At 38.2% G+C, this 72,089-nt stretch overlaps 1 protein-coding gene and 1 pseudogene across 2 annotated transcripts; one reads left to right on the top strand and one right to left on the bottom strand.

Annotated features, from left to right (window-relative positions):
* The first annotated feature begins 24,482 nt into the window (after positions 1-24,482).
* On the top strand, positions 24,483-66,864 carry AKR1D1 (aldo-keto reductase family 1 member D1). Of its 2 annotated transcripts, none has more exons than XM_025929496.2 (9): positions 24,483-24,692; positions 35,514-35,681; positions 38,914-39,030; positions 44,939-45,016; positions 49,780-49,902; positions 54,434-54,543; positions 55,744-55,909; positions 64,528-64,610; positions 66,737-66,864. In XM_025929496.2, the coding sequence occupies exons 1-9, from the start codon at positions 24,600-24,602 to the stop codon at positions 66,777-66,779; spliced, it is 981 nt and encodes a 326-aa protein (XP_025785281.1). In that variant the 5' UTR covers positions 24,483-24,599; the 3' UTR covers positions 66,780-66,864. The 2 variants fall into 2 exon arrangements, with proteins under 2 accessions (XP_025785281.1, XP_086545272.1); XM_086689146.1 differs by lacking the exon at positions 24,483-24,692 and adding an exon at positions 27,051-27,161.
* Positions 26,389-27,012, bottom strand: LOC112866578 (putative protein BRICK1 pseudogene; annotated as a pseudogene).
* Positions 66,865-72,089: the final 5,225 nt, after the last annotated feature.

Below are 72,089 nucleotides of genomic sequence, written 5' to 3'. Positions count from 1 at the left end.
CTGAGGGGTACTTTGTTTCTCACTGAAGTCAGTCAGTGGTGATGAGCAGAGGTGTCACCCCACTCTCTCCTCCCAAGAGCAGAGGGAGTGTGCACCCACCACTCTTCAGGAAGCCCTCACAGAAGAGCAAACAACCTCCCCTCTTGTGTCCCCAGCTTCTGTCAGATCCCTGCCTTCACCCTGAGTCTGAGCCATTTACCTGCTAGGTGGCATAGCACTCCTGTGTTTTATTTCAGGCACATGACTGGGTTTCAAAACTCCAAATTTCAGGGACGTGTGAGGCACAGACCCACACTGGTCCTCTGGGGAAGGGTCTCAGCACTCTATGGCCAGTTCCAGTTTTTCCCAGAAAAGCAGCCCTATAACCACGTAGCAGTTCAGAGTTTATGGCAAAAAGCAACAAAAAGCTGACACCAAGGTTTGCAGCCCTCAGCAAGTGTCTCTGTTTCTCTGTTAGTGAACAGGGCAGCACGTTGGCTTCTGCTGGCTCTTTTGTCTCCAGATAGGCCATGCTACCACTCCCAAATGCACTCCAAGAAGGGGAACTATTTCTCCCCGTGTGACCCAGTGGATCTTCAGACCACGCTGCCCATTCCAGGCCTCCACCCTCCTTCTCCACAGGAACACAGCTAAGCCTGCCAGGCACAACCCTGGCAATAGCACAGACTTCTAAAACGTCAGACTTTGAGCTCCACTGCTTACAAAAACTTGTGATAGTCAGCCCCTTTCCCTTTCCCAGCCAATGGTTTTGGGAGAGAGTTTTTCTTGTGTAATCCTCTGCACGCTGCTTTCACTCTATCTCTGTCTTTCTAACTCCTCTCTCCATGATCAGGGATCCCTCCCCACAATTCTTTTCTCCTCCGGATCAACTCTCTGAAACTCCTACCTCCCACAGTGTGGCCATTCTTATACCTCTCAGTCCTGAGATCAATTTCTTGGGTGTTTGGAATGATTGGATATTTATATAGCTATGTTCAACGGATGAGGCAAGCTTAAGGCCCCCTACTCCTCTGCGATCTTACGTCCTCTTTCTTTTCTTTTTAAAGTTAGGATCCAATCAAGATTGACACATTATATTTATTAGTGATTTGTTACTGATTTTTTTTTAGTCTCTTTTAACCCAGAATGTTTTTCCTATCTTTTCTTCTTTCATGGCATTGGCTTTATGAAGAGATAAGACCAGTCGCCTTAAAGAATCACTCATATTTGAGATTTATATGCTTGTTTTTCATGGTAATTTAAAATTATGTACATTGGAAAGTGAGTCCTGAGGCTTGTTAGATCCAAGTTAAAAATTCTGGGCAAAAGTGCCCAAAAGAGTGATAATGAGTTACTCACAATCGTATCATTAAGCAAATAATGACAAGTGGTGGTATTCTTAGTATATGCCAAATTTTATTATTTCATTAAGATGGTAGTTGCTAGCTCACACTGATATAAAGATATATTTTTCTCTCTGGGGTAATATTTTGCCACAGTGCAAATTATCTTATTGCCCAATATACTTGGAAGTAGAGGTTTCACAACCACTGTGATATTCACCTAAATTATTTAATGGAAGTTGCAAAATGCTGATATCGTAATTCTTACATGACATGCCTACATTCTTCAGTAAATAAGGGTCATCTCTTACCAAGTGGAGATGAACTGTTCCTTCCCAAAAGCAGAAGGAAAGTTTAATTATTTTTCTTTAACTGCCAATTTCTATTACATCTTGTATAACAATTGTCTGCAATGGTCCTCTGTGACTTTTTTCCGGCTCTTTTTTTTTTTTTTTTAAGTAACTTTGGATTCATGAAGTTGTATTTATTTAAAGTTTACATAACCACCAATATTTTTGATAATAAAATTGTCCCAAATTTTACCAGTGGCAGCTCCTGCAAACTGACTTCTATCCTTTTGATGTCATCCTTTTGATGCTTGCTGCTCTTTGGCATATCCAGAAATGACCTTGTCCTTTCCCAGCCCCAGTCCACATTCAACCATATTTCTGAAGACCCCTAATTCCCTAGAGTGGGGAAAAGTATGTAGATACCCATATCTGAGCTCTAGCTGTCTCACTGCTAGAATGTCATTGCTTTGAGATCCTTTCAGTATGCCGAATATATGCAAATATTTTTAACTTGAATTTATATTGGTATTTCCAACTCAGATTTAATATGATTATTTATTTATTCATCACTCTCCAACACTGAAAATCTTGCTTTACCTTAAAATAAACATAAAATATTTTCAAAATTATAACCAATATTACTACTAAAAATAAAACCATTGACAGAGGAGTAAGGTTTATCTGCAGTTCCCTCACTTTCAATATCATTCTTTTTTTTTATCCTTAATCTATGTCTCACTAAAAATGTACAGAGTTCTAGGGGCACCTGGGTGACTCAGTCACTTATGCAGCTGGTTCTTGATTTTGGCTCAGGTCATGATCTCATGGTTGTGGGATCAAGCCCCACTGAGCATGGAAGCTGCTTAGGATTCTCTCTCTCCCTCTCTCTCTCTGCCCCTCCCCCCAAAAATAGATAAATAAACTTTAAAAAAATTTTAAAAAAGATGTACAGAGTTCTGTGTTCAAAGGTCACTTGGAATAATTCTTTTTTCTCTGAGATCAGTTAGGTTCATTTGTTTCCTTTTTTTTTTTTTTTAATTTTAAGGCTTCCATTATTCCTTTTATGATTTAGTTTTTTTTAACATGAAAAATACATACTTTAAAGGTGGAAATTATGTAAAAAATATATATACTCACAGATTTGCTTCTACTCCAAAGCCTTTCACCAGGACTCCAAACTATCACCATCTCCACCAGAGGGAATTATTTTTACTCATTTCTAGTTTTTCATTCTAGAGTTTCTTTCAAAAATCTTTCCTCAGCTTGCATCTTATAATTAATTAAATATAGCATATCTGTGCCAAGCAATATACATTTTAGTTCTGATGGCTTCTGAACTTCACAGAAAAGGTATGCTACTCTCTGTGGTTTTCTAGAGCTCTTTTGTCACTCAGTATTCTATTATGAGATTTGTGCATGTTGTTCTCTGTAGCTATTGTTCTTTCATTTTCACTGAAGTATACTGTTCCATTGTGTGAACATACCACAAATCATTTATCCTCCTACCAATACATTTGGTCATTCATGGGGTTTTTTCCTATTATGTGTATACTCTCACAAATATTCTTATTCATGTTACCTGGTTCATGTTACCTCATGTAACCTAGTTCATGAGGAAGACTTTTTCACCTATTCAAGATGAACCTTACAGAATGCTCCACCATAGTAAAAATGGTAGAAACTTTTCTACCTGGACTGGTTTCCAGTCCAGGATGTAAGAAGCCTAGAAGTCATCATTCCCATCCACACAAGAAGAAACTGAACACATTGAAAATCAATCTCTTAGATCTATCAGAGAACTGAGGTAATAGGCAAACCCAAAACTGAGGACACAGGCAGATATAGACAACCACAAATTATTAGAGTAAAAACTTTATACAGGAACCAGTCCTGGGGTAGGGAAACCTGAACTGTAACTAATACATTGCTACAGGCTCACTGTGGACAATTTTGAGAATGAAAAACTTAGAGCAGGAGAAGTCTTAGGAGAGACCCCACGTGTTTGTGAGCCCAACGTCCAGGAACTCAACCAAGTTCTCACAGTGAAGATCAGCAAAAAATCTTCCCATGCTTCTCGCAGAGAGAGGGGGAAAGTATCATGGTCGTCTTAGTAAGCCTTGGCTTCAAAAGAAGTCATTGTGCCAGAGCGTAACTGACCTTGGGGAAGGGAAATACAACTCTAGCCCCGTCTAGCCTTCCTGTTCTACCTAAAGGTGGGTGGGGGAGATTGAGAAGTACTTGTAAAGGTCACAGCCCAGGGGCACAGGCTTACTAAGACCAAGACCTAATCATAGGACTAAAGACCACTTCCCCTCCCCAGTACCTTACCACATCAATAGTGTTCTCTATAATAATTGGATTAAAACGGAAAGAACCACAAGTCTCAGACTTTATTTAAGAAGAAATATCTAGGGAACCCCAAAAAACAGCAGGCAAAACAAAAATCAGACACCAGGGAAATTTTATCATCTGACACCTACAGGTACAACCAACAGCAAATATACTGTAACCCCTCATCAGATAAACCTAAAATCTCACTCTAAAAGCCTATTTATTCCATTCACTTAGCCCAATATATCACGTCCAACTTTCAACAAATAATTACATAGGCATGCTGAAGACAAAAAACACATTTTAAAGGGACAGAGCAAGCATCAGAACCCGACTCAAATATGGCAGAGATATGGGAATCATCAAACCAGGAATTTAAAACAACTATGGTTAATTAACATGCTAAGCACTCTAAAAATGCAAAGATGAAGAACAGATCAATAATGTAAGCAGAGAGATAGTGTTGAGAGTTTAACTAAGCTACTCCATGATATTGCTGCCTCGCCATCTATTTTGTGTGGTCAGATGGCCTACAGGGGTGTTGAACTGATGCTAGCCACTACTGCAAGCACATGCCCTAGATAACGAGCCTCAGAGTCACAAGTAAATGTAAGTTCCTGATATGACCTCCCAACCATTCTGGTAATGAGCATTCTTTCCGCTTCCCAGGACCTGCCCTGTGTGCCTCTTAGATAAGGCCCCTGTGAAGCTTGCCAAAACTTGGGGGGTTTGAACTGACGAATCTAGTCTTAGCCTAGGAATCACAAAGCACTTCACCCATTGACTTTAATAAAGGCATATGCCCCAGGTCCTGCACTGCTCTGCCTGTAGTCTGCCTTGACTTCCCTGTGTAGCCCCTCAAGTCATGCTATGTTCCTCCTCTAGGAACTGTGAGTAATAAACTCTATTTCACTTTCCCTTGCATTCTTCTGTTGAACGATGGCTCACCATTTAACACCTGGAGGCTCTATTTAACACATGTTAATTTAGCCAAGTCACAACATACGGAAACCCTAAAAAGGAATCAAAGGAAATGCTGGAACTCAAAAACACTGTAACAGAAATGAAGAATGCCTTTCATGGGGTTATCAATAGATTGGACACAGGCAAAGAAAAAAATCAGTAAGCATGATGAAATGTCACTAGAAACTTCCCAAACTAAAATGCAAAGTGAAAGAAAGAACAGAATATCCAAGAACTATGGGACAATTACAAGAAGTAGAACACATGTGGGAAGAAAATACCAGATGGAGAAGAGATAAGAAACAGAAGTACTCAAAGCAACAATGACTGAGAATTTCCCAAAGTTAATGACAGACAACAAGTCACAGATCTAGGAAGCTCAGAGAAAAGTACTATATTTAGGAATATCATATTTAAACTGCAAAATATCAAAGACAAACAGAAAGTCTTAAAAGAAGCCATAGGGCATGGGAAAGAGGGAAAATTTACCTATAGAGAGGCAAGGATAACAATTACCCTGGACTTCTCTTCAGAAATCTTATAAGCAAGAAAAGAGTGGAGTGAGATGTTAAAGCATTGAAAGAAAAAACCACCAACCTAGAATTATGTACCCTGAGAAACTGTCCTTCAAAAATAAAGAAAAATTAAAGACTTTCTCAGACAAACAAAAATTGATCGGATTTGTTACCAGTAGACCTACTTCAAAAGAAAAGTTAAAAGAAATTCTTAAAGCATAACATATAGAGATGTTGAATCACTATGATGTATACCTGAAACTAATGTAACACTGTGTGAACTATACTCAGATAACAAAAATTTTTAAATAAGAAAATAAAATAAAATAATTCTCCAGAAAAAAATGATATAGGTCAGAAATTCAGATCTACATAAGGTGAGAAAGAAAAGTTGAGAAGGAATAAATGAAGGTAAAAGAAGATATTTTTCTTATTCTTCTTGATCACTGTTCAAAATAATAACAGCAACAATGTATTTGGTGATTAGGGCTTATAGACAAGTGAACTGAATGGCAGCAATATTATAAGATTGAAAGGGTGGAATTGGAAATACTTTGTTATAAGATATTTTCACTGCTCCTAAAGTGGTATAGTGTTATTTGACAGAGGACTTGAATTAGGGATGAATTTATACTGCAAAATGAGAGGTAACCAATAAAAAAGTTTTTAAAAAGGAGAATTTTGACAAGCTAATAAAAGAGAGAAAATGAAATTATATAAAATGCTCTATGAAAACCATAATAGGCAGAAAAATAAATGAAGATTTAAAAAAGAACCAACAAAGAACAAGAACAACAAACAGAAAATAGTAACAAATATGGCAGATATTAATCGAACTATAGTGGTTGAAATACACAAGTGGAATTTAATAATAAATAAATAAATACATAAATGAATAAATAAAAGATAGAGACTCTAAAAGTAGATGGACACACACAAGACACAACTATACGTTGTCTACAAGAGCCACTTTATAAGTGGCTATATAAATACAGATTAAAGACAGATTAAAATATATATATGTATTTTAAAGACAGATTAAAATAAAGGAATAGAGGTACATAGCAGCTGACATAAATTAAAAGAAAGCGAGAGTGGTTATATTGATTTCAGACAAAGCAGACTTCAGAGCAAAGGGAGGAATTTCATAATGGTAGAAAGGCTGATTCTCCAAGAAAACTTAATTCCTTATGTATGTGTACTCAACAACAGTTAGACTAATGTTTTTTTTAAAAAAGCCACAAAACACATGATGCGCAACTGACAGAACTTCAAGGAGAAATAGATGAATCCACTATTATATTTGGAGAATTCAACACCCCTCTGTCAAAAATGAGAAGAAGGCAGACCATCATCAGTAAGGATATAACTGAGCTGAAAGAACCATCAGCCACCTGGATCTAATTAACATCTATAGAATATGTCATCCAAAACCAGAAAAATGCACATACTTTTCAAGCTTATATGGAACATTCACCATGAGAGATCACATCTGGGCCACAAAACACACCTTAATAATAATTTTTTTCCCTTTATTTTGAGGGGCGGGGGGAGTGCACAAGCAGGGAAGGGGCAGAGAAAGAGGGAGAGAGAATTCTAAGCAGGCTCTGCACTGTCAGTGCAGAGCCAGGCATGGGGCTTGATCTCCCAAATTGTGTGATTATGATCTGAGCCGAAATCAAGAGTTGGATGCTTAACCAACTGAGCCACCCAGGCACCCCGCACACCTTAACGATCTTAAATACATAAAAATTACACAAAGTATGCTCTCAGACTACAATGGAATTAGAAACTAGAAAAAAAAAAACTAGAAACTAATAATAGAAAGGTAACTGAAAACCTCTCAGATACTTGGAGATTAAACAATACACTTGAAGTAACACATGGATCAAAGAAATCTCAAAAGAAATTTTTAGATATCTTGAAATAAATGAAAACGAAAATACAGCTTATCAAAATTTGTGGGATACAGTAAGAGCAGTGCTTTGAGGGAAATTTAGAGCACTGAACACATATGTTAGAAAAGAAGGAAGATCTAAAATCAAAATCTAAGCTTCTACATGAGGAAACTAGAGAATAAAGAGCAAATTAAATTGAAAATAGACTAAAAGACATAATAAAAATGACAGCAGAAATCAATGAAATTGAAAATAGGAAATCAGTAGAGAAAATCAATGAAACCAAATGCTGATTCTTTAAAAAAAAAAAAAAAAATCAATGAAAGTGATAACCCCCTAGCCAGGTTTACTCAGACAAAAAAGAGAGAAGAGACAAATTGCCAAATTAAAGAGAGACCATCATTACTGATGCCATGGAATTAGATGCCCTAGACCCAGATGATTTCAGTGGCAAATTCTACCAAATATTTAATGAAGAAATTGTACCAATTCTGTACAATCTCTTATAGAAAGCAGAAGCAGAGTGAATACTTCCTAACACATTCAATGAGGTCAGCATTACCTTAACTCCCAAACCAAAGACATATCAAGAAAGGAAAACTACAGATCAATATATGTCACAAATTTTAATGCAAAAATCCTAAATGAAATATTAGCAGTTTGAATCCAATAATGTGTAAAAAACTATACACCATGACCATGTGAGCTTTATTCCAGGTATACAAGACTTGTTCAATATTCAAAGATTAATTAATGTAATCTATCACATAAACAGGCTAAAAAGGAAAATGTATAATAGATTCAGTAAAGGCATTTACAACACCCATTCATGGTAAAAACCCTCAGCAAGCTAGGAGTAGAAGAAATCCCTCAACTTGATTAAAAAAAAAAGTCTACACAAACCTATAGCTAACAAATATTTAATGGTGAGAAAGTAGATGCTTTCCTAATTAAATCTGGAACAAGACAAGGAGGTCTTCTCTTATCAGTCCTATTCAACATCTTACTGGAAGTCCTAACTAATATAACAAGGCAAGAAAAGGTAATAAAAGATATACATATTGTGAAGGAAAAAATAAACTTTCTTTGTTTGCAAATGACATAAATGTCTATGTAGAAAATCTCAAAGAATGAAATAAAAATCTGGAACTAATAACCAATTATGGCAAGGTTGTAGGCTAGAAAATTAATACACGGACATCAAGTGCTTTCTTATATACCAGCAGTGAATTTAATTTTTAAAACATGGTAATGTTTTCATTAGCATGTAAAAAATAAAATACATAAATATGGATATGTGCAAAAATAATAAATAATATGTACAAGATCGATCTATACGAGGAAAATTACAAAACTGATGAATGAAATAAAAGATCTAAATAAATGAAGAGTATTCCATTTACACAGATAGGAAGACTCAGTATTGTCAAGGTGTCCATTCTTACCAACTTGACCTATAGATTCAACATAATTCTAGTCAAAATCCCAGCAAGTTAGTTTGTGGATATGAACAAACTAATTCTAAAATTTATATGAAAAGACAAAAGACTCAGCATAGCCAACACAATATTGAAGAAGAACAAAGAAGAAAGATCTGGAATAGCCAACATAATATTGAAAGAGAAGAACAGAGTTAGAGGACTGATACTATCTGATTTCAAAAGTTACTCTAAAGCTGTAGTAATCATGACAGTGAGGTACTGACAAAAGAATAAACAAATAGATCAATGGAATTATTGATCTACTCTGACCTTTGACAAAGGAACGCAAAATCAACAAAGAATTTCTTTTTGGCGTGCCTGGGTGGCTCAGTCGGTTAAGTGTCTGACTTTGGCTCAGGCCATGAACTCGTGGTTAGTGAGCTTGAGCCCCGCATCAGGCTCTATGCTGACAGCTTGGAGCCTGGAGCCTGCTTCCGTATTCTGTCTCCCTCTCTCTCTCTCTGCGTCTCCCCCACTCACAGTCTGTCCCTCTCTGTCTCTCAAAACTGAATAAATGTTAAAAATTTAAAAAAAAAGCAAAGGATATTTTTGCCAACAGATTGTTCTAGAACGACTAGAAAGCTATGTATGTATGTAGGTAGGTAGGTAGGTGAGTGCGTGGGTGGGTAGGTAGGTATGAAGAAGGAAAGAAAGAAAGAAAGAAAGAGATTACCTTTCTTATACTGCTCACAAAAATGAACTCAAAATGGATTATGGACCTAAATGTAACTGCAAAACTATAAAAATTTCTAGGCTATAGCATAGGAGAAAACCTAGGTGGCTCTGAGTTTGGCAATGAGTTTCTTCATACAACACCAGAAGTATGACCCACGAATGAAAACATGCATTAAGGGGCCTTCACGAAAATTTAAAAACTTTTGCTATAAGAAAGACATGGTTAAGAGAAAGAAAAGATAAGCCACAGACTGGGAGAAAATATTTGCACCATGCATATCTTATAAAGAATTGGTATCCAATCCAAAATAATACAAAGAACTCAAATGTGCCAATAAAAAAAACAAACAACCCGATTTAAAACTGGGGAAAATCAGGGCACCTGGGTGGCTCAGTTGGTTAAACTTCTGACTTCAGTTCAGGTCTTGATCTCATGGTTTGTGAGTTCCGGCCCCACATCTGGCTCTGTGCTGACAGCTCAAAGCCTAGAGCCTGCTTCAGATTCTGTATCTCCCTCCATCTCTGCACCTCCCCTGCTCATGCTCTCTCTCTCAAAAATAGATAAACTTTAAAAATTTTTAAAGAAAAAGAAAACTGGGCAAAATATCTGAACAGACACCTCACCAAAGAAGGTTCACCGATGGCACATAAACATATAAAAAGGTGCCCAACATCATATATCATTAGGGAATTTCAAATTAAAATAACAATGAGATACCATTACATATGTCAGAATGACTAAAATACAAAACACTTCACACTAAATGCTGCCAAGGCTTATAGCCACACAAAAACCTGCACATGAATGTTTATAATACCTTTATTCTTGGTTACTATTAGAAGCAACCAAGATGCCCTTCAATTAGGGAATGGATAGGGGTACCTGGCTGGCTCAGTCTGTTAAACATCTGACTTCGGCTCAGGTCATGATCTCACAGTTCGTGAGTTGGAGCCCCATGACAGGCTCTGTGCTGACAGCTCAGAGCCTGGAGCCTGCTTCAGATTCTGTGTCTCCCTCTCTCTCTGCTGCTTCCCAGCTCATGCTCTCTCTTTCTAAAAAATAAAATAAACATTTTAAAAAAATTTTAAAAATGGAATGGATAAACAAACTGGTATATCCATACAGTGGCAAATTATCCAATGATAAAAGGAAATGAGCCATCAGGCCACAAACACATACGCATATTGTTAACTGTTGTAGACTCTGGGTCTGAAGTTCTCTCTTGTCCAGCAAGAGAGAGGGGCGCAGGATTGAAAATGTGAGAGAGGCTAATGTCCAGGAGGAGATAAGAGCCCAGAGTTAGGGTCCTTGTTCCGTTTTTATTAGGATTAGAAGGCTTAAAAACATGGTGATGGACATGCACAAAGAGATAATGAAATCATAAACATTAACTCATGGGCGTGAGGCAAAGGGGGTTTTGAAGATATGCTGTGTTAGGGGTTTGGGTCAATACAAAACAAAACCTGGCGCCCTGGGCAGAAGGTTGTTTACAGCAGACGTGAGGCCCCTCCCCTGTTTACCTAAAGTGGTCTAGGGGACAAGAAAGACAGAGCATGATACCTCAGGGTCAACAAGGCACCTTTCTTTTGCTAGTTAGCTCCTCTCTGGGCAACTTTGCCCCAGAGAAGTCTATAGCCCTGTTTACCTGGTCCTTCCTTCCTGTGAAAGCAGCATTCTGCTATTGTACTAAGGTAGGGGGCGTTTCCGCCCTGAATACCTAATCTTGTTTACCTCCTATACCTTTGTCCTATCGTCCCACTTTACCTGTACTGAGGCTTTTGTCCTGCCTTATCTAATTTTACCTAAACTCATTCCCCACAGCTAACAAAGTCAATTGGAAAAGCCTACGTTCTGTATGATTCCAACAATATAGAATTTTGGAAATGGAAAAACTATAGCAACAGTAAAAAAAAGTCAATAAAAGATAAGTGGTTACTAGGAGTTCACACAGAGAGTGAAAGGGGGAATGAATATCGTTGGAGCACAGAGGATTTTTAGGGCAGTGGAACTAATCTGTTGGATACTGCAATGGTGAATACATGTCATCATGCATTGGTCAAAATCCATAGAATATACAACTCAGAGTGAACCCTAATGTAAACTATGACTTTAGTTAATAATAATGTATTAATATTGGCTCAATTGTAACAAATTGCATTGGGAAAACTGGGGGCAGAGGCTTAAGGAGGTACATGGGAGATCTGTACTTTATGCTCATTTTTCTGTGAACATAAAACTGCTCTAAAAATCGTCTGTTAATTGAAAAAGTTGTAGCCACTTAACCTGCACATTTCTAAGTGTTTATAAAATTTTACTAATTCACATTACAATTTTTGTCTGATCTTATAAACTACCTATATATTTTAAAAATCAAAGGCAGAGTTAATTCTTAACAAACTCAACACCCAAAAAATAAATAATCCAGTGAAGAAATGGGCAGAATACTTGAATAGACACTTTCCAAAGAAGACATCCAGATGGCAAACAGAAACATGAAAAGATGCTCAACATCACTCATCATCAGGGAAATACAAATCAAAACCACAATGAGATACCACCTCACACCAGTCAGAGTGGCTAAAATTAACAGCTCAGGAAAAAACAGATGTTGGTAAGGATGTGGAGAAAGGGGAACCTCTTGCACTGTTGGTAGGAATGCAAACTGGTGCAGCCACTCTGGAAAACAGTGTGGAGGTTCCTCAAAAAATTAAAAATAGAACCACATTATGATCCAGCAATGGCACTATTAGGAATTTATCCAAAAGATACAAAAATGCTGATTTAAAGGGACATATGCACCCCAATGTTTATAGCAGCACTATTAACAATAGCCAAATTATGAAAAGAGCCCAAATGTCCATTAACTGATAAATGGATTAAGAATATGTGGTATATGTATATGTATATGTATATACGTATGCACACACAATGGAATACTACTCAGCGATGAAAAAGAATGAAAATCTTGCTATTTGCAACAACATGGATGGAACATGGATGCTAAGTGAAATAAGTTAGAGAAAGACAGATATCATAAGACTTCACTTGTATGTGGAATTTGAGAAACTTAACAGATGAATTAGAGGAAGGGAAGGAAGAATAAGATAACAACAGAGAGGGAGGCAAACCATAAGAGACTTTTAAATACAGAGAACAAACTGTGAGTTGATGAGGGGTGTGAGGTAAATGGGTGATGGACATTAAGAAGGGCACTTGTTGGGACGAGCACTGGGTGTTACATGAAGTGATGAATCACTGGGTTCTACTCCTGAAGCTAAGACTACACTGTACATTAACCAACTTGAGAATGAAAAAACAAAATCTATGGATAATTAATTAATCTATGGGTAAACTGTGTGATACTGATGAGACAATAGATCAGTATAACAGGATATATAGCCCATAAATATACCTGCATAGACATGGTCAGCTGATCTTTGACAAAGGAACAAAGGCAAATCAATAGCCAAAGGAAAGTCTTTTCAACAAATGATACAAATGGACACCACATGCATATGAAATTACAAGAGACAGTGAATAGCCAAAACAATCTAGGAAAAGAAAAAATTAGGAAGACTCATACTTCCAGATATCAAAACTGACCATGAAATGGACATTTGGCACAGATTTGCCTTCCTTGCTCATATCGCTTCTTCCATAAGGTGAAGATTTGCAGAATACTTTGTCTATTGCAATTATTTACCAAGCAACAATATCTCTTGCTACAAAGATCACATTTATTGGCAGGGAAAGTATGGCAATAGGCTCACGTCCACACAAGTCATAGTCTAAGTATCAGCCAGCAGTAGCTGGCTTAATAAAACTGAGGAATAGACTATCAGACACTCAGCTCTAGGGCCAGCAAGATAGTCCTTGCAAAGAGGTTCTTTCGGATTCTTTTATAGTGTTTTGCAAATACACTATAAATTTGAATAATTTATACAGTGAATACTTATACACACATAATTTTATGCTTTTGCCAATGTATTTATGGATAGATTCCTAGAGTAGGGATTGCTGGATCAATGAATAAGCACATATTTGATTTTACTAGATACTGCCAATTTTCCCTCCATAAGGGTGTACCATCTTGTATTCCCATCATCAAACCATGAAAGTCCCTGCTTGCCCATAGCCTCTCCAATAAGGTAAAATTTTTTACAGTCTGATATATGTTTCATTTTAATTCATTTCTCTTATTATGAGAGAGGTCAAACAACTTTTAACATGTTTAAGGGCCATTTTAACTTATTTTAATGTGAATATTCAAGTAAAAAAAATTTTTTTTAATGTTTATTTATTTTTGACAGACAGAGCATGAGCAGGGGAGGGGGAGAGAGAGAGGGAGACACAGAATCCAAAGCAGGCTCCAGGCTCCGAGCTGTCCACACAGAGCCCAATGCGGGGCTCAAACCCATGAACTGTGAGATCATGACCTGAGCCCAAGTCGGATGCTTAACTGACTGAGCCACTCAGGTGCCCCTCAACTTTTAAAGTAACTAATTGTGTGGCTACTCTTCTCCAGTTTTTAAAAACTGTTCATTAATTAGGAATATTGATCTGATTTAATGTCCTAAATGTGTGTGTATGGGTACACATATTTTTATTATTATTATCTTTGGATTTTGAACACAGGAGAGTTTTCTTCCATATTTTTAAGTTCACTTTTCTTAAAACTTTTAAGACTAGTTCCCCTCATTACTCTTTTTGGCTATTCTTACTTCGATATTTTTCTGTATGGTTTTTATAATCAATTCGTCCAGAGATAGAAAAAAAAACCATACATTTTTGTTATGAGTATTTAAACATATAAAATACCTTAGGGTAGAAAGTTGTAGTTTTCATTTATTTTAGCTCATTTGGTAACATTGGTTTACACTTTTTAAATATTGAGTGATCACATTTTTTTTCTAGTGTGATTTTTGTATATGTTAATATTATGCCTTTCATTTTCGTCTTGTTTTCTTTTGACATCTCTACATGGGGTTTGATTGATATCCTTTTCTGTTGTGCATATTTAAGTAGGATGTGTTTTCTCGTATTTTTGGTCTGAGAAGGATTCTTGGTATTTATGTAGAGGGTAGGATTAAGCCAGAATAGTTTTCCTAACTTCTCTGCTAGGGGGTGCCTCTGTTGTTACCATCAAGAATCCAAAAGTATGATCTCTACATGAAGCCATTTCTCTAGTTCTGAGATCTTCTTTCTCTTGGTCCATCCCACCAGGAGCTAAACATTTTTCTCCCTTATTCTCAGTATTTTACTCTACTGCCTGAAGCCTTTTCCTCAAAATGTGTTTTTGTCTTTATTCAGGTGATTTTTTCCTGGATATTTCTGGAGTCCTCAAAGACTTATACTGCCTCAAGACATGCTAATTGTCCTGCAGCCCTTAGGGAGTACTTATAGGCTTTTTCTATTTACCCATGCATTGGATCCTCTGTTTCTCAGTTTCAGTGATTATTTTCAGATTTGCTTTCTGAGGCTTCCACTCAGATGTAGGTGTTCTCTTTGATGACTCAAGATTTTTGGAGGACTTTCTGTGTTCTGAGGACACTCTCTGGACAGCAGAACTTCTCCATCTGTTCCACGCACAACTTTTACATAAACTAAATCTGAGTTACACATGATTCTATTTTGGGGAGGCATAAAGCCCCACCTACTGGTGTTCTAGGGTTTGTGGAGGTTCCTTTGTCACCATTTTATTGAAGTTATCTGTTGTCTTTTTTCTTTTTCCCCTACTTGCTCTCTGTCTCTAGTCTGAGGACATTTGGAGAGATTCAAACACTACATTCAAACACTACATCATCATCTTCTCTTTCTAAAAATCTCTCATAAAATCTCTGGCAAAAAGGTGTGAACCAAGAAAGAATGCACTAAAAATTTAAGCAGACAGGCATTTATTTGGGCAATTAGAATTGCAATTCAGGAAACACAGATTCAGGTTGAAACCTAAATTTTGTTCTGAAGAAAACAAAGAGAGGGCAGGTTTATAAAAGTGAAAGTTTACAAGAGTAGTTCTCAGTCAGGTCCGTTATGCAAAATGAGAATTAAAACTGGGTCAACTGGGATTCGTTGAGTTAATATGCAAATAGATTGAAATTTGTCAAATTGTGTTGGCTCCTTTCAAGGTGAAGAATAGGAATAATTCAGGTGTCATGGTGAGGAAGGAGTTAATTCCAGATTGAGGGCTTGTGGTTGGCAAACAGTTCATGGTTCCTCTGATAAAGCCATGCATTACTTCTTCCTCACTTATGTGCTCCTGACCCTATTTTAAAAGAGACTCTCTTAGCGAGACTTGCTTGTTCCATTTTGAAATCTCTTTTTACATTTTCTCCCTTTGATCAAGATCTTTCTTAATAAGAAAGCATCAATGGTCAGTCCTTTGGTGTTGGCCCCATTGTGTTGCCAGAGTGGTTAGTACCTGCTCTGGGTCCATAATGTACCTCAGAGTGGGAAGTCTCTTATCCTCATATATCTTTAAGTCTGGACCACATTCGAGTGGCAAGGAAACATTTTAGGGAAAGGGACTTTAGGCTACATCAATTGAAGTGTCATTTTCTGTTGTCAAAGTGTAGGGCTGATGAGTACTTTTCAGTCTCTGAACAATCTTTGACATTTTGAATTGCAGCACAACATGGGGAAATATATATTACAAACAGTTTAAATGTAACAATAAAGATACACGTTAGGATAATGACTAATACTGTGACTTAGAAACCCAAACACAAAAGAGCTCCAAGCCCCAAAGGAAGTCAACTAAAAGTATCATAAAATATAAAGTTAAACCATCCTGGGGAAAAATTTGAATGTCCCTGCAGGGTCCTGGACAATGTAAGTAGCTAAGTGGTTTCTAATTCCACATGTTGTGAAGTATTTATCCGTGTACTGTAAAAGGTGTTAGTTGTTGTAGAGACATCTCCTTGCTCGGCTAAAGGATAATCAGGGGCTATCTGATTACCCAGAACAAGTTTGGCCAGAGAGTCTAAGGATCTTTTTCAGACTATTATTGCCTTAGCAGCAGATTCTTCCATAATTTCAAGACATAAAGAGATGTTGTTGATTATAGCCTTAATTATATTTATCCCTAACTAGGGATGTAGGGACTTGCCAAAGGAGTGAATCCTAAATCATGAACACCTCCTGTTAGGTCCTTTCTAGCTCAACAGTGTAGATTCAGGGAGGGGAGTTGACTAATGAGATCTCTTATTTTGCTTTTGAAAAGTTAGGGGCACAATTAGATTTTTCTCCCAACCTGAAATAATAGGTTTTTCTAAATTCTAAAAGTCAGCATCTATTAGTAATGACCTGGGAGAGAAGGTGAGGGTGTTATCTTTATAGGCCAATGCCAGAGTAAAGGAAAGAAAAAGAAGGAGAAAGGCTTTCATGTTTAAAGCATGAAGCCTTGTTCCATCATCTTGGGCAGAAGCAGTCTACCTCGATGTCCACTCCTTTTCTTTCCTGTTAGATTTGGAGGTCTCCAGCACCTGTACAGGACCAAGTGTGAGATGGAGACTTTTTCAGTCATGAGGCGTGTACCCCAGGCTCAATACCTTCTAGTTTTGCAGCAGTGTCAGTGGTCAGGAGCACTTGATAAAGTCCCTTCCATTGGGGCTCTAGGGCTGTTTTCCCCTGATGACATTTCTGAAATACCCAGCCACCAGGCTCTAGACTGTAACCGACTTTGAATTGTGATCTGGAAAGGCTTTTTTTTTACATGTTGATCACAGGCTTGAGCATAAGACATTAGAGACTTAACAGTAGCTGGTCATACTAGCACAAGACAACAAGGGATCAGCAGAAGGTTGTATACTGATAGAATTCCAAGAGGTTTGCAAGCTTTTGTTACGGTTCGTATGATTTGCCTAGTGAAGGGGGAGCCCTGATCACTGGAGATCATGGAAGGTGAATCCCAAATGGAAACACATTCTCTAACAGGTTTTTTTGTTTTTTTTGTTTTTTTGTTTTTTTTGCCTCCATGAGAACATCAACCTTGCAGCAGGGGAAAGCTTCAATCCATCCAGAAAACATACAAACAACAAGAACATCTTGATAACACATACTAAGTGGCAGTTGTAGTCCAGCTGTAAGGTGTTCAAAGGGTCCAGAGGGAGGAGATCTAAGGCTTCTGGGAACAAAAACAGCTTTTCCAGAATTGTGGAATGTAGGATTCCAAGATTAGGACCTGTCTGACAGGTCAGACATTGCTGGTAGACTGTTCTTGCAATATTAAAAAAGTCTCCCCATCAATGTCTGTTTATAACCTGAGTCATTTGAAATGCACTGTTGTGGGTGAAGGAATGCAAAAACTAAAAAATGGGGTTTGTCAGGGAGCCAGGAAGACCCAAGCAGCTATCTTGGGTTTCCCACAGCCCCCACTGTTCTTTAATTTACAGCCATTGTTTAATCATCTTAATTTCTTATTCAAGAGCAGACTGTTGCCATGTTACAAGGACATCTGGATGGCAAAAGTCTGGCAATGAGGGGCTATTTTTGCAGAAGCAGAATGTGGACTTCATCCACATGTGCCACAGTCTTGCAAATACAATATAAAGAAGGCTTAGTATTACTTAATTTGACAATGCTTCCCATGTAATTTACACAGCAAATAAGCCTAATGACTTTAACAAGTCCTCTACAATATTCCAGGTAAAAAAGACTTCATTTAGAATTCAATTTTGGGAATTTTGTCAAAAATATAAGGAGATCTGGACCATTTGGTTAAAATAGGATCACAAAAATTTACAAAAGAATAATTATCTATTTAACCAAAGTAACAAAAAGGTTTCAAGAACAAATGTAGATTGTACCTGCAAAAACCTTAGCTCTCCTTGAATAAAAATTTAGTTTTTCTGAGTAGCCAAAATGCGATAAAGACAAAAACAGAATCTTCCTTTCTCAGACAGATTACACTAACAGTAAAGAAACTTTGTTTATAATTTCTTATTAAGAACAGACCTGTTATCTAAGAAAATTTTGGTTTAATAGAAGAACAACCAAACAAGTTCCATCAGTGTACTTTTTACATTAAAGCTCATTTATCATTAAATTTATTTTAATCTTAGCTTGATTATACCTAAAATTATTTTCCTAGGATTCCTTTTTCTGCAAACCTTCTACAACTCTCTTTTTTTTAGCATTACAATTTTGTCCTATGTTTTTCCTCTATGAACAACCAGCCTCACTTAGGACAATATTTTTTTCTTTTCCCTCCACAAAAAAAAAAGTGTTATCTGCATTTCTCAGACCTTCCCTTACTGGAAACATAACCTAATTTCCTGGCATACAGAGATGTTGCCCTTATTATTTCTAGTAGCTTTAATTACATATATTAATTAGACTCCTTAATCCTTAGAAACCTTATTTCTAGTGAAAAGTAAGAAACAGTAGGAAACTGCCTGTTATACCATTATTCTTTAGATTTGCAAGTTTGTGAATATATTTTATAATTTCTAGAAGCATTGCCTTTTTCAATTTTCCAGTGTAGCACTAACACATCCAAATATCTTTTCTCTGTAATACAAAGTCAATAGTAGACAAACCTATTTGTAATACTTAATGTTGTAGTATTTTGTCCTGTTTAGAAAATTATCCAGGTATTTATTGAAATTCAATTATTTAGCTTAGCAAAGCTCTGAGGTTTTAAGTTACAAAAAAGATTTGGAAGACTATTTAAAAATTTATCTAAATGACCAGTAGTAAGGACTTACCTGTAAACAAATGAAGTTAGTTTTATAAGCTTTCTGCAGCAAGAAGACTGCAGTCTGTGGGGAGGCATGGGATGCCTTGTTAGGAGGGAGAGAGAGGGGTGCCTGGGTGGCTCAGTCCTTTAAGCTGACTTCGGCTCAGTTCCAGCCCCGCGTCGGGCTCTGTGCTGACAGCTTAGAGCCTGGAGCCTGCTTCAGATTCTGTGTCTCCCTCTCTCTCTGCCCCTTCCCCGCTTGCACTCTCTCTCTCTCTCAAAAACAAATAAACAAGGGGCGCCTGGGTGGCGCAGTCGGTTAAGTGTCCGACTTCAGCCAGGTCACGATCTCGCGGTCCATGAGTTCGAGCCCCGCGTCGGGCTCCGGGCTGATGGCTCGGAGCCTGGAGCCTGTTTCCGATTCTGTGTCTCCCTCTCTCTCTGCCCCTCCCCCGTTCATGCTCTGTCTCTCTCTGTCCCAAAAATAAATAAACGTTGAAAAAAATTTAAAAAAATAAAAATAAAAATAAACATTAAAAAAGAAAAAATTTGGAAGTGCCTGGTTGGTTCAGTCGGTTGAGTGTCTAACTCTTGATTTTGGCTCAGTCATGATCTCAGGGCTTTGTAGGTTCGAGCCCTGCATCAGGCTCTGTGGTGGCAGCAGGGAGCCTGCTTGGGATTCTCTCTCTCCCTCTCTCTGACCCTCCCCCACTTGCGCTGTCTCTGTCTCTCTCAAAATAAATAAAGTTAAAAAAAAAAGAAAAGAAATTTTAAAAGAGGGAGAGAGAAAAGGGCTTGTAATAGAAATCGGGCTTACGTTAGGTGATTTGGGAGAAGGTTTGAGGATGTAGGTATTTGTGTGTATGTGTACCTTCATATAGCAGGAGAAATACTGTGATTGGGATATTGTAATAATTTTTAACTAGGAAGCAGAAGGAACAGAGCATGGTTAGAGTTGCCATTAGAGAAAAAGTAGCAGTCACTTATGTTAGCTCTAATAAGAAGCTATGTTGTGAAAATTAAATGAGACAATACATAAAAGTGCACAGTAAATACTCAAAAATAATCTCATTATTGTCATAATTAAAATTATTTGTGAATTTATATCAGCAAAGAGAGTAATAATTCATACGCAAGCCTTTTATTGAATAAAAATAAGAATTGTTTTATGTCAGGTCAATTTATTTTGAAAGTATCAATATATAAAGACTAACTTCAGAAATTTCTCACACAAAAAAGCAATCTAAAATTTAAATTCACCTCAATTTAGTCAATATGTGTAAAAAACTTAAAATTATTTTAAGAAATATGTGAGGGTTCTAGTTCCGGGTAGGATGCCTCTCCCAGTGAATACCACTATAAAACATGAAATATATGTATAAGAAGGTTATTTCAGGAGTCTGAAAAAGAAACAGTAGCAGATGGAGAAAGAAGAGCAGAACTCATGTACTATTGGGGTCTCTCAGTACCTCTCCCTCCCCCCCCACCCCGCCACCGCTGCCCCACCAATCAGAAAGTGGACAGCAGGGTGCAGACAGAGAGAACTATGGTACATCCAGACAATGTACTATAATTCACCACTAAAAAAAAAAAAAAAAAAAAAAAAAAAAAGAGCTACCAAGCCATGGAAAGGCATAGAGCAACATTATGTGCATTTTACTAAGTGAAAGAAGCCAATTTGAAAATCTGTATGAGTCTACCTATATGATATTCTGAAAAAAGACAAAACTTTGGAAACAGTAAAAAGATGAGTGGTTGCCAGGGATTAGGAGGGTGAGAGGGATAAATAAGCAGAACACAGGAACTTTAGGGCCAACTATTCTGGACAATACTAGTGTGGTAGATACATGGCATTATAACATCTTTCAAAATCCATAGAAAATACCATGTGAACAGTGACCTTAATGCAAACTATGGACTTTGGTGGATAGTAATAGGTCAAACAGGTACATCAATTGTAACAAATGTACCACTCTGGTGGGGGGATGTCGATAGTGGGGGAAGTCAGGGCATGTGTGAGGGCAGGGGATGGGAACTCTCTGTACACACTGCTCAACTTTGCTATGACCTAAAACTTCCCTAAAAATAAAGTCTAAGAAAAAAAGAACAAAGGATTTACTGTATGCACTCAGTAGCAGAATGGAGGAAAGAAGACAGAGGAAAAAGTTGAATATAAGTCAATAGAAATAATCCAATCACAAAACAAATAATTTTTTTTTTTTTTAAATGAAAAGAGGTGGGGCATCTGGGTGGCTCAGTTAGTTGAGCATCTAACTTCAACTCAGGTCATGGTCTCATGATTTGTGAGCTCAAGCCCCGCATTGGGCTCTCTGCTGTCACCACAGATTCGGATCTCCCAGACCCCTTGCTCCATTTGCCTTCTCTCTCTCAAAAATAAATAAACATTTTTTTTTTTAATGAAAAGAGGAAAGTAGCAGAGTAGGGGATTCCAGGTCTCTGTGCTTTTATAAAAACAACGAATCAGCTGGCAAAAACAGTCTCATTTTTTGCAGAAGTCTGGAGTCCAGTCAAGAACTTGAAACAACCAGGGGAAAGCTTAGTGAAGAAAGCAGCTGCTGCTTTTGCAGTAAGAGAGAGGACTGTGTGGTTTAAATGGCCTGCCCACCATCCCCCCACATCTGATCCATGGCAGCCATGAGGACTGTGCCCACACTCCTGGTGCAGGATGCTGGTGCCACAGAGCGCAATGGAGCTGTTATTCTCAAAGAATCATCACTGTGGTCCCAGACTGTCCGGTGGCTCCCTGAAGGAACACACAAAGGCTTGCCTTGATTTTGCCTAATTCAAAGCATTCCTAGGGCAAAGATGGCTGCTCAAGTTTTTGCTGCATGCATTTAAGCACAGAAGTTTTGGCTGTGGAAGCCTAGGGTTAGTTGGGACAACCAATAGACTGAAAATCCTGGCAAAGAAGAAGTTGGGAAAGGAGATATGCGAGGGTAGGGAGTTGCAGGGCTGGTTAATCAAGAAGGCCACACATACTGTCAGGGCTGACAAGACCCTCAGTTTTCACCTCTGACTGGCCTTCAGGCTCTGTGCAAGCTGGAAACAAAGGCTATGGCAGCATCATAAGCAGCATGGGTAAGCATTGAAGTCATGCCCCAAAGGAGCCAACCTACAAAGACAGAATTTTTTGGTTTTTTTGCTCCGAGCAGTGAAGAAAACTCTGTCAAAACACCAAGTGACCATGACTGCTAAATTAGTTGAACACACCTTTCACATAACAAATGGTAGGGACTCAATCGTTCAGAGAAGTTAGTAAATAAGCAAACATTAACAACTCATAAGCAAGCAGCACCAACGAACCAGAGGAGGGGGAAGTATCTGATTTCCAGAACTGTCACATTGTGATATTCAACACTCCCAGTTTTCAACAAAAAAATTACAGAACATTCAAAGAACAAGAAAATATGGCTTGCTCACAGGGGAAAAAAAAGGAATTGTGAGTGTCCATGAGGACACAGAGCATTGGACTTACTAGACAAAGACATTAACTCGATTCTCTTAGATATGCTTAAAGAGTGAAAGAAAATCATGGGGAAAGAACCAAAGGATCCAGGAGAACAACATTTCACCATGTAGAGAACATCAGTAAAGAAATAGAAATCGTAAAAATGAACCAAACAAATTCTAGAGATTAAAAACACAATAATTGAAATGAAAAATAACTCAAGGGTTTCAACTATAGATTTGAGCAGGCAAAAGAGTCAGGGTACCTGAAGATAGACCCATTGAGATCATCTAGTTTAAGAAGAAAAAAGAGAAAAGAATGACAAAAATAAATAAACCAAGCTCAAGACACCTATGAGATACCATCAAGTATACCAACATATACACAACAGGAGGCCCCAAAGGAGAGGAGAGGAAGAAACTAAAAGGATGTTTGAAAAACTAATGCCCCCAAACGTCCCAAATTCGATGAAAATCATGAATTTAAATATCCAAAGTGTTCACTGGGCTAAAGACCAAAAAAGTCAGTAATAATAAATATAGAGCAATATATGCAAACCAACGTCTTAGCACCCAAAGGTGTACAATAAGTATCTGTTGGATCAATTTACCAATGATACTGAGGACCAATATTGCCCGTGTTCCATGCTGCCCCAACCTACTTGAAATTCCCTGGCTGATCATGTGTATGTAAGCAAGAAAGGAAGTCCGGGAGAGAGGGCAAATGAGTTATAGGCAAACTTGAGCACACTTTTACCAGCCTGAACACAGTTAGTTATCTTCGAAACCCCCAAGGCTCACATTTTATACACAGCACAATCCTTTGGAGAAAAACTATAATAAACATTTGTTAGTTGCTTCCCTAACTGCTATTTCTTTCCTTTTTCTTAACAATCTCCAGATTCTGCCCAGATGAGATTAACTCCAACTCCACATTCAGAAATTACTTCTGGGGCACCTGGGTAGCTCAGTAGGTTAAGCGTCCCACTCTTGATTTCAGCTCAGGTCATGATGTCACAGTTCATGGGATCAGGCTCTGCACTGACAGCATGGAGCCTGCTTGGGATTCTCTCTCTCCCTTTCTCTCTACCCCTCCTCTCTCTCTCTCTCTCTCTCTCTCTCAAAAGAAATAAATTAAAAAAAAAAAAAAGAAAGAAATGGCTTCTAATTATCTGAGGGTAATCAATCTTTTATGTCCTTTGACCATCATGATTAGTTTAGTGATAGATCCATGAAGCAAGAAAGGTAGTGGAGACCAAAAAGACCTTTTCTAGGTTACTGTGTGAGTGATGGCATAAGTAAAAATCTCTCTTTTGTTGAGTCTGTCTCCGGAACCACGTCACTCCAAGGACGGGTCACCATCTTTTAACAATAAGGAGAGACTGAGAGAATGAGGAGACAGAGAGATAGACTGGTTAAAAGACCAGTTGTTCCTCTGGCCCACTGTTTCCCAAACTTAACTAGGTGATACAATCTTAAAACCCTTCCAAGTCCTGCTGCATCAGAATTTCCAGGCAAGTCCTGGGAAACTGCTATAGTCTCACCTGAAGCTAGCCCTAATGTTGAAGCTTTCAGAAATATAAACCAATAAATGTCTTTTATAGTTTAGGAGAATTTGAGACAGGCCTGTCACTTGCCCACAAAACCATCCTAACTGGCAGAAGCCAACCAGACTTGTTTCTTTTTGGCTTTTCCCTTTTTTCTTTGTAGAGAAGTAAGCATTAGCTCTCAATGGGTTATGTTATTTACATGCCTCTGATAAAGTTCAAAGGACAATCTCCAGATTTTCAAAACAACCTGGGGAAAAAAAAAAAAAACAGGTTGAGAAATAGATCTGCTAATCTCTCTTCCCTCCCACTGCTCCTCCCTCTGACTCTCCTTTCTTTCATTAAATAGGCCCTAAAATATCCTTACAAAAAGATTTTCCCAGTAGTGTCCAGAATTACTCTGAAAAACGTGAAACCCAGACTCTCTGCAGGATGAACCTCAGTGCTGCAAATCACCGTATACCCCTAAGTGATGGAAACAGCATTCCTATCATCGGTCTTGGCACCTACTCAGAACCTAAACTGGTAAATCTCTCTCTTTTTTATTTTTATTGTTTTGAAACTTCCCTGGAGCATAATCTTTCATTTGTTTTGAATGGAGCTCATTGATTTCCTTTTTATAATAATGAAAGTCACCTCCAAGGAGTACTACTTGGTGTCCTGAGTAATGACCTGGAGGTTAAAATTATATCAGTTTATAATTTAAAATTATCTTGAATTAGAAAATGGGACTTTTCTGCTTCTTTGGCTGAAATTTAGCTAAATTTTGACTAGTAGACTGGACTGAGGCACGTGATATTTCTGAGTTTATTACTTATGGGGTTTTTAAAACTTGTATTTGAGGATTTCTAGTTCAGTCTAACAAGCATTTAGTGAAAACCTGCCATGTATGAAGCACTAGGCTATAGAAGTTTCAAATATGAAGAGAACAGTGTCTGTGCTGTCTAGGAATTAAAAATCAAATAGAGGAGGCTGACTCTTTAATAGTTAATTATAGAATAATGACGATAAGAGTAAATTCTACCCCAGAACTATAAACAGTATCTCTCTGAAAACACATAAAAACAGTTAAATTTGACCTTCAAGATTGAGTAGGCTTCCATTAAAACACAGTTCCTACTTATGAGAAAAATATTTCTGCTTTCTTCATTGCAATTCAAATTTAATGCTGATTACCAGAATGAACCAGTGGTACGTGTAGAAATGCCACTGGATTTGTGTGACCACGTATGAATAACCTCTGTAAAGCTAACTGTGAGTTAAGAGGCACAGAGACAGAGCTGAGGCAGCACATTTTAGGCAGAAGAGGAAGTATAGAGGCACAAAGATATATGATGTGTCCGGCAGAGGCCAAGCCCGTAGTGGCTGGCACATGGAATTAACGGTGGAGACAACGGCATCTGGCTCTGGAAATGCAGGTTGAGACTAGATTATAAAGGACCTTGCATACCATGCCAAGGAGTTGAAACTTCACTGTATAAAAGGAGGAATTATGTGAAGTTTAGAAACAGAGGAAAAGCATCACGAGATAAGTGCTTTTGGAAGATAACTCTGGGGGCAGCATGGGGAATGGAAGGCAGAGAAAGAAAAATAAACTACACATACCAAGAGGAGTTAATACTTGTATCCGCTGCAATTGCCCAGTTCCACTGATTTTGGTAATGTAAAGGAAAATCACTGTTGAAACAATTATAACAGTCTTAGTCATTGGCCCCTTCCTCTTCTCACTTTGCCCATTGTCTATATATGACCTCATTCATAATCTTGGCTCCAATCATATATGCAGAGACTCCTGAAATTTTATTTCCTGGTTTTTGTTTTTTGTTTTGTTTTTTGTTTTGTTTTGTTCTTTGTTATACATATACTCATATAGCCTGGACTCGCTACATCAGAACCACTTGGAAATTTTTTTTTTTTTAAGTTGAGGAGTTTATTAGGGAAATATGAGAGGCAAAGACACCCCAAGTGATAGAAAATTCTGAAAATGTCCCTTCAAGCCAAGTGGGGGCCTAGCCTTGACCTCCCCAAAAGGACAAGAAACTGGTGGGTTACCAACAACATTCTCTTGTGGCCACCTTGCCTGGGCATAAGTGTCTCAGACAGGACTGCCTCCCACCCCCCACCCCCCCACCAAAGGTGGAAAGGAGACAAAGACTGTTTATAGAACCAATGCAGAGGCAATGAGAGCTGTAAGGAAAGTGTGTGTGTGTGTGTGTGTGTGTGTGTGTGTGTGTGTGTGTGTGAGAGAGAGAGAGAGAGAGAGAGAGAGAGAGAGAGAAGGAGGTGGGGAGGACCTTAACAAAGAGTCCCAGGCGTCTGGCTCTGCACACCTCAAATACATTGACAAACAGTTCTACAAAATGTTACTTAAAAGGTAAAATGCCTAATGTTGTTTCCGAGAGTTTCCCTGGACTTCTTCCCACATGCCACATCACACACCGATGTACATGGCAGAGCCCAAAGGCCACGCTTTTGAAAAAAGAAAAACAAAAATAAGCCCTGTTACTCTTTAAGGAGAGAGGAAGGAGCTGAGGCTGCTGGGGCCTTTCCCACGTAGGCCTGTGTTCTGTAAAGCAACTTCCCAGCAGTAGCATGGCACAGTTCTAGGTGAGGGTCTCACCTTTTGTCACCCGTGCTTCAATGTACTCTATTCTCCGTTTGAGGGCTGTCAATTTCTCCTTTAGTGTTGAAAGTCTTGAATGACAAGACATATGGAACGAGTTGAGAAAGTCCTCCATTTTCTTGATGCTGCTGGTGATGACCTCAATGTACTTCCGGTTCGCCCAGTCCTGGTGAATCTCCCGCACACCGGATCCTCTTGGCCCGCCATGGCTGCCGCCTAAGGAAGAGGCGAATTTTTTTTTTTTTTTTTTTTTTTTTAAGAAATGCTAATCCTTAGTCCTCACCTCTGACCTACCGAATCTGGTTCTTTAAGGGTAGAGGCTGAATATTTGCATTTAACAAGTTCCTTGGATAATTGTGTTGTACAGTTAAGTATGTACTCCATCTTTCATAAACACCTCTAACTCAATATAACAAAACTACACTATCCATCTCTACCTTCCCCTCCAAATACTTCCACTCCTAGAAAATAACACTACCACTCCGATCCCACCCAAGCCAGAAATCTGAGTACATTCCTTCATTCTGCCCTCTATCCTTGTTTCTCCCTTTGTCCACATTTCTTCCAAATGATTGCTGTTGAATTTATCTCAGAAATATTTGTTCACTTGATACCTTCCTCTTGGTCTCCTTTGTCACTGCTTAGTTTGGGTTCTTCATTTGTTAGGCTATTCTTCCAATTTTGTCCCCTCCAATTATTCAAACTGGGGCTGTCAGGATCTTCTTCAGACCCAAATATGATCACATCATTCCTCTGCTTAATTATTTCAATGGCTCCCTATCCATTATAGGGTAGAATCCACACTCCTTACCTTGCACACTGAGCTTTTACGGTTCAGTCAAGACCCATCTGTCCAGCAGCATCTACCACCATCTTCCACCTCTCTGCCTCTCTGTGCAACACATAACTACCTGAATTCCCTGAACAACTCTCCCATCTCTGTGCCTGTGAACATGCTGTCCTCTATCTGGAATACCCTTTCTTCTGGTTTGTTCAGCTAGCTGGCTAAACCTCCACTGAACCTTCAAGACTCAGGTCAAGGACGCTGCCCCTCAGAACCCCATCTCCCAGCCACCACAACTTAGCCCTCTTGCGTGTCCACATAGCCCCTTTTACTTGACTCTATTGTAGCCCTTATCACACTATATTGTAATCACGGTTTCTCTGCAATCTTCCCCACAAGATTGTGAAATTCATTATGAAAGAGAGAATGTCTTGTTCAGCTCTGTATTTCCAGAATATTACCTAGTATGTAATGGGTATTTGGCTGATGCTTTCAAATTAATGAGTGTGTTTGTAAAAGGGGACGTCTACGTTTGTGAGCATCAGAGGGTATGGTGATATAAATGAATACAATAATAACAGTTAATGCTTTCTGATCACTTAACACGTGAACTATCTTAAGTGCCTTACAACACATGTGTTTTCTAATTTAATATTCAAAACTTTACAAAAGATACACCATTTAACCCCATTTACAGATGATAAAACTGAGGTATATATAGAGAAAAAATTGCCCCAAACTTACAATGCTAGGGAACAGAGCTTGGATTTTAACCAACATACTTTGGGTCCAGATCCTATGTTCTAATCCCTATACTATATTGCCTCTTAAGAACATATCTTATATCAATGAAACTGCATATTCCTAACTATGACTTTCTTTTTAGAAAACAGTTTATTTATTTATTTTGAGAGAGAGAGAGAGAGAGAGAGAGAGCGCATGCACAAGAAGGAGAGGGGCAGAGAGAGAGAGAGGGAGAGAGAGAGAGAATCCCAAGCAGGCTCCATGCTGTCAGCCCAGAGCCCAGTGCAGGGTTCAATCTCACAAACCATGAGATAATAACCTGAGCCAAAATCAAGAGTGGGATGTTTAACTGACTTAGCCACCCAGACACCCCTCTATGACTTGCTTTGTCTCTTTCTATTTATGAAAGTATTTAGGAATCCTGAAAGTATACAGGATGTGTGTGAGTATGTATGTGTGTGTATACAGGATGGATCTCTTTCTCTCCCTCACTCTCTCTCTTTCTCTCTCTCTCTCTCCTGAAACTTAGTGGAGCTGAGAGTGCTGTGCCTACAATAAGTACAATTAAGTACCCACTATGTGTCTAGTAATATTAACTGCTATAGGTTATGGACATTCAAAAGCAGTTGTGTGTCATTTCCAGAAAAGAGGTTATATTTCACTTCAGAAAATAAGACATGCACTGATTAGACAACACGACTTAAGAAGGATACTAAGAAATGAAGACCATGCATGCAGCAACTACAGTTGTGATCAGAAATATTACCAGTTGTAAAGTAATAGATGGAGTTTCATGGCAGATCTCACGAAATCAGAAACTCTAATGTGACGAAAAATACACCACATTTGTGTGGAAGGTTTGTTGGGGCTGCAGGAGGAGATGAGGAATGGGAAAAATGGAGTATCTCAGATAAAGCAGAGTCATGGCTTCCTGTTCCAAGCTATGCGACTGATAATTCCCTGATCATCTTCCCAGGACTGTGCCTAAGTCAGCCACCCTGAAATAAAAGTTCCCAATTACATTTACCTTCAGAATCAGTCTTAGTCCTAAAGGCAAAGTTGGATGCCAAAATCTAGTCTTCTCTACTTGGCATGCCTGAGATTCTTTTCAAACCCTTTATTCTATAAGAAGTAGAAGGCGAATGGCAGGCTGAGGTAACTCTTTAGCTGAAATTCATATGTGTTCTGTGTATGTGGTCAAGTCAGTCAGCATCTTTTCTTCCCTAGAATCCTGTTCACTCTTAACACAGAAGTTAGGGCAGGAGGGTGCCAGGGAAAGATGTAGGCATGTCTTCGGGGGGAGATGGGTGGGAGCAGACATGGAAAGCTAAAGTAAGGACTGCTAACACTGTCTCCCCTGACCTCTGCCCTGTATAGATTCCACTAGAATATGTAGAGATAGGAACTGGGAAAGCAACTTGAATGGACAATACTATGAAGCTGTGTGAGGGGCCCCAGCCCAGCTTCTCCTGACTTAGAGAGATTTTTTTTCTCCTAAGGTGCCCAAATTCTTGTAAAGGTGTCCCATGCCTGTGGATTCAGGGAATTTGAGATAGAACCAACATTTAGTAGCACCAGGCGCTCTGTGCATGACCCCACCTGATGATCACTAATGAAGACTAAAACGTGCAAATAAATTATCCACGTGACTTTTCCTTTTGAAAGCGTCCCAGTACGCTCTCATACATGGATGAAATAGTCTATAACAGCCTCTCAACAGATTTCCCTACAGCTCCATCTGGGAAGGTCTCATAGTGAGAGTTTGCGTCTTAAACTCTTTTTTTTTCAGTTTTGATAGAAATTAATTCTGTTTTTATGAACATCATCCCATGGAATTAATAACCAATATTTATCCAAATATTCAAGTAAAACTCAACAATGTTACCAGATGTGCAAATGACACAAATCCAGGATGAATGGTAAATATTTTGGAAAATACACAATAACTCAGTTCAATGAATATTTATTGTGTGACTTCCATATGCAAGGCATTTTCCTAGGTAACACAGGGATTGAAACAATGGTCTAGCAACAAGAGATCTGTAAATGGAGTGACTGAGGACAGAAAAAAAAAACCCACCTATAACTAAAATGTAAGGAAAAGATGAAGTGCTTTAAGAGAGAGAATACTTATTCAAAGATAAAGTAGCGATGAGCAAATCTAGTTATGAGGTAGATCAAGAATCATCAAGTTATGGGGAAGGAGTGGTCTAGGAAGTAGATTGGGGGTCTCAGTGATCCAGTATTCCTTCCTGGGTGGCCCTGGTTGAGATTTCTATAGTTGCAAGAAGTTTTCACAGTCTGGAGAGTGAGCCAAAGGCTTTGCATCTGGGAGATGTAAAGGAGAGGTAAAGTCCAAGCCCTTGTTGAGGACCAAGGAACAGACTGAAACATCAAGTCCATTCTGCCTTGAGCTGGAAGAGCATGATGCCAGTGTAGATAATTTCCAAGGTATTTATATCATTTGCATTCCCTCCAGCAATGTATGAGGGTACCCCTGCTTGACATTCTCACCAATATTTGGTGTCTTTTTAATATATGTAGTTCTAATAAGTGTGGAATAATCTCTCATTGTGGTTTAATTTCCATTTCCTTCACTCTAGATGAAATTGGCCATTTTTTCATATTTTTATGAAACATTTTAATATCTTTTGCAAAGTGGCTGTGCCTTCTATGTGTTTTTATTTATTGGATTTGTCTTCTCTGATTGATACTGGATTTGTAAAATATCTGGATATAAGTCCTTTGTCGGTTACATCTATATGAAAATATCGCTTCCCATTTGCTTTTAATGGTGTCTTGATGAGCAGAGTTTCTCGATTTTAATGTGGTCACATTTATCACTCTTCATGTATCATTAGTACTCTCTGTAGCTTAAGAAATCCTTCTGTACCCTAATGTCTTAGGCTGGGCACCCTGGAGAACAGCCTCTGAGAAGGAGATGTGCATGCAGGGGGCTTAGTGGGGGAGTGCTCTCAGGAATCAGACCTGTATGGGGAGTGAGAGAAGCAGGTCTGTGCAAGGGGGGAGAGTCACACTGTGATCCAGTCACAACTGGGATTAGTCCCACAGGGAGCTATGGAATGTGCTACAAAGTTGTGCTAAGTTGAGGTGAGAGAGCCAGGCTGTTATACCCTGTATTATCCATAGTGGGAATCAGAGGTGAATAACTGGCAGCCAACACTGCTGGCAGCGGAGCAAATGAGTTATTTTGTCCTGTGGTACACCATAACAGCCACTACAGTCTACCCCTGGCGCCAGCTGAACCTACTGGCTTTGTAGTCTAAGTTCACCCCTGAGCTCTTCTAGACTTGTGTTTGGTCTCTGTCCTGGAAAAGTTTTAAAAGAGGTAGGTTGGCAGGATGAAACAGCTCCTGCCACTAAAGCAGACTTCAAGTTGCAACTTCTCTCCTTCCTGGACTACCCATTCTAGATGTTTCACATCCTTAACTAACATATCTTCTGGTCTTGGTGGCTGATGAGATATTATAACCCAGATTCTCACCTCTGAGTTGTCTGAGTCCCTGGTCAACTTAGATCATTGCCACTGGTCTTATCGATTAACTATCAAATTTGGGAAGGGATATGTTACTGGATGGCCTAGCTGCCTGACATTTTCCTCCCTGGCTCATCGTGTAACAGCAACGGAGCCCTACCTCCTCCTGTGATAAGGTCACTTACCCCTGCCAGTATGGCATTTTTCTTAAATGCTGAATCTTGAAATAAGGAGGCTGGGTTGCCCTGGGAACTAGGATCCACTGAGCCTAAAATTCAGAGATGAGAAGTACACATTGTCTAAGTAAGTCAAAGGAAATAATGCTAAGCTGAATCACTCCTACTGTGTTTTCAGAATCATGTATTCTACTTATTGGGGACACAACATCATATTATGGATGTTGACCTAGGGTATATGTTACATCTTGGTGGATGGCTCCGCATCCTTACAGGACTCTCCTTTCTTAAGTGGAAGAATGGTGCTATTGGCCACTTTAGGAAATAGAATTCTTTATTTCACTGTTATCGTCCTTAATTGTGGAGTCAAAATTTTACATTTTAGATTTCTCCTATCATATCATTTATTTGAGTCTCCAAATATGGTATTCTATTCGACCTGAGTTTTCCCTAAAGTGAATTTTCCTAAGGAATCTGTCAGAATGTACATACAGTTCTCTTATGCTACACTTAAGAATTATAAACAAGCATTTTTCTCACATCCACATTTCCAACTAGTTCCTCCATATTGACTAGAATTGAGTCTAAAATAGTAATTCACCTCATTGCTGCTTCTGCCACCTGAGGGACAATATTTTTAGCAAGCAAAGATTGTACCAGATTGTGAGTTTGGCTTTCAGCTTTCTCCAGCAAAGCTGAGGATGACAGAAAGGATTACTCAAGACTTCACAAGTCAAGAGAGGTGAGAGGGAGGCTAAGGGAACTCTCTCCAAGCTGTTCTCAAGCTCCTGTATTTATGAAGCGTACATTCAGGGAAACGTTGTGCAATACATCAGTGGGCCAGTAAGAACGTACAGAAAGCATAGGGAAAGCATGCAGAAAAACAAGGCATTCCCAAGACTACAAAAGAGCAGATGCAGAAAGCAGAGTGGAGAACAAGATAAGATATTCCATAGATAACATGGTCTAAGGAATTTATGAGCATGGTCAGGACCCAACCTCTAGATATACATTAACTGAATATCGACCAGCCCACTGTTTTCAGCAAGGCCAGAAAGCAGAGTTCTGCTTTGTACTGTGTTCCCTATAATCTCCTAACTCAGGATATAGCTATTTGATTTCCCACACCAGATATTCAGCTTTTAGAAAAGGCACTTTAATGGTAGCTGGATAAATGAAGACTCTCACTACTATAATTTGCTTCTGTACTGTGTCTTTATGAAATAAAGCATCATTTGTATATACTTCAGGCTAACAGTCAGTACCACACTCCTAACTGAGTCCTCGTCATTCTCATTTTCTTTATCCTAAATGTTCCTCCTGTTCAACCCCTGTTGATCTTTGAAAACATAAGTTTATACTTTAATATGTATTGTTTGGGGTTTTTTTCCCCCTTGTAGTAAATCTATTTGGGTTCTACTCTTACACTTATCAGTTCCAGCCACATAATCTCAGTGCTATCTCTGAGATTATATTTACCATCTCATATTAAACTTTATTCTTTCATACTATGCATATACCTGATAATGGAAGTATTTTTTATTTTTTCCCTTAAAGTTCTGGATTCTAGCCCAGGATTCTCCTCTTCCAGTGTACTTTTTGTTGTCACACTTGCTGTCATCCATAACATCTCATTTTGCGCAGTGTTTTGTGGGTGGGTTTTCTTGCCTCAATTTATATTCAAGCCTTATTAATCATGTTGCCAATTAATTAGCCAAAGAGGTATTTCTCATATTCCTGGAATGTGTGTCTCTTTTCCCAGCTATTTGATATCTGTGACTATGAATCTAATTTTCTAATACCATCTGTGTAGCCAATTTGTTCATTTATTGTGTCCTCTTATCCTCTCAGTAGTGATGGCTTTCAACTGACATAGGGAAAGAAAATACAATTTATACTTACAGTGCTTTTTATTTCCAGTGCAGGACTATAAAGTCACTAGAAATACAAGATATTTCTTGTGTCACTCATTCTTAATAAATCGAATTCTGTGGGCCAGAATTCACAGGTCTTTTGAGATTTGTCAAGCATTTGGTTAGAACACTGACGATATAGAAGCAAGGACAAGTAGTTCTCAACATTTGTGAAGATCGGAATGATCGCCATTTGAATATGAGGTCAATACAAATCTACAAATATGATTAAACCTCTCCTCCACACATAACCTAAAAAATGATTTGAAAATTGTATTCAATGAGACTAGATGATTGTCTTGATGGAAATATCCATCAAGGATTCCATTTCTCCTAAGAAAAAATTGAACTAAGATGAGACACACTCACGTATATTTAAAATGTCACCATAACTTGGGGCATCTGGGTGGCTCAGTCAGTTAAGCTCCAACTTTGGCTCAGGTCATGATCTCGCAGTTCATGAGTTCAAGCCCCGTGTCAGGCTCTGTGCTGACAGCTCCAAAGCCTGGAGCCTGTTTTGGATTCTGTGTCTCCCTCTCTGCCCCTCTCCTGCTCACTCATGTGCCTGTGTGCATGCACTCTTTCTCTCTCAAAAATAAATAAAACATAGAAAAAATTAAAATGCCACCATAACTAAAGAACAGTGATTTATGTGCAATCTGAAAGATGGACGACTTATACTTCCAGTGTCAGGAGTTTGTCAGGTCTTCTGGTTTGTCAATGTTCAGGGGAGAGGATATTCTTATTCTTATGCTTCATGCAGGTTAATAAAATGAACAAAGGTTTGGCTACCAAATTTGATAAAAATATATTTTTTTATAGCACACCCCCAAACTGTCTTTTCCCCAGCCTTCTTGAGGAATAATTGACATACAATAAACTCTACGTATTTAAAGTATATAATTTGATGAATTTGACTCATGCATACACCCATGAAGCCATGACTACAATCAAGATGGTGAATATATCCATCACCACAAAAGTTTCCTTGTGTTCTTTTGTAATCCCTCCCTGCCACCCTTGCCTGCCCCCGCTATTCCCCACACCAGATAATCACCAATCTGTACCTGAACTATACATTAGTTTTCATGTGCTGGCATTTTATATAAATGCAATCATAATGTATTTATTTTTTGTCTGGCTTATTTCACTTAGTATAATTGTTTTGATATTTACCCATGTTGCTGTATCAGTACTTCATTTCTTTTTATTATTGAGAGATATTTCATTCTGTTAATATATTCTCAGTTTGTTTACCCAAAACTTTGATTTGTAACTGAGCCTTCTTTAATGAACTTGTGGCCTCTTATAACATAGCTATCATGAAATCTCTTGTCACTGGTAAAACTGCTCAATTACATTTCTGAGGGCACAAAGCTAGGGGAGACTTGGGATTAAGGGAGTACCCCAGTGAGGGTGGGAAGGAAGCTCCCTGTGAGGTCAGTTTCCTCAGCCTCCAGACACCATCTTCCAATAACAACAGCATTTAATTGGGAATTTTGTCATTTTTGTTGTAAAATAATGTCCATGTGTACCGTGTCCTGATCAAGAATGATTAAAGAAAAGATCCATTGCTCTTTTTCCCCACTCCAACCTCCTTGTCATTTCAGACTCCTAAGGGAACCTGTGAGAAGTCAGTGAAGATTGCCATTGACACAGGGTACCGGCACATTGACGGGGCCTACATCTATCAGAATGAGCATGAAGTAGGGGAGGCCATCAGGGAGAAGATAGCAGAAGGAAAGGTGCGGAGGGAGGATATTTTCTACTGTGGAAAGGTGAGATCTTCTCTTCACCCTCCAACTCCTATTAATAGTTGGTCTGGTGTCACTTTTCCCTGTTAAAGAGTGTTGGGCTCAACAAGAGGAGTGAGTTCTCCACTCCCAAATTGCTCACTCTTGCGGGGAAGTTCGGGACTGACTAATTAGCCCCCTGAAGGTTAGGCAAAGCTCCTTCTTCATACATGGGCATGATTTAAGACAATATGGGAAGAGCCAAATCTACAGAGCAGAAAAATTGGGGAGTGGAGGGAAGGGGGGAGGTGGTTCATATTAAATAATCATTTGCCAAACCTTTCTTTAAAAGGACAGCCTTCTTTTGCTTTTGTGTATGCCTATTTGTCCGTAGATCACTAATTTGTTTATTGAGCAAGAATTCATGTACCATCAAGTTATAAATAAGTTAAATAAATGCTTTTAGTGTATTTACAAAGTTGCATAACCATCTATACTACCTAATTCCAGAATATTTTCATCACTCCAAATGAATCCCATACCCACCAGTACTCGTCCCCCATTTTCTCCTCTCCTTCCAGTCCCTGGCAACCAGTGATCTACTTTCTGTCTTTATAGTTTTCCTATTCAGGACATTTCATATAAATTGAATCACATGCTATGCGGCCTTTTGTGTCTAGCTTCTTTCACTGAGTGTAACATTTTCTAGGTTTGTTCATAGCATGTATGAGAATTTCATTTCTATCACTTCTCAGGCTTTTGGCTAAGATCGCGAGAATTTCATTTCTTTTTTATGGCCAAATAATACTCTATTGTGTGGATATATGAGATTTTGTTTATGTCACCACTACACCTTTCGAGCCTTTGTAATTTCCAATATTAGAAATCACTATCCACCGAAGGGCAATCCAAAAGATAAAGCATCGTGATTAAAATGAAAGCCAGTGGAAATATAGGATGTATATTTTCAGGCAGCTTTGCAGGAATAAAGCTGTACAACTTTGGAGATTGTGTAATACAATTCTCCTGAGTGTTCTATACGAGAACAAGATGATGTTTCTGATTTCAGCCATTCCCCAGCTCCCCACTCAGGCTCCTTGCCAAGCTCTCTGGGAGTTTTGGTTCCCCAAATCCCCTGCCACTTAGGGATTATGAGTCCAAGGAGCTACATATAGCCACTGTCCCAAAATATCAGCCTGAAGCTTTTCACTTTATTATAGCTTTACAATTTTTACTCCTTAAGATTTCACTATTACACAGTATCTCATTGGAGTAAACATCAAACCTTAACCTGGTGCTCCCAAAATATTTTGGGGGAAGGATAATCTTGAACTCATATCCTGAGAACTTGGGCCAAAGCAACCTGCCCAAAGGCAGAAATATTTTTGAAGATTTGTGTCTTATCCTAAATTTGTTTTTAGACTTTTGCATTTCCCCCCATAATATTTTCTTATTTGTTTCATTTTGTTTCAGTGTAAAAATGAGGTTACAAGTTACCACCAAGAAAAATAAACCAAAAAACTTTTCTTCTTAGCCGTCTATTTCATAAAGTTGCTGTGAGTTAACATTTACAAAGCACTTAAACAGTACCTGGCACAGAGCTAGGACTATGTGTGTTAATTGAATAAAAATAAATTAAAATGTATAAAACAGAATATTCAGTTAGATGGGATGGAAGCAATAACAGAGTAATGACAAAAACACATTTTCCCACTATTCTTTCCACATTGTTTTCTCTTCTTTATGCACTTAAGGCAAGAAAAAATTATTGTCCAAAGTAGAGAAAAATCAAATGTTACCAATTTTGCTTGCCCTTACTTGTGACAATAAGGGTATAGAAATTAAAAAAAAAAAAAAAATCCCCAAACACTTTGAACAAATTTGATGCTCCAAGAAGTATTAATTTATCCCAAGGCTCTGAGGACCCCTCAGCACCCTATGTTTTATAGACCTCAAGGGTACACATGCTCCAGTTTGATAACCTAAGTCTTAATCTTTCATTACCTAATAGTTTAGAGATTAATTTCATTTTCTTTCTTTTTTTATTTCTTTTGTTAAGTTTATTTCATTTTTCCCCAGCTTTATTGAGATATAATTGACATATAACATTTTGTAAACTTAAGGTGCATATTGATTTGATACACTTATGTATTGCAAAGTCATTATCACTGTAGTGTTAGCTAATACCTCTGTCATATCACTTAATTGCCATGTCCTTTCTGTGGTGAGAACATTGAAGATCTATACTCTTAGCAACTTTCAAGTATATAATATAGTAGTATGAACTACAATCGCTATGCTTTACATTAGATCCCCAGATTTTATTCACCTTTTATTGGAAGTTGGTACTGTTTGATCAACTTCTCTCCCTTCTCATCTGCAGCTGGCTGTCTAATTATTGACTTTTATTAGGGGACGAGGCAGGGTCTCCACTACTACCATTTTGGTCATCTTATCAGTGTAGCCAGATAGCCAGTAATTTCTTAGTAGGAATTGGCAGAATTTCCCTGGGGTCTAAGTACAACCAAATGAGAACAAAGGAGCAGAAAAAGGAAATCTAAACAGTTGCAATAATTTAAAGTTTTGGGGTACCTGGGTGGCTCAGTCTGGTAAGCATGTGACTCTTGATTTTGGCTCAGATCCTGATCTCACCGTTCATGAGATCCAGCCCCAAGTCAGACCAGGCTGCACTGACAGTGTGGAACCTGCCTGGGATTCTCTCTCCCTCCTCTCTCTCTCTGCCCCTCCCCCCTCCCATGCATGCTATCTCTCTAAATTAATTAATTATTAATAAAAGTTTCACCAGCGTCCACACCGTCTGTCACAATGTGAAAGATCCAGGGAAGTCACTCTCACAATCCTATCTCTTGCTCAGCTAAAGCACACCTTTTATGAGAGTGTCATGAAAATAAAGCACTTAGCCCAAACAGCTAGTCAGATACATGTTCCGTTTCTACACATTGAGGAAAAGTGACAGTGCTGAGGGTCAATTCAGAAGTTAGCAGGGAGCAGGACAAGACTTTGTCACCAAACTATGTCCTCTGTGGTTCAGATGTATCTTCAAGTCTCTGGTACTCTATCTGGATAGAGTATACTCCAGGCGTCAAGAGTTATATGAACTCCTCCTCTACCCAGATGACACCTCAGCATAAACGTATTTTTATAAAATGAAATAAGTAAGTAATGTATAGGAGTGCTTTGGATAAAGGGCTGCGTTACTGTAAAAAAAAAAAAAAAGTGTGGATGTTAGCTAACTATCACCTTTTTATTCTTTCAGCTGTGGGCTACAAGGCATGACCCCGAGATGGTCCGTCCAACCCTGGAGAAGACGCTTAACGTCCTCCAGCTAGATTATGTGGATCTTTACATCATTGAAATGCCCATGGCTTTAAAGGTGAGTTCAGATGCCTAAAGATTAGTTCTCTGCCCTTTGGCAGCGATGAGCCAGCAGCTGTTCACATGAAGCTTCTTCTTTACTCAGCACCACAGAGTGTCAAGGTGTTTTGTTACTGCACGTCAGACAGTACTGACCAACCCAAACAAATGCTCACAAAGATTTTGTGTAACAGACTCAGGCCTGGATCCCGAGTCTCTTGATTCATAGTCTAATGCACTTGCTATTATATCTTGTCTTCACAGCTATAGTTAAAACTCTCTCCATCAAACCGACCTGTGGTCCCCTCACCGTACTCCACCTGTAGTCACCTGGCATTCAGACACACCCTTCTTACTGTTCACACAGTCATGAAAATGGCCCTGCATAACATAATGCAAAATAATATCTGTAGCTGAAAACTTACCCTCCACCCCCTCCACAAAAAAATAACCTAAAGAATAGTCAGGTTTTTGGAGCCAGAGCCAAGGTCGGGGTACCTATGTGGTATCTATTCCTTTATTTCAAATTCACTCCTTCTTTGAACTTTCTCCACCTATGGACTTGTTCATGTAACCAACAACACACTGTATATGCACTGCTAAAGAGCAATCACTGCTTTAAAATTTCATTGAGGGCAGGGGAGCCTGAAAAACAAAATTGGCCATTTGTCCCCAAGGTAAATCAGATCCTGTTGTTCATCAGGAAGAACAAAGACTCTGCTATTACAGTGGCCAGAATTCTTTATGCAGCCAACCTGGAAACACTTTGTTCTGTTTCCTATTCTGTTCTCGGGAAACACTTTGCTTGTTGGTTCTCCTCTGTGGTCACATCCAAGATGGACTTTGGAGAGGATTACCCTTTTGCATCATGCTTCATATTGATGCAGGTTTGGAGGCTTCACAATGGCCTTGGTAATCACAGGCTTTTATTGGTCAGGTTGAGAGTTCACAGACAAGACAATATCCCTTAAAAGGTTGATAGTCTTTCAGTAAATTCACATTCAGTCCAGTATGAATGAACAATTAAAACTAGAAATCTTTTAGGATCACATTTCTTATTATCTAATTTGTGGTCTATGGTTTCTGTCTCTTTGTAAAGAACTTCCTGATTTTACTCATCAGCCCCATCTTCAGCTTACTGACCTCCATCTCGTTTGGAAAAATATAAAATAGGCAGGCATAGGGGTGCCTGGGTGGCTCAGTCAGTTAAGTGTCCGACTTTGGCTCAGGTCATGATCTCACCATTTGTGGGTTCGAGCCCCGCGGGCTCTGTGCTGACAGCTCAGAGCCTGGAACCTGCTTCAGATTCTATGTCTCATTCTCTCTCTGCCCCTCCTTTGCTTGTGCTCTGTCTCTCTCTCTCGAAAATAAATAAATATTAAAATAGGCAGGCACAGCTAATGTGTTCCTTTTACCCAATCTGCATCTCATTGGATGGTGCACCTTTGTCCAGTAGGGCATCGGTGATCTTGCCTTCAGAGGGACACTGAGAACCAGAATTCTCCCAAAGTCCAATATTACTTACCTCTAGGATTCTTACCTTCTTGCCTTGGTTGGCACTAACTTTTCTATCTCCAGAAGGCTCAGATCTCAACTTCTGTCATCTCAGGTGACATCCAGAAGCAGAAAGTACTAATTTTAGCAAAATATCATCTTACCTCTCATCTTACAAGCCCAGTAGCAACAAACACATCTTTCTTCAAGAACTACCCGAAGCTTGCAAAAATGGCCAATAAATTCTAATACCCAGTGTTTTTCTACTAAGTCCCCTAAAGCTCCAGCCTTAGTAGGCCCATTTGTCTGAAACTCAAGCACAACAAGGCAACAATTTCAGATTCCATGCTATTACAGAGCAAGGATTTCCAATTCTTGGCTGAAGGTGGGAGACTTCTCAGTGTCCACAATTCCATATTGACCTAGCCAATTTCACATTTATGGCCCATTACTTGCCATACCGCAACATCTTTGTATTAGTCAGAGCTCCTGTTATAAATGGCAGAAATCCAACTCAAATTGGTGTTACCTAAAAAGGGAGCTAAAAATTCCAAGGGATACCTAGTTCAGGCACAGCTGGTTCTAGAAGTTCAAACTATGTATATGGCTCTGTCTCTATGTTTTAGTTGGCTTCACTCTCAAAAATCCCTCTCTATGTGATGATAGAATGACCATTGACATACCAAGCCTACATCGCCAACACAACTGGAGAATTCAGAGAAAGAGAAACCACACATTAAACCTCATGGAGAAATACTGAGTGGCCTTGCTTGGGCCATTTACCCATTACTGACTAATCTTTGATCTAAGGGCCAAATGAGTGACTGATTGACATCTATGGTTAAGAATGAGAGCTGAGTCAGCCCACCCAAACAATATGGAATGAACTCCTCCAGAGAAGATAGCATAGGTATGGGGAAATAACAGATTTCTACTGAACTCATTAATTAGAGGTCACTTAGCATAGTGGTAAGGAGCATGGGCTGCCGAGTTTGAATCTCAGCTGTGTGACATACAAGGCAGATGACTTGGTCAAGTTATTACCTGATCTCTTTCCACATCACCTATTCATGGTATAGTGGAAATGTCTGTATGGACTTTGGAGTCACACAGAAGAGGGATTGACTCTCAGCTTTATTACTTACTAGTAGTAGTCACTTTGATCTTTATCTCTTTCTTTCTTTCTTTCTTTCTTTCTTTCTTTCTTTCTTTCTTTCTTTCTTTCTTATTTCTTTCTAAACTTCAATTTCATTATCAGTAAAATGGTGACAATAGTAACCCCACAAGTGTTGTGAGGAGTCATTAAAATTATATGTGTGAAATTACTGGCACAATGTCTGACATTTTCTTGATAATAAATGAAGGATAATATTCTGAAATGTTCGTGTGGAAAAGAAACTTAGTTATAAGATATCCCAATAACCTCATTTCACAGAAAAGAAAGTCGAGGCCCCAAACAAGGAACTAACAAACTCAGGTTTAAAGCCCATTAGAGAGAAAAAAAAGATAATGATAAAGAAAATAAAGGCCATTAGAACAGGGAGCAGATGGTCAGTCCCCTGATGCCAACTTCATACTTGTTCCCCTACATGACACTGCCCCTGCCTTGTCCTCGCAAACCTAACAATCCCAACACCCTGTGGACTACGGTGATTTTTTTAAATTCCAGGCTCTTGGAAGTTATAACCTCAGCCCTCATCCTCACACAACTAACTTTACTCTTGTTCAAATGGCAGACTTCTAAGCTAAGTCTTAAATATTTGGAAAGAGCCTATATCTAAAAGTGAGAAAATGAAATTTACTTCTCTCTGGCTGACCAATGATTTATAAAATCTTTTTGGCAAAGTAAATAGAGAATTTATATTCCTATTCTAGATGGGATCAAGGCTCAAAGATACAGAGAGAAGGTAAAACTTTTTAACAGTTAGAAATGACACAGTATAATGACATTACCTCCTAAATGAAACTATAATTGAGAAACGAATCTTTTTTTTTTTGAGAAATCACTCTTTGAAACCAAAATATCACATGATTTTTCAATCTCATCATTTTTTTTTTTAATTTTTTTTTCAACGTTTATTTATTTTTGGGACAGAGAGAGACAGAGCATGAAGGGGGGAGGGGCAGAGAGAGAGGGAGACACAGAATCGGAAACAGGCTCCAGGCTCTGAGCCATCAGCCCAGAGCCCGACGCGGGGCTTAAACTCATGGACCGCGAGATCGTGACCTGGCTGAAGTCGGACGCTTAACCGACTGCGCCACCCAGGCGCCCCATCAATCTCATCATTTTTTAACAAGAAATCTTTCTTGCTAAAATATTTTAGCACGATGTTATTTTTTTAAATGTCAAATTAACAACAACACAATACAAAAACTCATGATAAGATGTTTTAAAAAGATGAATGAAGTTACTGCTGAATTGGAATGAGAGTCAATAGCACAGGTTTTTAGAGGGTTGAATTATTTTTCCAGTAATGCCTTACATTAAGGAGGAGTAGAGGACAAAGACAAAGGGTTTATCTGGATGAATGGATTAGTAAGGTAGACACAGTAGGAGCTTCAGGGAGGCATCATAGAAATATTTATCATGGGTGCAGGCTTGATAAGGGTTTAATTAAAACCTGGGGAAGTAAATATTATTTAACAGAGTTCGTAATGGAGGCATAAAGCCATTTCAGAACAGAAGTAAAATTAGGAAATGCAAAAGGCTCTAAGAAATAGAGAGAGAAAAAAAAGAAATAGAAAGAGAGACTGAAATGAAAATGTGGGTCATCAGTGTTGAAAAGGTCAAAGAGCTTAGAAATCAGAGATAGAAAGGGTCATTAACATGAGTGATTATGGGGCATCAAGGAGAAAGGAGCCCTTTTCCTATTCTCAGTGAGACAGGAGGAACTGAGAAGACATGGTCTTCACTACAGAGGACAAATGGAGAAAATGTTATTGCCAGGGGGAGGTTTCATTCAGGTGAGCTAACAGAAGGAAAAATTTTTTAAATATTTAAGAATATAATGGATTTTGTCCAATTGCTTGGTTTTCAACAAAAGAATTCCTATTAGCAAGGTCTACAGACTTCCATGCTGTCATCCAAATCCAAAAGACACTTTGTCCCCATATTATTTGATCACTTTCAACACAGGTGACTACTACCTTTTTCTTTAAACATTTTCAGCTCATGGCTCTATATTACCCTCTTAAGATGCTTTGATAGCTTCTTCTCTGCCAACCTCCAAATGTCATTATGCCCAGTACTCTATCCTTAATATTGTCTTACTGAGCCACATTTTCTTTAAAGGTGATCAGTCGCGTGGATTAAATACCACTTTATATACTGAGGACTCCCAAATTAGTCTGCAGCCAACTTCTGTTTAATTGCCTCCTCAAATATCCACTCAAATCTAATTGACATTTCAAACACAAAATATCCACAACAAAACCCTTGATTGCTAGCTTAACCTCAGGATATGATCACCACCAGCCAGCCAAGGAGCCTAGAAATCATCTTTTATTTCTCTCAATCCCACTTCCAAGCCCACAACAGATGTGTCCCATTTTTAGATGTCGTGAAAAAGAAGAAATCTGAAAAACAATGGTCTTTGTTGGGAAGGGATCACCCCAAAACTGGGTTTGATACTGAGATAATTTGTGAGGTAGAAAACAGATGCTAAACTCCTGGAGGTCCCAGAAAGGGAAAGAAGAGAACCCCTGGGCAGGTTATTCAGAACTGAGAAGTAACATGCTGAGTTTTCCCTTACTCTTAGGAGGCATTCCATCCATTAGCTACACTTTTCTTAGATAAAGAATTTCCTCTCACCCTTAATGATGACCTTTGGCTTCTTATCGGAGTAAGAAATTTGGTGTTCTCAACTTTGGCAAGGGTTAGGGTTAGGTCAAAACAGTAAGCCTGAAAGTCCTAATTCTCTGCTTCTTCTACTCCTTATTTATAATTTTGTTATTAAGAGAGATTTTCATGGGGCGCCTGGGTGGCTCAGTTGGTTAAGTGTCCAACTTCAGCTCAGGTCATGATCTCACAGTTCATGGGTTTGAGCCGTGTATCTGGCTCTCTGCTGTCACCATAGAGCCTGTTTCAGATCCTCTGTCCCCTTCTCTCTCTGCCCCTCCCCCATTCATACACATGCACCTGCTCTCTCTTTCTCTCAAAAATAAAAACATCTAAAAAAAAGACAGGCAAAAATTCATGGTTTAAGAACAATAATAATCTGTCAATAAATAAAGGAAAAATGAATACCAGGGCGAGATAATGAGACTAATGGGTCATATTTATAATATATAAGTATAAAAATAATTAGAATTGAATTTCTTTCCCAGGGCCAGGGTATTCCTGGAATTCCTCAAATTCCATGGAATTCCTCAAATTCCATAATTTTAATTCCCAGATATAAGTAAAATAAGTTATGCTTGTTCTTTTTCTGTAGCCTGGAGATGATATCTATCCTAAAGATGAGAATGGCAAATGGTTATATCACAAGTCAAATCTGTGTGCCACTTGGGAGGTAAGTTCAAATGGGCCTCTTATCTCAAAATACTACATTTTTAAACTGTGATCTGACTATTCCTGTTCAGTTTATGGAGAGATACAGCCTTTGCTTCCAATGGAAAGTAAAAGAACAGGCATTTTGGGGGCCCCTGGGTGGCTCAGTTGGTTAAGTGTCTGACTTTAGCTCAGGTCATGATCTCACAGTTCGTGAGTTTGAGCCCAACATCAGGCGTGGTGCCTGGAGCCTGCTTCAGATTCTGTGTGTGTGTCTCTCTCTCTGTCTCTGCCCCTCCCCCACTCATTCTCTGTCTCTCAAACATAAAAACATTGAAAAAAAATTAAAAGCCAGGCATTTTAACCATAAGCAAAGATATGTGCACTGAAAAATTCTTGATTTTGTTTTGATGGAAAAGAAGAATGCCATAGAAGGAAGAGAGAAGTGTAGAAGGAAAAAGAAAGTAAAGGAAGTAAGTTCTAATTTGACTGTAAATGAAAATGTACACGTGAGATAAATTCACAAGTTTTTTAAGTTTCTCAAATTGAATTTATAAAAATCAGTAATATGATGTTTAAAAGAAACAAAGTTAAAATGATACATGAAAAACTGAAAAATAATTCTGGTTCCATTTCTCAGCAAGCTGTTGGCTCCTTCCGCAAGATCATGAGAGTAGGAAAACTAGGGGAAAGTAATTAGAAAATCGGTATGGATTCTTGGTGGGGGGGGGGGGGGGGCGGGGAAATGCCGCTATTTTGAACTGGTTTGTTTATGAGGTAATATGGCAGCTTTTACCTAGAGTAGAAGGCAGCCCAACAAACACTAGTAGGATTACATAGCAGAAGACCTTAGAGTTCTTTTTGTTCTCTCTTCTCTCCTGCTATAGCCTTGGGACAAATATTGTCTGCTCCATATGTGCAGAAACTTAAGATTCATGTTCAGGTGTCTTCAGGACAATCAAATCAGAGTAGTACTGCACTTGTGAGAAGCTGAGAAAAACATAAGTTACTATCTGACCCCTGGTAGTTGTCTCCCTGGCTGTCCCATTCCAAACCCCAAAGGCTGAGAAATTACACTCTAACCAGTATCTCTTTCCAATAGATTTCCCCCCATAGGTAAGAGCTGAAGATCTGAATTGTGGAGTTGTTCTGAGGAGTGAGGAAGCATTGATTGGGTTTTCTGGTGTCTGGGGCTCTCCACCCAGGAGACCATATACTCTTTCCTGACCTTACTGTAGATGGCTAGTTTTAGAGCCTGGTATTCCCCTTCAAGGGACTGCCTAATAGCATAGCCAGTATTCCCAGGAAAAAATGTGTTCACAGCCCCAAATTACAAGGCATTTATTTCACAAAAAGCAACAGATCTCAATTAGAAATCCCAACATACACAGAGAAAAGGACCAAGAACTTTAAATTAGCCAAATTATATATATATATATGTGTGTGTGTGTGTGTGTGTGTGTGTGTGTGTGTGTATTCATTCAAGGAGATAGGAAAAGATGTTAGCAATATGAAACAAGAACAAGAATACATTTAAAAAAAAACAAGCAAATATAATAATTAGAAAACTGAAAAAATAATGCAATTGATGGGATGAAAATAGAATGGGTATAGACAGAGAAAAAAACATGATCAGATTGAATTATCAGAATAAGGAAATCCCCAACATGAAGAAGAAAAGGACAAGAAAAAATTTTAAATATGAAAGAAAAGATAAGAGGTATAAAGGATACAATTTGAATTTCCACACAATAGGAGTCTCAGAAAAATAAAGAAAGAAGAAAAAAAAAAGAGGTAATATTTGAAGAAATAAAAAGAGATAAAGGGCATGGATTACTGAAGAGAAAAAGAGAAGATACATTACAGTGAAATTTCAGAATATCAAATATTAAGAGAAAATGTTCAAATCTCCAGACTATAGCAAACAAGCCAATAAAGAAAAGAAAATTGGAACAAAAAAATAAATTGAGGCGAAGACAGGGAAAGAAGAGGGAAAATGAACGGATGGGAAAAAGTAGAAAGCAAAGAGCAAGATGGGAGATTTAAACTCAGTTGTATTAATAATCACAATCTATGTAAATAGTCCAAACAACTCAGTTACAAGGTAGAGGTTGTCAGAATGGATAAAAAGCAAAACTCCAGTACATATTATATATAAGAAACCCATTTTATTTATCTTTTGAGACAGAAAGAGAGGGGGCAGTGAGGGAGAGAGGCAGAGGAAGAGAGAGATCATCCTAAGCAGGCACCAGTCTGAGCACAGAATCCAAAGGGGTGCTGGATCCCATGACTATGAGATCATGACCTGAGTCAAAATCAAGAGTCAGATACCTAACTGACTGAGCCACCCAGGCACCCATAAGAAACCCATTTTAAATGAAAAGACACAAATAGGTTGGAAATAAAAGGTTAAGAAAAAAAATGAAAAGGGTAGAAAAAGACATACTCAGCTGATGGTAATCAAAAGAAAGCTAGAGTAGTTATTTTATTTTATTTTTAAAAAAAATTTTTTAACGTTTATTTATTTTTGAGACAGAGAGAGACAGAGCATGAACAGGGGAGGGTCAGAGAGAGAGGGAGACACAGAATCTGAAACAGGCTCCAGGCTCTGAGCTGTCAGCACAGAGCCCGACGCGGGGCTCGAACTCACGGACCGTGAGATCATGACCTGAGCCGGACGCTCAACCGACCGAGCCACCCAGGCGCCCCTAGAGTAGTTATTTTAATATCAACAAAGATTACAGAGCAAAAATTATTACCAGGGATAAAGAAGTTTGTTTAATAGGGCGCGTGGGTGGCTCAGTTGGTTAAGCGCCTGACTTCACCTCACAAAGAAGGTCATGATCTCACCGTTCGTGGGTTTGAGCCCTGCGTTGGGCTCTGTGCTAACAGCTCAGAACCTGAAACTTGCTTCAGATTCTGTGTCTCTATCTCTCTCTGCCCCTCCCCCACTCCCTCTGTGTCTCTCTCTCTCTGTCAAAAATAAATAAACATTTAAAAAATTTTGTTTTATAATAATGAAAGGATCAATCCTAAACATCTATGCACCTAATAACAGAACTCCAAAATACATGAATTAAGAGAACTGAAAAGAGAAAGAGAATAATCTACAATTACAGTCAACGATTTCAAAACCTCTCTCTCAATAATTGAGATAGTAAGTACACAGAAAATCTATAGATTAGAGGAGATTTAAATATTATCAACCAGCTTAACCTAATTGACAATTATAAAGTACTTCACCATAATATAACAAAATGCTATTTTTCAAGTGCACATGGAACATTTAGCAAAATAGTCCATTGTCTGAGACATAAAACAAATCTCAATACATTTAATAATATTCTTTATGCAAAGTAGGCTGTCTGATAAAATCGGAATTAAATTTGAAGTCAATAACAAAAATTTATCTGAAAACTCATCAAATATTTTGAAACTAAGAAGCATACATGTAAATAATCTGTAGGACAAAAAATAAAATCTGTATCAATATATGTATGTTAGCAATGTTCGAGTGGAAATTAAGTTTTTAAAAATTTAATTATGAAGTATTTAATAATTAAGTGAATATAAAAATATTAAGTATTTAGAGATAAATTTAACAAAATCAGTGCAAGGCTTACATAGTAAAAACTACAATGCATTACTGAGCAGCTTTTTTATAAGTCATCTCTATACCCAACGTGGGGCTTGAACTCACAACCTCAAGATCATGAGTCACATGCTCTACCAACTGAGACAGCCAGGCCCACTACTGAGAGAAATGTTTAATATTTTAAATAAGTTGAGAGATATATCATGTTCTTTGATAGAAGAACTGACCATAAGGATGCCTGAGTGGCACAATTGACTGAGCATCTGACTTCGGCTCAGGTCACGATCTCACAGTTAGTGAGTTCAAGCCCTGCATCAGGCTCTCTGCTCTCTCTGCTGTCAGCACAGAGCCGGCTTTGGATCCTCTATTCCCCTTTTCTCTGTGGCCCTCCCTGACTCATGCTCTCTCTCAAAAATAAACATTTTTTAAAAAGATAAAAAAAAAGATTGACTATATTAAGATGTTAATTTTCCCCAAACTGGTCAATAGATTCAGTGCAATCCCAGTCAAAATCCCAAAAGAAATGGAAAAGCTGTTTCCAAAATTTATAGGAAATGGCAAATAGCATAATGATAAAAGATTCATTTACCAAGAAGATATACCAGTTTTAAACACATATGTACCATTTAAAATATCTTCAAAATATATAAAGCAAAGGTTGATAAACTATAAGAAGACATTGATAAATTCTTCTGATACGGTGGGAGATTTCTAACATATTCCTTTAAGTTATTGAGAAGCCAGGAAAAACTAGACCTAATTTTATATAAGGTGTGTGTATGTGTCTGTGTGTGTGTCTATATATACATATACGTATGAGACAGAGACACACACAGAGCAAGAGGAGAAAAAGATATATATATAATAATAGGAGAATATACATTTTCACACACACCAGACATTTATAAAAATGGATCAGGTCCCAAGCCACAAAGCAAACCTCAACAGCTTTCAAGAAATAAGATCATTCTTAATGCACTGGTATACCTTGTGAAAATGCAAGGGGGAAGATATGGTGTACAATATTTCCCAAACAATTCCTGTCTGTCTGTCCCACTTTTTTTTTTTTCTTCACACACGCCTATTACCATACCCAGGGACTTTCATTCTTAAAGAATTCATAGTCACCCTCATAGACATCTCGTTTGTTTTGAGGCTTTTTTGTTGACCCATTGGCCTTTATTCAACAGGCTTTGGAAGCTTGCAAAGATGCTGGCTTGGTGAAATCCCTTGGAGTATCCAATTTTAACCGCAGGCAGCTGGAACTGATCTTGAACAAACCAGGACTCAAACATAAGCCAGTCAGCAACCAGGTATAGTTTGACAGGATTGGTGGGAGGTGAGGAATTGGGGGTGTGTGTGAGGGGTAGAGGGAGATTCCAATGTTTACTTAACAGCAAGAACCCTGATCTAGGAGTCAGAAATCTTGTGATCACTCTACATATATCTCATCAGAGGACCCTGAGCAAATCTTTTGACTTCTCTCACTATGTGTCTCTTACGAAAAGATTTTAAAGTTCAAATCCAGGCAAAGGTAACCCAAACGATTTTTTGAAGAAAAATAATGAGGGCGAGCTAGATCTGCCAGATATTAATGTATACAGAGTATTTAAAATAATGTAAGATTTGTACAGAACCAACATACAAATGAGTAGAAAATAAGAAATAAACAAGCCCCAAGTGTAATAAAAACATAATGTAAAAAAAAAAAAAAAAAAAAAAAAAAAAAAACGTAATGCAAACTAATGGCTAAGGGATGAATTTGTCAGTAAATAGTGTGGGGGGAAGGGCTAGTTCTGTAGAAACAAATCTAGATCTTTGCCTCATGTCATACTCCCAGTATCTCTTTGATCAGCTGTTAAAGAAGAAAGGGGAAGTCATTTGTGAATACTACAAAACATTTTTAGTTTTCTGGAGCTATATATAGAAAATGTAGCCATGAGAACATTATAAAAGAAACTGACACATTGAACAGTATAAAATGTTAAACTCTAAAAATATTAGGAAAAAAAGAGCAAACAAAAATGGATAATTCCATTTTTAAATGTAATAGAAAAGGGGAATCATATCCCTAATTCCTACCCCTCACCAGCGCATCTTCCTGCACCCTCAAAAAAAGCATTTTGTTATAAAGCGTGAAATGGGGAGACTGGGTGGCTCAGGCGGTTGAGTATCTGACTTCGGCTCAGGTCGTGATCTCACCGTTTGTGAGTTCGAGCCCCCCATGGGCTTGCAGCTTTGGATTCTCTCTCAAAAATAAAACATTTAAAAAACAATGAAAAAGAAAAGAGGCACTAGGAACAGTATGAACCTCTGTTATTTAAAAAATTAGATAACTAAAAGGCTGAAATGACACACACATTTCTTCTTACAAATATATAAAGAAAGATGGCGATTTTTGACCTCAGAATGAAAAATGAGGAATTTGACAGTGTGTCTCCTCATGACAAAGAGCATGTTGGAAGATCATAGCCGATTCATGTGTTTCATGGTGTCTGAAGGCAGAGTATATCAACCCTATAGAGATAGCACAGATCAAAGTGCAGGTCTACTGGCCGGCCAGCCATTACCCCGTGCATTGAGTAGGACCACCTCTACTCCAGAGACACAAAAAAGAGCAGCTTTCAGTTCAAGATCACGATGAGCATACTGTGGGCCTCATACAGAGCGGACACATTTTATCTGTGAGGGATACATACCTGGAGACCTTGCATAAGTCAAAATTCACATATTTAAAAATTAACTTTCCCATTAGAATAAATTTAAAGTATAATTTGCAGATTTGTCTATTTTTCCGTGGACTTTATGAACAAAGTCACGTAGAATATGACCTTGCTCTCTACTAATTCTCAGAATCTGAGCATTCCAAACTTCCCTAGTACTGTCCAAGATGTCTGTGTTGACACAAAGACATGTGTCTCCCAGGCTCCATCCCTGGCTTAGTCTCTCCGAAAGTCTTCCTGGTGGGCAATTTGTCATGCAGTGTTTTCCCAGCCTAATTCAAAGGAGACCTTTGAATTAGACCTTAGCTCAGGTCTTTTAATTTTTATACACCCAATTCTAACAAATGAAGGAGGGGGAGGGGGAGAAAGGAAACATCTCCAAATTCTTCATTTTTTTCCTAACCCTACTCACTATGCCTAAGTCACAGACATCTGACTTAGGAAGCAATAAATATTTTTTGAGTGATTTAATTAATGAAAGGAAAATTCAACATAGTTTTTTTACAGAAAGACAGAGGATGAGGTTAACATCTTCCTTCACAGCTTCTGTCCAGCTTAACTTCACCTTGTGAGATTTTGCTATCTCAAGTCCCACGCTACCAAATAGTGTTGAAAAAAAAGCCCCAGACATGTCAAGACACTGAGAAGTGACATCAGTTTTACATAGTCAACAAGAAAAAGTAAAGACCGCATCTCCAGTGCCCCGTCCACAAAGGGCCATAACCAGTCCCTGGCAAAGAAGGAAGCAAGTGTGCTTAGTCATCCTTCTCCTTAGAAATGACGAAGTTCCAGGGCAACGCTGGCATCAAGGCCCTGTGACATCAGACACCGTCACTGCCCTTCACCTTAAACTCGGCCTCCGGTGCCAGCAGACCCAACAAGGATCATCTGCTGGCCTCAAATGACCCCACCAAGCTGCAGTGCTGATGGAGCCCTTCTGTAAAGTCTGCAGGACCAGTAATTCTTTCTAAGATTCTGGCTTGGTCCTGTCTGTATAGGTACCATTTCCATTCATTCAACAGCCATTGAGCACTGGCCTTATGCCACGCACTTTGCTAGGTTCCAGGCATGCATAAGTGACCAAAGACAGATACAGCCCTTCCTCTCGGGGCACTAGCTGTCTAGTGTGGAACAGACATCAAACAATCACAGAAGTTATTGATAGTTAGAAACTGAGATAAGTGCTCTGAAAAAAAAAAAAAAGGAATATGGTTCTCTGTGTTCGTATGCACATGGATCTTAATAGCTTATCCACTCCCACCCCCACAATTCCCTCACTGGGTGTCCCGTTAGTGATACGCCCCAGGATTTTTACCTAAGAACTGTCTATGCAGGGGTGCTTGGGTGGCTCAATCAGTTAAGCATCCGACTTCAGCTCAAGTCATGATCTCGCGGTTCGTGTGTTCGAGCCCCACGTCGGGCTCTGTGCTGACAGCTTAGAGCCTGGAGCCTGCTTTGGATTCCCTCTCTCTGCCCCTCACCGACTTGCACTCTCTCTCTGTCTCTGTCTCTCTGTCTCTCTCTCTCAAAAATAAACATTGCAAATTTTTAAAAAAAGAACTGCTTATGCAAACATTTATATTAAATTAGGCTATGTGATGTTGAGTGTATATATTAACTCTCAAGTTTTTGTTGAGTAGATGTTTCTCGGATGTTACTTAGTGCAACTCTGTATCATCCCAAATTGCCGTTCACAGATTCAGTTCAGTCATAGACTCAATATGCACATGACTATTTGTTCTGTTTCTAACTCTAATTGCCTTATTATGTATATCTTTTGCCACAAACCATATGAAATCCTTTTTCAAAGAGTAGGTTATAAAACCATTCAATGTATATATAAACATACACACACATATTTACATACACGTATACACACACCTGCTTCTACATTAATAGGCCAGAGACAGGCCACAGCACGCCAATCTGATTAGAAGGCAGCTATGCTCACCACGATACCACCAACGCCCGCTACCAATCTGATTAGAAAGGAGTCCTTGTGGGGAGACCGAACTGCTGTGTTTGGAATGAGCCGGTAGGCATGAAATGAAGGAATTCATACTTAGTTTCTAAGCAGTGAGTGACATGATGAAGTACATATTTTGGGGAGACTGGTCTACCAATAACAGATGCAACTGGAAATGAAAAAGCAGCGAGTGATGTTGGAAGGAAACACTAAGAAGTGTGATTCCTGCCTTATTTTAGTTTCTGTGTTACCTTCTAGAATTGTTTAAGAAATGTTCCCAAGGAGGGAAACCCACAAGTGTTTCTTAGGGTAAGGGAACAAGATTATGTCAGGGAAAAAAAAAAAAGTATATCAAATGAGAATGGGAATAAGACCCACCACTAAGAGGCCCAGTTTTATCTTTGCAAATTCATAGGTAGCGAGCGGGTCCTTGGGCCTTCTAGAACTCAAACCAGACAGTGAAAATAATAATTAAATACTACAACTATTTTAATTCAGCCTTGGTTGATTTTAATTTAAAAAGGAAAGAAAAGCACAGGCCCAAAATTACCAGAGGGGTTAAAAGAAATTTTGCGAAGGACTTTGTGACACAAACATTTTTAGTGCGGGACTCTTGCCAATGAGACACTGAAGATGGATGTAGGCCTGCACTGGGCGGTGTAAGGACCTCTCGGCCAAGAAGACAAAATACATCTTTAAATTTCATTTTATGCACGCTCCACCTCTTGTGAAAATGTTCTTAGATGCTCGATAGCTACAGAGAAAGGGCTTCAGCAACATGTCGCTGCTCCGTATCGAGACTCTAATCTGAACCTTGAGACTGTATTGTTGTCCTAGAAAATTGTATTTGCTGGAATGGTCACTATAAATAATTAAGTCTGTTCCGTTAAAGCTTTACACTATGATAGTTACATGAACTTGAATTCGCTCCCCGTTTATTTTAGAATTAATCCACAGGTGGTGACCCCACTAACCAAGTTGTAAGTAATCTCACCATAACGTGAACTTCCTTGTTAAGAACAATATTCAGCATTTGCCTCATTATCCATGATGCTTTTAGATGGGTTTTATTGAAGAACTTTTTAAAAACTGTGTAAAACTGCATTCACTACAAGGCTTTGATTTTGTGCTCTGCCCTCCAACGCAACCATGTAGGTTGAGTGCCATCCGTATTTTACCCAGCCCAAACTCTTGAAATTTTGCCAACAACATGACATTGTCATTATCGCATATAGCCCTCTGGGGACCTCAAGGAATCCAAGCTGGTAAGTAAGGCTCTATGTCTGCTCAGGAGTGTTTCTTTTGGTGTAGAATGTGAATGTGAGACTAATGTGAGTTACTTGAATGACATGACTACTTGGCTCTGTGATTTTAAGAAAGTAACTTAACCCTCTTTGAGCCATTCTCTGTGTATACAAATTGGAGCTAATAAAACCTCCCTCACAAAGGTGGGGTAAGAATTGATTATACTGTATGTGTAAAATTGCCTAGCAGTGCCTGAAACATAGGAAATGCTCCATAAATGTTAGTTTAGGTATTATTTGACAAAGATTCTCCATGACCAGATCCTGAAATTTTTGATTTTTTTCTTTTTTCTTTTTTTAAAATGTTTATTTTTGACACAGAGAGAGAACACGGTGCCACAGCACACAAGCAGAGGAGGGGCCAAATCTGAAGCAGGCTCCAGGCTCCCAGCTCTCAGCACAGAGCCTGATGAAGGGCTCGAACCCACAAACCATAAGATCATGACCTGAGCCAAAGTCAGACGCTTACCAGACTGAGCCACCCAGGCGCCGCAGAGAATTGTTTGAGCTCTGTGTTCAGTGGCAGCACTTGTGCTGTGTGTGATGTGTTCAACACACTTAAGTAGAAATTTTTCCACTCGAAGATGACTCCGAGAGTTGTGCCTCTGTTTGCTCCAACAGAGCCTTCCCCTGTGTACCTACTTCTAACCCAGTTATCTCCGTAAGACTCACCCAAGAAGCACTATTTACCCTCTGAAAGACACAGCTCTATAAATTTACCTCTTTATCTTTTCCTGATAAAAGCAACCCTTCGGGGTGCCTGGGTGGCTCAGTGGTTAGGTCTCCAACTCTTGACTTTGGCTCAGGTCATGATCTCACAGTTTGTGAGCTTGTGCTCTGCCTCAGGCTCCACACTGGTGGTATGGAGCCTGCTTGCTATTTCTTTCTTTCTCTCTCTCTCTCTCTCTCTCTCTCCCTCTCTCCCTCTGCCCCTCGCCCTGCTCACACTCTCTCTCCCAAAATAAATTTTAAAAATTAAAAAAAAAAAAAAAGAGCAACTCTTCACTGAGTGCTCTGCACTCCAAGAAATTGGTTACAGGTGACCCAAAGTGTCCCGGTAGGTGAACAGGTGGATAGGGAGACGGAGGAGGAGGGCGATGGACTAACCATCCGTTGTCATGACTCGAGCTAAATATGATGCACGTTTTGATTTTTTTCAAGGGTGAATATATCATCCCCACCTTTGTTAAAGGATGAACTTCTAAACTTATTGGGGAAAAAATACAAGAAGACAGCAGCTCAAGTTGTTTTGCGTTTCAACATCCAGAGAGGAGTGGTTGTTATTCCTAAAAGCTTTAACCCTGAAAGGATCAAAGAAAACTTTCAAGTAAGAGAACTGCTTCAGTACATGTAAAACCTAGAAGGCATTTTTGTTTTGGAGTCTGGGGTTTTTTTGTTTTGCTTTGTTTTAGAGAACTTCCTGTTAATTTAATTAATTGTAATGCCTTCACATTTTCTTTTATACCTGCTCCCCAATCCACACTCTCTAGGTCTGAATTTAACTGTAGCTGAGTTTGAGAGAGTCCCTAGTACTTTGAGGGTTTCCACGCTGCTTGTACATCACCTAGCTCCCTTAGTCTTCTGTTTCCTTACCTATTGACTCTTACCTACTCACTTCTCCACCAGCACAGGAGCAATAGAAGGTATAGAACTTGAAATTCCTAATAGTAAACTTTCCACCTTCTTAATGGCTCTGGTAGAAGTGAGGAACAAACTTGGAAGTCATTGAAGAAGATCATTAGACTTCATGAATGTCACTTGCCTTTATTTCCTCTGTAAATACTCCATGATCAGCACGGTGACTTACAGGCGAGAAAAGAGGCCACTAGACAAATGAGTGATTAGATTACCTTGCCTACTACTCAAGACTAAACTGCTAGGTAAATACAGCCATAGAAAAGTACCATGCAAAAGTAATGACTCATTAGTTAATAACTTAGGAAAGTGAGCTGCTTTTGTCTTGTTCATAATTAAAGAGGAAAATGAGATAGGATTTATCCCCTCAGATAGGAAAACAATCAGAATACTGAATATGTGGGAAAACATATTGCATATACTTTCATATACTCCTGTTAGAAACATTAATTGGCTTAAGATTTGGAGAAGCAGGATGTCACTTATCCATAGCCATCAAAATTCAAACCCACATATCCATTTGACCCAACAATCTCGATCCTATATTTACACATACATGCATACAAACATGGATGTTTACTATTGCATGATTTATCATTTTTAAAACCTGGAAACAATCTCCAGTAGAATCTTATAAAACAAATTATAATATATTTGTATAATGAAATATATCGCCATTTTTAAATCCAGTGGAAATAGAAATACTTCCATGGGAAGATATTCATGATATTAGACAATTTATCTTCAGAGATCTTTTGCTACCCCATGACAGAATGCAACTCAAACTCATCAAAGAAAGAGAGACATGATTTATTGGGTCACAGAACTGTAAATTCCATGGATACATCAGACATGACTGGGCACAGGCATGCAAATGATTTATAAAAGGACTGAGTTCTCTCCGTTCCTCTGTACTCCCCCCACCCCTTACCTTCTCTGTCTCCACATGGCAGCACAAACAGTCCCTGACATCTCCCAGCTAATCTATTACTCATATTCAGTGAACATGATCATAGGTAAAGGCTTCTGTGAGGGTCTCTATCCCTGATTGTCCCTTTGTGGGCCATGAGCCTCTGCCATATTATTCACTGTATCCAGTGAATAAGACACTTTGATCGCCCCCTTGGACTACATCCTGTACTGGAAATGGGTTCATGTGACAAACAGCCCTACGAGATGATAGAAGAGAAGTTCATAAAAGGAAAAAGGGGATTTTGTTACTAGCAAAAAGGGCAAAGAATGATAAACAGTTATACTACTATTCACAGTATTTTAGCACTTACCAAAGTACTTCTTACTAAAAGAGGTTGACACTGTTTTCAGGCATCTTAAAACAATAGGATATCTGCATGGCTAATGTATTGGTTCATCAAAAATTAAAACAAGTTTTAATGCACCTGAAACAAATGTTTTCATGGATTCAAAATTTTACTATTCAGAGAATGAGAGTAGTTACTAGTAGTCTGTGCAATGGAAGGTTAAAACCTTTGGAGTTTATATCATTTTCTGAATTACAATTTTGTACTGGAAGAACTGTCATTCTCCTTAAAATTTTTATTGCAACTAATTCTGCTATATCCCATATATTTCCATAGCCCAGATAATAGGGGAATGGAGTTCAGAGGTTCACATACCACAAGAAAACATGAAAGAGATACAAATTTACAAAGAAAATGACAGCTGAATTCACAGCCAATTTCCACTCTACAGGGTTTAGACTTGCCCTACCACCACAAATTTTGCTGGGTGTTAAAACCAATATTTGACAAAATAGAAAATTATTCCCTTCTAAACTGAAAATTATGAAAGTAATTTTAGTTATTTTACATTCAATAAAATTTACATTATAATTGCATATGTGTACTAAATGTTAGAAGAAACTGAGGTAAAATAAGCCTTAAAAAATATTGTATAAGATAGGAAATATCCACAAAACATAAAGGGTAAAGGGAAACTTAAATATATTTACAATAAAAGAAGAAAAAGTCATAGAAATAAAAAATTGTGTAATAAAAATTAAGTTAAACCATAAACTTAAAAACTATATAAAATTAAGGGTGACAATGAAGAAAATAAAAAAGCAGGATATTTTTAACATTGAAACAACAAAAAATCAAATGATATCACCCACTATCCAGCCTGTTACCATCATCCACTGATCCCCATTCCTTGAAGGTTTTATCTCTTGATTCACTTTCCTTCTCTCCAACACTCCTCGCATCACAATTCTTCATGAATTCAACATACATAGGGATGGTCCTTCCAATCACCCTGCCTTATAGTTCTTTAATCTCCTCTCCCACGATGATCTTGCCCCATATATTTCAGCAACCAATTCCCACTGTGGAAACTGCAGTTACACTAACTGGAAACTGCAGTTACACTAACACCTAATAGCTCCTCCATACCCCCCAAACACCCCCCTCTCTCTCCTGCATTATCTCTCTACTGCATAACTCCCATCAATATACAAACATGCTGTGACCTCAATCTTAAAAGGTAAAATCCAATCTAGACTCACTTTCCTCTCCACATATTATCCTTTTCTTTCTTCCTGTTTATAGCAAACCCCTTAAAAGAGAATTCTATTATCACAGCCTCCAAGTCCCTTTCCCCCAGTCTCCCTTAAACACAATGAAACAAAGCTTTCACCTGACCATTCCATTGAAACAGCTTGTCAAGGTCACCAGTGACCTCCTCATTGCCAGATCCAACAATCATTTTTCTGTCTTTGTCCTAGTAGATCTTTCAACATTTATACTTACAATTAACAGTTTCTTCTTCTTGAAACCTATGCCATCAGAGAAGCAGATGGAGGTGGTAGGAATATCAGGCACTCAGTTTTATAGTATGAGATCCGAAAAAGTGAATAACAGGATAATTTGTGCCATGAAAAAAAATGCAAATCAATCCACATAAACTAAAGAAAAACATTGCATAGAAATAATGGAGGGAGGAGGAATTTGGAAGTTTACCTTAAAATTAAAACTGAAAATTATGAAAGTAATTTTAGTTATTTTATATTCAACAAAATTTACATTACAACTGCATATGTGTACTAAATGTTAGAACAAACTGAGTGAATCAGGATCGATTTTTTAAAATACGCTTGACAAAATTACATGATAACAGAATGTGACATTCTTCACATTCTTCACAAAGGTTTTTGCTAAGTGATCATAAAGAGAATAATCCTGGTAAAATTTCACAGAGCTTCATATGAAGGAGATTATTAATCCTTTGGCTTTTTCTTTCAGATCATTCTTTTGATATATCTCCCAAAGTAGTTTTTAACTGCATTAAATTCCTATTTGAAAAAGACTTTGCCTGTAGTTAGAGCAAACCTCCAAGATCGCTTTCAATGACTTCATGAAATCCTGCATCTTTGGCAAGATTTGTGACTTCGCTTTACGTTACATATTCACTGGAGTCGGAAAATGACTCACCAACACTTAAAAAGTGGGCCTAATGTTAAGCAAAAAGGAAGTTTGAGTAAGGATTTATTTTATAAGTGATTGGTCCAGTCATGACCATTTCTATGTTATGCATAGTTGTGATCCCTTACACAATCTCATAAACTCAATACTTGGATGATAAATAATCAAAGAAAAGCATTCCCTGAAAAGAGCACTGGGAAGTAATCCATCGGGGAAATGATTAGGTAAATCAGGTTATATCTATAATGAATGCAGTAGTTACAATCTATGTACAAAGTCAATCTATGTATTTTGACAGAATAGATAACCAAGACATATTATATGAATGAAAGAAAGTTGCATTAGTCTGCAAAAAGATATGATACAATTGCATTTTGCTCTTAGTGTGTTGAATGTTTGGAAGAAATGTCTGGGATGAAGAATAGGACTGGGGTGGTAGGTAAGAAGGAGACCTTCCACTTATTTCATACATGTCCATATGCTTCTTTGGTGTTTTAATTTTTACAAAAAAGCATATATTTATGTATTATGTAATTAAAACTTATAAATGTAAATTACTAAAATAAAAGTTAAGGGATAGCGAGATAAAACAATAAGTAGAAGATAATTATAATCAAAACAAATGTTAAAAATGTAAATAAGCTAAAGTTAAATATTGAAATGTAAATAAAGAACAATTATAAAACCAGAGCATAAAGTGTGCAAGCTAAAATAAAACAATGAAAATGTAATATATTTAAAAGGTAGAAGATGACATTTAAAAATGATGAGAGAAATGATTGAGTCTAAAACAAAGCAAATTAAAATTTCTTAAATGTTTACTCATTTTTGAGAGAGAGAGAGACAGAGCATGAGCAGAGGAGGGGCAGAGAGAGAGAAGGGGAGACAATGAATCCGAAGCAGGTTCCAGGTTCTGAGCTGTCAGCATAGAGCTGGACGCTGGGCTCGAACCCACCAACCGTGAGATCATGACCTGAGCCGAAGTCTGACGCTCAACTGACTGAGCTACCCAGGCACCCCAAAACAAATCAAATTAAAAGTTCAGGTGAGCAACCTGGAGGGGGAAGAGATGCGCCCAGCATCCTGGAGTTTATCGGACGGACTCTAGGCCTGAGGTACAGAAACCCATCCATGAAGAGGAACACTTCCTGAAGGAAAATGAGATTATTTTGCAGCTGTCAGCAAGTGCTGTGGGGAGACTTACTCCTAAAACTCTGAAGCATGGTCTTTAAGAATGGCAGCGTGGGCTAACTAATTTGGATGTAAATTTTAAAAAATAAAAAATAAAATTAAAAAAAAAAAGAATGGCAGCATGGGGGCGCCTGGGGGGCTCAGTTGGTCAAGTGTCTGTCTCTTGGTTGATCTCATGGTCTGTGAGTTAGAGCCTTAAGTCAGGCTCTGTGCGGACAGTGAGGAGCCTGCTTAGATTTCTGTCTCCCTCGCTCTCGGCCCCTCCCCCGCTTATGCCCACGTATGCTCTCTCTCCAAAAAATAAATAAACTTATTTTTTTTAATTAAAAGTTAAAAAGTACATAAGCAAATTTAGAGACTAGGGAATATTTTTAAAAACACAGCACAGAGGCCATAGTCCAGAATAGGAAGTTCAGCATAATATCCAGAAACAATAAAAAATTCTTCACTCATGGAATTTTAAGAGTCCTAACACGTCCTAAACACGTGTTGTTGCAGAGCATTTGGAATGTCCCTCACGATGGCTCCATCAGGGGTATTTCTAAGACAAAGAATAGAATCCCATGTTGGGTGTGGCCCCCCAGCACCAGCCCAACTTCTTCCTCATTTGCAGATAGTCATAAATTTCTGTTTGACATAAAGTCTTTTGGGGTGCCTGGGGGGCTCAGTTGGTTAAGTGTTCCACTCTTGATTTCGGCTCAGGTCATGATCTCACAGTTCATGAGATTGAGTCCCTTACTGGGCTCTGTGCTGACGTCACAGAGCCTGCTTGGGATTTTCTCTCTCTGCCCTCCCCTGCTCTTAAAAAAAAAAAAAAAAGAAAAGAAAAGAAAGAAAAAAAAAAGCCTTAAAAAAAACTTTTATGTGTTTGTCACTAAATAACAGAGTTTCAACAGAAGTGAAGAACTGAAACACCTGACAGAACTGAAAGAAACAAATTAACAATCTTTGTATTGGTTTTTAAATTTACATTCTAGTTAGTTAACATACAGTGTAATATTGGTTTCAGAAGTAGGATTTAGGGATTCCTCATTTACATATAACACCCAGTGTGTATCCCAAGTGCCCTCCTTAATCCCCATCACTCATCTAGTCCATCCCCCCCACACCTCCGTCAATCAACCCTCAGTTTGTTCTCTATAGTTAAGAGTCTGTTTCCTGATTTTCTTCCCCCCAGCCCACAGGTTCATCTGTTTTGCTGTTTTCTTTCTTAAACTTCACATGTGAGTGACATCATATGGTATATGTCTTTCTCTGACTTATTTCACTTACCATAATACCCTATAGCTCCATCCATGTCATTGCAAATGGCAAGATTTCATTCTTTTTGATGGCTGAGTAATATTCCATTATACATATCTCACATTTTCTTTTTTCATTCATCAGTTGACAGACGTTTAGGCTCTTTCCATAATTTGGCTGTTGTTTTTGTTTTTTTAGTTTTTTTTTTTGTTTTTTGGAGATTTTTTTGGCTGTTTATTAATAACACTGCTATAAACATCAAGGTGCGTGTGCCCCTTTAAATCAGTATGTTTTTATCCTTTGTATAAATACCTAGTAGTGCAATTTCTGGGTCATAAGATAGTTCTATTTTTAACTTTTTGAGGAACCTCCATACTGTTTTCCGGAATGGCTGCACCAGTTTGCACTCCCCCCGACAGTGCAAGAGGGTTCCCCTTTCTTCTCATTCTCACCAACATCTGTTGTTTCCCATGTTGTTAATTTTAGTCATTCTGACAGGTGTGAGGAAATAGCTCATTGTGGTTTTGATTTGCATTTCCCTGGTGATGAGTGATGTTGAGCATCTTTTCATGTACCCGTTAGCCATCTGTATGTCTTCTTTGGAAAAAAATGTCAGATCGTGTCTTCTGCCCATTTTTTAAGTGGATGACTAGTTTTTTGGGGGTGTTGAGTTTGATAAGTTCTTTACTGATTGTGGATACTAACCGTTGATCAGATAGGTCGTTTGCAAATATCTTCTCCCATTCTGTCAGTTGCCTTTTAGTTTTGTTGATTGTTTCCTTTGCTGTGCAGAAGCTTTTTATTTTGATGAGGCCCCTATAGTTTACTTTTGCTTTTGTTTCCCTTGCCTCTAGAGACGTGTCTAGTAAGAAGTTACTACAGCCAATGTCAATGGGTTTACGCCTGTGTTCTCCTTCAGGATTTTGATGGTTTCCTGTCTCACATGTAGGTCTTTCATCCATTCTGAATTTACTTTTGTGTGCGATGTCAAGTGGTCCAGTTTTCCCAATACCATTTGTCGAAAAGACTGTCTTTTTTCTATTGGATATTATTTTCTGTTTTGTCAGATTAGTTGCCCTATAGTGTGGGTCCTTTCTGGGTTTTCTATTCTATTCCATTGACCTAAATGTCTGTTTTTATGACAGTACTATACTGTCTTAATCACTACAGCTTTGTAATATAGCTTTTTTTTTAAGTTTTTTATTTTGAGAGAGAGAGAGAGAGCGGGAGGGTCAGAGAGAGAGAAGATCCCAAGCAGGCTCCACGCTGTCAGCTCAGAGCCTGACCCAGGGCTTGAACCCACGAACTGCGAGATCATGATCTGAGCTGAAACCAAGAGTCAGAAGCTTAACTGGCTGAGTCACCCAGGCACCCCTGTAATGTAGCTCTTAAAGTCTGGAATTGTGATGCCTCCAGCTCTGCTTTTCTTTTTCAAAATTGCTTTGTCTATTTCAGGGTCTTTTGTGGTTCCATACAAATTTTAGGAATGTTTGTTCTAGTTCTATGAAAAATGCTGATGGTATTTTGATGGGAATTGCATTGAATGTGTAGATTGCTTTGGGTGATATAGGGATTTTAACAATATTTATTCTTTTAATCTATTGGCATGGAATGTTTTTCCATTTCTTTGTGTCTTCATCCATTTCTTTCATCAGTGTTTTATAGTGTTCAGAGTACAGATCTTTTACCTCTTTGGGTAGGTTTATTCCTAGGTATCTTATGGTTTGGGTCACACTTACAAATGGGATCGATTCCTTGATTTCTTTTTGTGCTTTGTTGTTGGTATTTAGAGATGCAACAGATTTCTGTACATTGATTTTGAATCCTGTGACTTTACTAAATTCACATATCGATGCTAGCAGTTTTGGGGAAGAATTTTTTGGTTTTCTATATAGAGTATCATGTCATCTGTAAAGAGTCAAAGTTTGACTCTTTCCCTGCTAATTTGGATGATTTCTGTTTCTTTTCATTGTTGTATTGCTGAGGCTAGGACTCCCAGTATTATGTCAAATAACAGTGGTGAGAGTGGACACCCTTGTCTGACTATAGGGGAAAAGCTCTCAATTTTTCCCCTTTGAGGATGATATTAGCTGTGGTTTTTTGTATATGGCTTTTATGATGTTGAGCTATGTTCCCTCTAAGCCTACTTTGTTGAGGGTTTTTATCATGAATGGATGTTGTACTTTGTCAAATGCTTTTTCTGTGTCTATTGAGAGGATCATGTGATTCATACCCTTTCTTTTATTAATGTGGTATATCACATTGATTGATTTGCAACCACCCTTGCAGCCCAGGAATAAATCCCACTTGATCATGGTGAATAATTCTTTTAAAGATGTTCATAAATTTTTGAAGAGCTCCCATGGCTGGCCCCACTCCCTGATCCCAGGCTTGACCCAATTTCTATCTTCAAAAATATCTTTTATTTCTGTTATTTCAGATCTTTGACTTTTCTCTCACTGAAGAAGAAATGAAGGCCATCGAGGCCTTGAATAAAAATGTCCGCTTCGTGGAGATGCTCATGTGAGTTCAGGGGGACCACCCATCAAGTACTGCCCAGTGATTTTAGATTGTTCTGGGTCTATAGAAATCACAAGGGTAAAGGCCAGTGGGCAGCATGTTCTGAATATTAAACAGGTCTGGGTTTACATTCGCTCTAGGAACTTCCTACAAATCTATAGTTTTGCTTATAAGATTTCTGGCATTTATGACATCCCATGACTTAGGTTAAGGCATAGCAGGCTAAATATCTTGAAGAGAATTAAGTCATCAAGTGTATATATGTTAATACAACAGCAACACAAATATTCAAACCTATTTATTTATTCCTAAATATCAAGTGATACATAACGGAGAGCAAACTTATCGACAAAAAAGAAAGAGACAGAATAGTATAGTAGAAAGAATACCATGTAAGAAACTAAAAACCTAGAGTTTTAGTTAAATGGCTGCCTATGAGATTTGGAGCTTCTAAGTCCACCTATTAGCTGATTCCCACAAGCAAAATCCTTACACTCCTTCAAAATATTGCTAAATTCAGCCAATCAACTGAAGTAGCCCTTTATTTTCTAAATAGTATAGGGCCTTTAAAATAACAAAACAATATAGTTCATACATATACAGTATATGTATATACATATATATATACACATATATATACACACACATGTTTATGTATACACATTTCTTTCCTTTATTCATTAGTATTCCTCAATAGTAATCTGTAATCTAAGTGAGCATTTAGAAAATGCTCATTAAGATATTTCATACAGTTTGAACACTTATCTTATTGGTCCTACTATTTTTTGTGAGTCAGAAAGTACACTAACTGTGCTAATATCACATTTTTAAATCAATTTCTGAATTAATACAACAGCCTCCTAATGTGAATTTTCCAGGGTAAAACATTATTCAACATCAAAAGGTACCACCTAGCCTTGGGAATAAAATAGTAAACACAAACATAGACCTAACAAATACTTATGGGTTAATTAATAGCTGTTGAAGATAAACTATTTGTATTGAATAAATATCATTAAATTAAGAAAAGACAGTAAGAGATAGTCAATCCATTGTACTGATTTTTTTTTACAGTTGGTGACATTATTTAGTTTGACATTTGACATATTTAATATCTAATTCCAGCTACACTGGGAAAATAACTCATCAGGAAATAACTAGAAAAATCAGCAAAGAGAAACAAACGTTAGGTTTCACTGATCATAAAAAAGTACAATTTAGGGATGCTAGGCCACGATTCTTCTGTTTTTCATCCAGTTGGTCTTTGATTTGACATTGACATTAATATTTTAATTTAAAGCTCACAGTACTTGGGGCACCTAGGTGGCTTAGTTGGTTAAGTATCTGACTTTTGACCTCAGCTCAGGTCTTGTTCTCACAGTCATGATTTCGAGCCCCATGTTGGGATCCATGCTAGGCATGAAGCCTACTTAAAAAAAAGGTAAAATAAAAAAATGAAGCTCATAATACTTGCAGAGAAACAGAGAATTGAATCTTAGACATGGTCATGGCAGGCACATACACATGCCAGTCTTTTTTTACTGACTGTTCCGTCATTGTTATTTAAGAGATACATTCATTATCATAGAAATTTACTTCACTGATCACTTTACTAGATCTCAGACTTTTGATTCTCAGGAGGTCTAGTGAGAAGGGCAGGTAAAACCTCTGAGAAGAGAGTGACACTGATGGGTAATAGAATTTTGAGGAGAAATGTTTATGTAGATCACTGGAATAGAAGGCAGCCTGTGTCAAAACAGCAGAGGGGAGGAAGGAGTTGAGAAGGGGCACAAGAACCCATGGGCAGGCACGCGCGCATACACACACACACACACACACACACACACACACACACACACACAACCCAGAATGCTATCCTGGCTTCAGTAAAAGATGATGGCACACACACACACACACACACACACACACACACACACACACACCCCAGAATGCTATCCTGGCTTCAGTAAAAGATGATGGCTCAAGGGAAAATAAGAGACTGGGTGAGAACAGAGAAGGAATGAATTAAGGAGAGAGGGAGGGGTCTGTGAAACTGTCAAGGGATGCTAGTAACACACAGCTGTGCAACGTTTACAGTGAGCTTTTTCTTTGGGGAATTGTTTTGACAGGTGGTGTGATCATCCCGAATACCCATTTCATGAGGAATACTGACTGCAGAGTGCCCTTGAATGGATTTTTCCCTCCCATGCATGCCAGAACCTTAGATGTAGAAATGAAAAGGTTTTACTATCCTTAAGTGATGTGTTGATGTTAACACTCTCAAATTTTGTGCAGGATAAATAACTTTGGCTTAGGTATGTAAAGAAAAAGATGTTTAAATATGTTGAGATAATTGTTTGGAAACCATAAGCTAATATTTTATTAGATCAAGGTCTTCTGGGTTCCTGACAGAAAGACATTAGGCTTTAGGAGAGATTTCAGAGGCAATACATGATAATAAGAAACCCATGAATCTGATTACTGCCATTAAGTCTGAACTCCTTACTTTAGCAGTTAACAGGACAACAAAGAGGGTGGAGAGCTGGCACAAGCCAATGCTGGCAATGACCTTGATGATTTGGAACACTGACTGTAATATAGACACTTCCAAGATAAGATCCACACATGCATTATTAACAAGGAAGTGATTTGCTACACCTTGTATAAAGAGAAAGGGCTAAGTGTAGAAAAGTCTTAAAATAGAGCTAATTAAACAGCACAGTGGTCACCAAAGACACAATGATTTAGTTGTTTGTTTCCACTCAATGGGGGTTAGTTTAGCTTTTACCCAGTTTGAGGGATTGATAATTGCTTGTTCTCTCTTGCATGCTTTCAAGGGCTTGTGTGTGAACATAACTAGTGATCCATACTTACACTGCCTATTACTCTTGCTCTACTCATCCTATAAACATCATTATGTGAAGTGGCTTGAGACAACCAACATACACAAATAAAATCCTGAATCATAAAATAATCCGAAGATGATTATTTTAAAAGAAGACATTCAAAAAGGACACTTTAGGAGTGCCTGGATGGCTCAATCAGTGCAGTGTGTGACTCTTGATCTCAGGGTTGTGAGTTCAAGTCCCACATTGGGTGTAGAGATTACTTAAAAATAAAACCTTTAAATTAAATTAAATTAAATTAAATTAAATTAAATTAAATTAAATTAAAGTTTAAAAGGGGCTTTATAAAATTTTTATACTTAGGGGTGACTGGGTGGCTCAGTCAGTTAAGCATCTGATTCTGGATCTCAGTTTGGGTCATGATCTCACAGTTCATGGGTTTGAGCCCCACATTGGCCTCTGCGCTTACAGCATGGAGCCTGATTGGAATTCTCCCTCCCTTTCTCTGCCCCTACCCCACTCGTGATCTCTTTCTCTCTCAAAATAAATAAACTATAAAAAAATTATTATACTTAGTACTTTGAAAGTGTTATTGGAATAACTGAATTTCAAGAAACTAGCAAGTTCAAAAGAACACTATTAATTATACTATATGTAATTTTTAATATTTGAGTGAGAAGATTATTGGAATTCTGCAATAGAGATGTACTGATTTTCAATTCAACTAGAGCAATGTCTTTCTTTTCATTCATATTAGTCACTCTCACAAGCCAAGAGAGTGCTTCAAAAATTATGTCTTTCCAAGACCAATTACTTACAGATAATCTTCAGTGACCTGAAAACATATATTTCTGAGAAATTATCAAGAAAATTTGATCTATACTCACTGTTTCCACTGATTCTAATATAATGCTGTCTTCTGGAAAGTATTTTGTTTACAAGAAATTATAAAATGTGATGATTTATTGTACCTCATGAATCTCCATTTTGTTCCTAAAGGCAGGGAAGGGGAAAAATTATCTGAAATCAATTCAGTTAAAAAAAAAACCAAAAAACAAAAAACCTTTGATTAAGTTCTTACTGGACATTTAGCACTGGGAAGAAGGAAGAAACAGGGGTATCGGTGCAAGAACAGAAACTTAAGCCCTGTTGCCTGATATCAAACTTCTTCAAAATATTTTGGGAGGCTGGTGTGGAGGAGGGACCATACCTAACAAACCATTTTTAAAATAAAGGCATTGAGAAAGAGTCCTGCCATTTTTCAGGAGGAAAAAATGTGTGTTAAGATTAGAAGAGTGGAACCCTATCTTAGTTATAACAGAGATGAGGGGGAAAGAGTTGGAGACTTAAAACAGGAAGGTCAGGAAAGAGTGACAGTCTGATATGAGTTTCTGCATATGTCACCTCTTCCTATGCTCTCATCCCTCTCAAGCTTCCCATCTATTTTGGGATGAATTTCATCCCCACTCCTCCCCTCAAAATTCAAACCTTAAAGTCATAGTCCCTAGCACCTCAGAATGTGACCTTATTTGGAAATAGTGTCATTGCGTGTGTAATTTGTTACAATATGGTCATAATAGAGTAGGGTGGCCCCTAATCCAGTATGACTGGTGCCTTATAAAAAAGGAAAATTTGGACACAGACAACATACAGGGAAAACACTATGTACAGATCAAAGCAGAGATCAGGGTGATGCTTTTACAAGTAAAAGAACCCTAAACTTTTCCAGCAAACCACCTGAAGGTAGCAGAGAGGTGTGTAACAGATTCTCCCTCACAGCCCTTAGAAGGAACTAACCCTGGTGACACCTTGATCTCAGGCTTCTGGCCTCCAGAACTGTGAGTTGACATATTTCTGTTGTTTAAGCCACTTGGTTTGTGGCACTTGGTTATAGCAGCCCTAGCAAACAAATACACCATTCCTCAGTCAAGAGGGAGGTTAAAGAACATGAATAGGTCAACCAGAAAATCAAGTTATTAAAAAAAAATACATGGAAACAAATGAAAATGCAAACACAACAATCCCAAACCCTTAGGATGCAGCAAAAACTCTACTAAGAGGGAATTATATAGCAATACAGGCCTACCTCAAGAGGAAAGAAAAGTCTCAAATAAATGATCTAAACTTATACCTAAAAGAGATAGAAAAAGAACAACAAATGAAGACTAAAGTCAGTAGAAGAGGCAAATAATAAAGATTAGAGCAGAAATAAGTGATAGAACCAGCAACAACAACAAAACAGTAGAACTGATCAATGAAACTAAAAGCTGGTTCCTTGAAAAAATTAATAAAATTGATAAACTCTTACTAGTAAGACTTATCAAAAAGAAAAGAGAAAGGACCCAAATAAATAAAATTGCAAATGAGAGAGGAGAAATAACCACCAAACCCACAGAAGTACAATTATAAGAGAATATTATGAAAAGCTATTTGCCAACAAATTGGATAGCCTGGAAGAAATGGATAAATTCCTAGAAACATACAAACTACCAAAATTGAAACAGGAAGAAACAGAAAACATGAACAGATCAATAACCAGCAAAGAAATTGAATCAGTAATCACAAATTGCCCAATACACAGAAGTCCGGGGCCAGATGATTTCACAGAGGAATTCTACCAAACATTGAAAGAAGAGTTAATACCTCTTCTTCTCAAATATTTCCAAACATAGAAATGGATGTAATACTTCCAAACTCATTCTATGAAGCCGGTATTACCCTGATTCCAAAACCAGACAAAGACTCCACTAATAAAGAGAACTACAGGCCATTATCCCTGATGCAATTGGATACAAAAATTCTCAACAAGATCTGGTAAATTGAATACAACAGTAAACTAAAAGAATCACTCACCATGATCAAGTGGGATTTATTTCTGGGCTATAAGGGTGGTTCAATATTTGCAAATCAATCAATGTGGTACACCACATTAATAAAACAACCATATTTTCCTCTCAATAGATGTGGAAAAAGCATTTGACAAAGTACAGCATCCATTCTTGATAAAAACTCTCAACAAAGTAGGGTTAGAGGGAACATACCTCAACATCATGAAGGCCATATATGAAAAATCCATAGCTAACATCATCCTCAATGGGGAAAAATTGAGAACTTTTCCTCTATGGTCAGGAACAAGACAGGGATGTCCACTATTTTTTTTTTTTACATTTATTTATTTTTGGGAGACAGAGCATGAGCAGGGGAGGGGCAGAGAGAGAGGGAGACAAGAATCAGAAGCAGGCTCCCAGCTCCCAGCTGTCAGTACAGAGCATCATGCGGGGCTTGAACCCACGAACTGTGAGATCATGACCTGAACCAAAGTCGGGCACTTAACCAACTGAGCCACCCAGGCACCCCGATGTCAACTCTTACCATTGTCATTTAACATAGTACTGGAAGGCCTAGCCTCAGCAGTCAGCAAAAGGAAATAAAAGGCATCCAAATCAGCAAGGAAGAAGTCAAATTTTCACTATTTGCAGGTGACATGATGCACTATATAGAAAACCAAAAGACTCCACCAAAAAATTGCTAGAACTGATACACGAATTAAGTAAAGTTGCAGGACACAAAATCAACACAGATATCTGTTGCATTTCTATACACCAATAGTGAAGCAGCACAAAGGGAAATCAAGGAATCGATCCCATTTAGAATTTCACCAAAAACTATGATACCTAGGAATAAACCTAACCAAAGAGGTAAAAGATCTACATTCTAAAAACTGTAAAACACTGATAAAAGAAATTGAGGAAGACACAAAGAAATGGAAAAACGTTCCATGCTAATGGAGTAGAAGAACAAATATTGTTGAAATGCCTATATCACCCAAAGCAATCTACACATTCAATGCAATCCCTACCAAAATACCATTAGCATTTTTCATAGAGCTAGAACAAACATTCCTCAAATTTGTATGGAACTACAAAAGATACTGAATAGCCAAAGCAGTTTTGAAAAAGTAAAGCAAAGCTGGAGGCATCACGATTCCAGACTTCAAGAGCTGTATTACAAAGCTCTAGTGATCAAGGCAGTATAGTACCGGCACAAAAACAGATATACAGATCAATGGAACAGAATAGAAAACCCAGAAAAGGATCCACATTGCATGGTCAACTGATCTATCAAAACAGGAAAGAATATCCAGTGGAAAAAAGACAGTCTCTTCAACAAATGGTGTTGGAAAACCTGGACAGCAATATACAGAAGAATCAAACTGGACCACTTTCTTACACCATACATAAAAGTAAATTCAAAATGAATGAAAGACCTGCACTTGAAACAGGAAACCATCAAGGTTTAAGGTTAAAGGCAGTAACCCCTTTGATATAGGCCACAGCAACCTCTTACTAGACGTGTCTCTGGAGGCAAGGGAAACAAAAGCAAAAATAAACTATTGACACCTCATCAAAATAAAAAGCTTATGCACAGCAAAGGAAACATCCAAAAAAACTAAAAGGCAACCAACAAAATGGGAGAAGATATTTGCAAATGACATATCTGCCAAAAGGTTAGTATCCAAAATCTGTAAGTAACTTATCAAACTCAACACCCAAAAAATAAATAATCCAGTTAGTAAGTGGGCAGAAGAGGGGAACCTGGGTGGATCAGTCAGTTAAGCATTCTACTTCAGCTCGGG

Source organism: Puma concolor, chromosome A2 (assembly GCF_028749965.1).
Source record: "Puma concolor isolate L17-30 chromosome A2, mPumCon1.1.hap2, whole genome shotgun sequence".
NCBI classification, from domain to species: Eukaryota; Metazoa; Chordata; class Mammalia; order Carnivora; family Felidae; genus Puma; species Puma concolor.
Note: the sequence above shows the minus strand (reverse complement) of the source record. Positions and strands in the feature narration are given on the sequence as shown.

What these genes read in the sequence shown, in the direction of transcription:
- AKR1D1 (XM_025929496.2), top strand. Translation starts at nt 24,600, where the DNA reads ATGAACCTCAGTGCTGCAAATCACCGTATACCCCTAAGTGATGGAAAC. An exon ending in AAATGCCCATGGCTTTAAAG is followed by an intron (nt 39,031 to 44,938) that starts GTGAGTTCAGAT and finishes CTTTTTCTGTAG; the next exon opens with CCTGGAGATGATATCTATCC. An exon ending in CGCTTCGTGGAGATGCTCAT is followed by an intron (nt 64,611 to 66,736) that starts GTGAGTTCAGGG and finishes TTGTTTTGACAG; the next exon opens with GTGGTGTGATCATCCCGAAT.